We start from the raw sequence: 72,089 nt of genomic DNA on the forward strand, positions 1-72,089 counted from the left end.
CGTCCCAGTAATTACTCGGGACGAGTTCAAATATGGATCATCTGGGGTCAAAAACTAGGTCACAGAGCCCAAATATGGAAAAACCTTGTTAACACTGTAGAGGTAGCATTTTCAGTCCAAATATCCTGGAAATTTGTCAGAAAGGTTGTTTCGATGATTTCTAGCCCAAGTTCGAATATGGGTCATCTGGGGTCAAAAACTAGGTCACAGAGCCCAAATATGGAAAAACCTTGTTAACACACTAGATGTAACATTTTCAGCCCATATATCCTGGAAATTTGTCAGAAAGGTTGTTTGAATGATTTCTAGCTCAAGTTGGAATATGGGTCACCTCGGTTCAAAAACAAGGTCACAGAGCCCAAATATGGAAAAACCTTGCTAACACTCTAGAGGTAACATTATCAACCAAAATATCCTGGAAATTTGTCAGAATGGTTGTTTCAATGATTTCTAGCTCAAGTTTGAATATGGGCCATCTGGGGTCAAAAACAAGGTCACAGAGCCCAAATATGGAAAAACCTTGTTAACACTCTCGAGGTAACATTTTCAGCCCAAATATCCTGGAAATTTGTCAGAAAGGTTGTTTCGATGATTTCTAGCAGAAAATTTGAATATGGGTCATCTAGGGTCAAAAACTAGGTCACAAAGCCCAAATATGGAAAAACCTGTTAACACTCTCGAGGTAACATTTTCAACCCAAATATCCTGGAAATTTGTCAGAAAGGTTGTTTCGATGATTTCTAGCAGAAAATTTGAATATGGGTCATCTAGGGTCAAAAACTAGGTCACAGAGCCCAAATATGGAAAAACCTTGTAAAAAGTGTAGAGGTAACATTTTCAGCACAAATATCCTGGAAATTTGTCAGAAGTGTTGTTTCGATGATTTCTAGCTCAAGTTCAAATATGAGTCATCTGGGGTCAAAAAAATAGGTCACAGACCCCAAACATAGAAAAACCTTGTTAACACTAGAGGTAACATTTTCAGCCCAAATATCCCAGAAATTTGTCTGAAAGGCTGTTTTGATAAATTTTTAATCAAGTTTGAATATGGGTCATCTGTTTTTTTATATTATTTATTGCTTTAAAATCATTGAAGGTACCAACTTCAAACTTCGTGAACTTATTCACAGTAAATTGTGATTTTTTTGTGACTTGTTATATAAAATCCAACTTAAATATTGTAAAAGTTATTGCCCTTTGTATCGTTTTACACAAATACATATTTGTCATGTGTTTAAAAAAAATGTGAATGGTCATTATACATCAGTGAAGCCAAATCCCTGTTATTGCCATTTAATTATCAACAAGTCTATAGCACAAAGTTTTACTCAGGTGAGCGATATAGAACCATCTTGGCCCTCTTGTTTACTTTTTCTTCTCCAAAGCGTAACTTCTAAATTGCTCAATGGATTTTAATTAAACAACATTCTTCTTTTTTAACAAATCGAATGATTGTCCTGTGCAGCCTTAGTCAGTAGAACTACATGTATGGTAGATAGGACTTAAAAAAAAGTCCATTGTCTACTATCATAAAGAGTTGGAAATGTATATCAGTTGATGGTATAATTCAAACAAAATTTTTGAACAGACACTTTTATTTATAACAGTTCCCTAGTAACATTTACAGTGGGAAGATACCTACTTTCTTTATAAAACATAATCGTAAAGGGGAATAAAGCAAAAAATAAGTACCGGGTATCTATCAGATACAGGAAAATACTGCAATTATAAAACTCTTAAACATACAAATGATGACAACTCTCATTGCAATAACGTATCAATCCATAACCTGGACATTCGTTTAAAAGTAGTTTGAGATTTGCTTTACCGTTACCTGTTATACAAATTTCACTATTTTTTTGTAACAGAAGACTCTCCTCTTTATTTAAAACTAAAACATAATCTGCAAAATAAACAGAATTTACTATCATCTCTGATGTTCAAATACACTGTTCTATTCTACAACATGATTTTTGTCAAACAAATACAAACAAAACAATGAGACTGGTTTCAAGATATTCTAAAAGTTCAGTATTGTTGGCTCAGTCTTATTCTTTCATTTTCTCTGAAATAACTGACACAAAAAGTTTTTAAGGTTTTAAAACACTGAAGCTATGCTATTCAACGGGCATATTGTGGGATATTTTAGCATATATTATCCACATCAATCAGAGGTGTGATCCCTGACCACTATCTGAAAACTGAATCACCAGCACTTTTGTATGCAGCACTTCCGATGCACTTCAATGCACAGCATAAATAACAAACACCATCGACACAATGTAGCACTGCTATCGCTTTTCATTAAATGCCGCAGTTCTTTGATTCATGGGGTTTTCCGGAGATTTCATCCAGTCTTTTTTCAACATCTGTTTCAGCTGAGATAATCTCATATTGGGGTTCTCTTGTTTAAGTATAGGCAGATTCTCCTCTTCATATTTTAGGAAGGCTGCTTTCATTCTTTTCTCAGGATGTTTTTCTAAATCTGGATCTGAAACACTGTGATATAGCCAAGAATAATAACCAGACGAGCGATAACACTATAACATAAACAAGACAAATTACCCGCGGATCTGAAACACTCCAAAATAGCCAAAAATAATTGACAGGAAAGAAATGGGTGATGTTATTGACAAAATTTAATCCCCTTATTAGTCAATTGAATGAATTGGTTGAGTGAGAGTAAAAATATTTGAGATATTTATAAATATATGCAAAAGTGATGAAACTATACATGCATGTATAAAATTTTGAATATAGCTTCAGAATGTAGATTATGAAAATGACCTGCAATAATTAACCTCATTGGAAACATGTAACATGGGAACTTCATGACATTTTATCATTCACAACCAAGTAAAGTTCAGGTAATCAAAATTCTAATGCCATACTAAAAAGTACTGGTTGTCATTTCAACTTAAGCAAAGAAGCATTCTCCATAAAATAAATCAAGTACTGAGTTTTTCAAGAAGTACAAAATAACACTGATATCTCTTTAAAAAATACACCACACACAACAATTGCTTTATATAAAAACTGCTTCCTTTAGGGTGAGCAAGTGTGATGTTACAGAGATGGTGTCTGCCTTTCATGCAAGGGGTTTTGGTACAAGTTCCATCAGCGTGTATCAAAATGGGAAACCAGTACGAAATAGACCAGAGAGTGATGCATGGGACAATGTCAGCATTTAAATGATCAAGCTAAAATCAATGAGCATTATCTTTAAATCTACTTGAAGTTCAAAGCTTAAAGTCCAGGCACAAGTGTACCTGAGAACACTGATGGCCTCCTCCACTGTCTGGGCCTGGTCGCCCTCCATCTTGAGTCGGTTGAAGTTATCCTCAAGGGGCTGATCTGTGTGAACTAGCTGCTTCTCCTTTTCTGCTGCTGTGGAGTACAATGTAGACTAGTTTTTACTATAAGTAGTTTTCAAGTTATTCTCTGTACAAGCTGGGAGTAGGATTATTGGTCCCAGGTACAAGGCTTTGATGGAGGGACAGGAGGACAATGTGGCAATAATATGCTCTACCTTTGTGGAGGATTATAATTACGACTGTCATTATAAAAATAGACAGTAAATATGAAATGTATCAGGGTAGACTCAAATGAAATGACTATAAATCAATACTTATGGAAGAAAACCTTATAAAAGATCCATTGGTTATCGAAGACTCGTACTATTTATGACACTATTGTACCACTTTGACTTGTTTGTGTCCCTAATAAATGAAGTACCTGTGACAGCTGCCTGGCGTTGTCGTTCCTGCTCCGCCTCTATCTGTGCACGGGTGAGTTTCTGGGCAGCGCGGGGTTTGGCCGCCTTGATGGCCTCAAGCTCCTCATCTGCCATCTTTGCAAGCTCCTTTTTACGCTCCAACTGCTCAACTCGCTTTTTCTCTTTATCCTCCTGGTAACACACACAAACAAATCAATAATACAGAGGTTAATCTTATAAGTCTGTGTATTTCCTTTGGCGTTATGCACCAGTCAATTGTAACCACGGCCCCCCCAAGTCCAAGGAATAGTGGGGACTTTGATTTTCGGTCCAGCCAACTCTGGGTAAAATCCCTGCCCTGCGGGGACGAACTTATGGTAAAATACCCCGCCAAATGACCCCGCACCCAGGGGCCCTAGGTAAGGCCCATTCCCCGCTATATTTTGCGCAAAGACAAAACCACTGCATTCACCCGGCACTGCGGGGCCACCTGAAAGGTAAAAACATGGCCAATTTCCCCGGCCATCCCTGGAACTGGGGGGGGGGGGGGGGGGGGGGCCGTGGTTACAATTGACCAGTGCATTAAATATTGACACGGAAACTCAAGTGAAGTCATTAAAAATACTTATATATATACTTAACAATTTGAGCTTTGCATCATGTCTTTTTCTGTAACCATAATTATAACAAGAGCTGTCACAGTATGTGACGAATGCCCCCGATTGTGACATTGACCTATGAACAAGGTCAGTACATGAAAAGTTGATCTTGCCTTTACATGTCAAATACATATGGCAAGTTATTTTAAATTGCCTCTAAACATAAAAAATACCACCCATACTTGACAACCGACACTGTTATGTATATTATATATGCAGCATTCTATTGTGAATAAACACCCAAGTGTGACCCTGACCTTAGAGATAGGGACAGGGGTCTGTCATGCGACACATCGTCTTGGTATGTGGAACACATGTGGCAAGTTATTTTAAAATCTGTCCATACAAGGGAAAGTTACAGCCCGGACATGACAACTTATACACAATATCTTTATATGCAGCACTCCGTTGTGAATAAGCACTTAAGTGTGACCTTGACCTAAGAGGTAGGGACTCGGGTCGTGCACGCGACACGTCGTCTTGGTATGTGGAACACATGTGGCAAGTTATTTTAAAATCTGTCCATACAAGGGAAAGTTACAGCCCGGACAAAACAACTTATAATCTATGTCCTTATATGCAGCACTCCGTTGTGAATAAACACTAAGTGTGACCTTGACCTTAGAGGTAAGGACACGGTTCTTGCACGCGACACGTCGCCTTGGTATGTGGAACACATGTGGCAAGTTTTTTAAAAATCTGTCCATACAAGGGAAAGTGACAGCCCGGACACGACAACCTATACTCTATGTCCTGATATGCAGCACTCCATTGTGAATAAACACCCAAGTGTGACCTTGACCTTAGAGGTAGGGACACGGGTCGTGCACGCGACACGTCGTCTTGGTATGTGGAACACATGTGACAAGTTATTTAAAAATCTGTCCATACATGGGAAAGTTACAGCCCGGACATGACAACCTATACTCTATGTCCTAAATGCAGCACTCCATTGTGAATAAACTCTTAAGTGTGACCTTGACCTTAGAGGTAAGGACACGGTTCTTGCACGCGACACGTCGTCTTGGTATGTGGAACACATGTGGCAAGTTATTTTAAAATCTGTCCATACAAGGGAAAGTGACAGCCCGGACACGACAACCTATACTCTATGTCCTTATATGCAGCACTCCATTGTGAATAAACACCCAAGTGTGACCTTGACCTTTGAGGTAGGGACACGGGTCTTGCACGCGACACGTCGTCTTGGTATGTGGAACACATTTGGCAAGTTATTTTAAAATCTGTCAATACATGGGAAAGTAACAGCCCGGACACAACAACCTATACTCTATGTCCTATATGCAGCACTCCATTGTGAATAAACACTAAGTGTGACCTTGACCTTAGAGGTAGGGGCACGGGTCTTGCACGTGACATGTCGTCTTGGTATGTGGAACACATGTGGCAAGTTATTTTAAAATCTGTCCATACAAGGGAATGTTACACCCGGACACGACAACCTATACTCTATGTCCTATATGCAGCACTCCATTGTGAATAAAGACCTAAGTGTGACCTTGACCTTTGAGGTAGGGGCACGGGTCTTGCACGCGACACGTCGTCTTGGTATGTGGAACACATGTGGCAAGTTATTTTAAAATCTGTCCATACAAGGGAAAGTTACACGACACGAGTTATTGAGCCGGACACACGGACGGACGGACGGATGGAAGGACGGACGGACGGTGCGATTTTAATATGCCCACCTTCGGGGGCATAATTACTGAAGACATCTTCAATTAAAACACATTTCCTTTCAAGTTCTAACTGTACAGTACTTGAAATAATTTAACACAACTCATATGATATAAAATTTGTATTACCAAAAACCACTTTGAAATACCTTTCTTTGCTGTTTCCTGGCAATATGTTTATCATCATCTGCCCAGGCAGCGTCCTCCTCCGCAGCCTCTTTCTTTGCCAGCTGCTCCGCCCTTTCTGCAGCTTTCCGGTCTCGGGCTACAGTTGCCTTAGAATTCTCTCCTTTAAATTTCTTTGGCATGTTTGGGCAATCTTAAATTGAACAGAAAATCACACTGATTAATGAAACGTTTGCAGAATGCAGTCATTAAGTCAACCAAAATGATGAAATTCATATTTACAAAGAATGAAATGAAGTTCTGACGTGAGATTGTTCGGAAAAAAATATACAGAAACTAGAAATTGACAAATGCTATTAACTTACATAAACTTTAATGATCCAAAGTTATTTGGAGAAATAATGTTGGTCGTTTAGGTAAGATATCACTTAATTTACAATATGTGGTGAAACTTTGTGTGGTTGTCTTTATTTACCAATTTCTCATGGCTAAACCGGCTTCAAAGGGATATTTTCAGGTCGGGAACTTAAAGTGGCACTCTTATTCAAAATCAATACATACACATGCATAACAAACATAAATTTTGGGTGATAAATCTTGAACTACTTACTACATAATGCATTTATGGAAAATATTATATACATTACTGATAACAAGATTGTAATCGTGTATTTAATAGCAGAAAGCGCAAAAAATATTAAATGATTGGTAAATGCTAAAAGATTTGCTGTGATATTCTATCGTGTCATAAGGTAGAAATGCCGTGATTTCTGCACCTTTTTTCAAATTATACTCGGTATCCTTCAAAAGAACCACTGTTTTCGACATTTATTCACTCTTTTTGGTAAATTAAAACAATTTAATTAATTGTGGTAAATCTTAATTGGGAATAAGAGTGCATCTTTAATACAAAGATTCACCACATACATGTACTTGCTCAAGTTCTTGATAATAATGTACTAATCCAGCTTGTGAAAATACTTGGAGTCTTGTGGTAACAAACTAGTTAAGCACTCTTCTTCTTCTTATTCTTGTTTTTCTTGTTGTTGTTGTTTCTGTTGTTGTTGTTATTTTTCTTCTTCTTCTTCTTCTTCATCTTCTTCTTCTTCTTCTTCTTCTTCTTCTTCTTCTTCTTCTTCTTCTTCTTCTTCTTCTTCTTCTTCTTCTTCTTCTTCATCAATATCATCATCGTCATCATTATCATCATCATCATCATCATCATCATCATCATCATCATCATCATCATAGTCGTCGTCGTCGTGGTCGTATCATCATCATCATCATCATCATCATCATCATCATCATCATCATCATCATCATCATCATCATCATCATCATCGCCATCATCTTCTTCTTCTTCGTCTACTTCTTCTTCTTCTTCGTCTACTTCTTTTTCTTCGTCTTCTTCTTCTTCTTCTTCTTTTTCTTCTTAAGTCTTCTTCTCCCCACCCTCCTCCTTCTCCTCCTCCTCCCCTCCTTCTCATGTTCCTCATTCTACTCCTCAAAATTTTATTTTGTATTTACACTATTCCAAACATGTGATATATAAGTGAAATACAACCACGATGGATTCGTAGGAATCCCAGAGTCACGGATTATGGTGCAGTTTTTGTCGAACACAGTGCGATGACAAATACCATTACAAAACAGAGTCCACTAACAGCATGATGTCAGAGATAATGTCGTACGAATCTCCAAGAATCGATCAAACAACATGTTCAGAATACACGGGTGAAAAGGACGTTTTCCCTTGGAGCGCGGCTTGGATAACACCTGAAAATAATCATAAAGAAACGTGTTAGATTACAAACAGCATATAATAAAGTCCGAGATGTTAAAAATATAATGATATAACGAAAATAGTACAGAAAACTCTCAGACAGGCTTACTGCAAGGGCATATATAGAAATATTACAAATTACAGCAACAGATAAATGTAAAAATAATAATGGCTGTATGAAGACATTTTGGACCTAAACCAATCGCAGAAAGACAGGTCTAACAACCATTGCCTTAAATATAGTGGACTGCTTTCTAATAAACATGAAGACATTGCATGAAGACACTCGAGCAACGGGACGAAGAGAAATGGGACTTGCAACGGTGTTCATAATAACAAGTGACAATAGTCATTGGCCTTGAAGACACAGTGCACCTCACGCATTCCAGATCCTAAAGTCAAAACCAAAATACCACAACCTGTATTCTGCCAGCAAACAATCAGGTGCTGAAACGAAGTGCCACCTTCCATCGCGTCAGTTGCCAATGTTGTTTGATCAGACCAATGTTCGTCAGCTGGTCTGTCACCTTATTGCTAGGAGGTACTCATTACATTTGTTACTACTCGGTCATCTCAGGCATATTTTTCTATAACAGTCAGTGATCTGATTGGCACTCGGTAGTCTGCCGTGAAACCACCGTGCAAAAAATTCAGACAACTAAAGGCTGGATGTATCCTTACCATTGGTTAAGGTCTCTGTCAAAAAAGTCATTGCGTTTTATATAACGATGGAAAACAATTAGTAATTTACATCACTCTGTGCTCGTCACCATCGTTTTCGAGTTACATGGAGCAAGGAATCACTAACCGGAAAGCTCAGAGACTCGAGTCAGATATGATATTCAGAGCCATGTCGTAACTTGACAATGAGATACACACAACAGTATATACGACACTGCATGCGCCAGCATATAAAATACAAGTCTGCAATATATGATTGAAATGCAAATTGTGAAGCTCAATTCCTTTTAGCTTTTAAATGAGTACTGGGATTCAATAGGATGGTACGCAATATGCAGAAAAAATGGCGTTATTTTGTACGCAGACCCTCAAAGTAGTTCAATAGTATTTGTTTAGAAGGATTCGGGTAGAAAAAGAGTACTCGATCATTCGATTCGCGAAGGAAAATGAGTGCAACCCTCAGTTATGGTATTAACGTGTGTTTTCATGGTATTATTGGTATAACGCATTTGCCATGAATATACATGTAGCTGCATCGTCTTAGTCTCCTTACACACACTCCGGTCCAGATAATATCTGCCATTCTTGGAAATTCCAAAACCCATGTAATTATATAATGTATCGTTCCCTATTTTAATTCTCGTACACCAGAGTGATGATGCTATGAATACAACAGATTTATCATTGTCAAACCTCTGATGAAAACAAATTCCCATTATCTAACTGTATTTTGTTTTTCAATTGAATTTCGCCCCTCTTTAGGTAGTCGATATTCAGGACGAAGCTCGTGTATGCTGGCAGTGGGTCATGAGGTAAAAGGTAATTAAGTGGCAAAACAGTCAGTATGGTCTTCGGCATTTTCTAACGTCCATTGTGACTGTTTCTGCGATTTCTGCAACGGACTGCCCACCAATTTCCCCGTTTCGTTTGCCATGGTAACATTTCGAGAATCAATTTTTTTATGAGTAATAATAATTATAATAATAATTGTATGAGGAAATATGTATTTTGCGAACTAGCAACTGACGCTTGACGAAGTTTACCTCTATCGATTAAAATCGAAAACAACTTTTTGAAAAGGGAAATAACCACTGAATAGTTAACGATTATAGTATAGTACGGTGTAGCCGATAAACCTTTTAATCGATTATCAAAATTAGCGCCAAATTTGTGTATTGAAACTGACAACAAAGGAGAAAGTAAGATATATTATGCCGCTAATCTCTGTTCTTGGTTTGTCATGTTGTAAAAAAAAAAACAATGTTTTCCTTTTTTGCGTAAGATATGCTGTGAAAAAATGAAATAACCTGCTTTTGATTGGAATGTATCCCCGAAGTTCTATAAACAGTTCAAGGATAGCTTTTATCTTTTTACTTTTTTTATTGTTCGACGTGTTAATTATTATCGAGGAATTGAGTAGCTCGTTTCAGACTCGTTTGAAGCTGAGTAACATGTGGCCGAAAACTTGTGATTTTTTAGCGTTTAGAATAAATGTTGGCTCTGATCACTAGATTACCCTTAGTGTCAAGCCTAGTCTAAAATAATAGACGTGTTATACAGGATTCTTCCAATCCCTAATATCTAAACAGGTTTGTGCAAAAACCGGGGGTGTTTTGAAAAATATTGAAATTGTATGAAGTGAAGTATTTTATGGTTGAAATTGATCATAAAAGGTTTATATTTATATTTTACCATGTAAGGCCAAAAAAAAAAATAGGTTCGTTTCCGGTCTCCTTCCCAAAAAAAAGAGGGTAGGTAGGTAGGCATTTTTTTATTTATTTTTTTTGTTTTTTTTGGGGGGGGGGAAGTGATCTAGAATAGAAGGCGGCTGACTTTTATTCAAAAACAACCATATTAACTGCGTATGAGACAATTTTAAAAGGTACTAAAGCATAAAATGTAAATACAAGTCCATTCATTTATTAAGAACTGTATAATGTGTATTAATTATAATGTATAGATATACATTTTCTAGAATATAAATGCATGTATTGTTGAACATGTTTGTCTGTATGACAGATGTCGAAAAAGAGTGCCTCAGATTTGTCAATTTTTCATATTTACCAATTTCACATTTGTGCTATAATGCTATTCTTATATTTGATAGAATATTAAAATTCCAAACATTGTCAGAAGCTGTTTTTGTCACTTCAATGATCTCCGAAGTACACCTGACCCGTGTTCACAAAGCGTTTCCATTCTCAACTGAATTAAGAGTATGAAACTTAATTTCTTATTTAAATCTCAAAAATATGTTTAGTACTAAATTTAAGACACTAACTATTTGAAAGTGATACCGTAATTCACCTAAGAGTTCGGACACCTTAAATTAATTATTTTTTTCGCTGTCCGAAAACATAGAAAATTACCATTTTTACATTTTATTTACATGTTTGTTTAACCTGCCTTTTTTCTTCATGTTTGCATTTTACCACTTATTAATTTATCCGTAGTAATCAATGGTCATAAACTTATTTATTAAGCCTGTAGTGAAAATCCTTCATCAAGTTAATTAACACCATTTTATACATGCATTGAACTGAATAAACACATTCTATCGGCTTCAGATCAAAGAGTCACACTGTGTGACGTCACATAACTTACAGTTATACCCACGAGGATCTCGTGGAGAGCATGGACATTGCTATGCAGGATTAATATATAACTGTATGATTATTGACTGACGAACTCGACATGGGTGCCGCCATTTTAATAGACTGCTTATCAAATTACCGAATTCGAAATGAGACCAAAGAATTAACGGAAAGGAAGTACCGAAAAGTACTAAATATGCGCGCAGTTAACTTTTACACCAATAAAAAGTATAGGGTCGGCGCGGAAATAAGAGGGTCGGTCGGGCGACCGGAAACAGACCTATTTTTTTTTTTTGGCCTAAGTAAAAAGTTATTTTGCACAAAACAAGCATTTAATGCATTAAAACACATTAATTACCTTACCAATAAAACGAAAGTTGACTGACACAGACAACAATTATGCCAAGCGGAACAACTCGACCCAATCGTAATAACTCTGTCATCTCCGACAAGCTTCGAGATAGACCTGGTAAATACAACGACCCAATCGTAATAACTCTTTCATCTCCGACAACCTTCGAGATGGACCTCGTAAATACAATCATAACAACTCAGCCGTGGCCGAAATGTTCCGATTGTTTTATAATTGTGCCCTGAAGCCTTGGAGGTGCCCTTCATGTATATATCGTGATGTTTTGACTGAAAGAAATGAAGAAAACCTGTCAAACTCATAATTATTCGTTGGATATTTATTTTTTGTGTACGGAACTAATATAAAAGTAACATAATTTGGTAATATTTCTTGTTTTTATGATAACTAATAGACGCAATATGCTTCAGCCCGGAATCCCGATCGGAATAACTACCCACTTTTCATACAATACAATTAGGCCTAATTTTTTTTTATTTGGTTAGGGTTACATCCTTTTCAAAAATAGGTAGGGTAGGTAGGCTTTTTTTTATCTTTTTTTTTTATAAGGCTTTATATAAGAATATCATTTTCATCATTGGAGAATGTTGTTAAAGTTATCTTCTGTATAAGCATTTAAGGTTTAAACTACATATTGAAAAGCAATTTTTGGTTTTTCATTTTTTTTTCAAACTGACTATAAAAACGGTAGGGTCGGCGCCTATTCTGTAGGTAGGGTCGGGTAACCCGAACCAAATGTATTTTTTTTTTAGGCCTTAGTACGTGAAGGATTTGCCATATCAAAAATCGTAAAAAAAATCTGTCAACGTACAATTATTTGGACTATGTCAAGCCCTGGTATGGTCACCAAAACTTTTAAACATAACATCTCTGGTTATCGCTGCAATCATCCAAATTAATTGAAATATTGAAACCTGTAAAATATAATATAGATGCATTAAGATTATGCTGATATCTTAACTCAAAATTTAATTGGCTTTCAGATCGCACTGAGAACTGAGAAGAGGTCATTCAAGCTGAAAATGATGGAAACCATGGAATGTCCACCATCAAAGAAATTGAAGCAAGGTATTGACATGTAATTAGATTTGGGCCTTACAGTCAAGAATCATGAAAAAAAATGTCTTTAATGATGTAGTTTGTCTGCAAATATTCCTTCTGAGTGTGATAACAAATGTTTTGTGTTGTAGATATGAATATGCATGCTACTTTCATTTTCAGGACGTTTGCCTTTCAAGCCCCTGGATCCTGTTGGCCAGACAAGGCCAGGAGGCACACCACCGGGATGTAAGAAACGCAAACTATCTGACAATGAATCTCCCAGTGCTAAACAGATCCGCACCAGTGTAACTTCCCTTCCTAACAACAAGCTACCAAGTAATGAATGTGATCATGAGGTTAGTAGCAGCTCGGAGGCTGAAGTTGCACTCGAAAACCCACTTTTGAAGCCTGGGAAAAAGTTGAACACACTGGACAAATTCTTTGCAAAAAAGCAACCTAATTCAGACCAAGGGGAGATATCTTCCACCAATCAAATTGAGATTGATCTTACCGATGATGTTAATGAGGAAAGTGAAGATAATTCTACAAAGAAAGTAAATGAAAATGACATTGAATCCAAGACGTCAACAAATGTTGCAAAAGGTGATAATAATGATAACCATTCTGTGAATGATGAGAAGAAAGAACAAGTGGCAGAGAAAAACGATGATTCCAAAGATAGCACTGACAATAAGGAAAATGATGATGATGGTGTGGGTGAAGTATCCTTTATTCAGGACTCATCAGTCTGTGAAGATGCTCTTAAGACACCTGCCAAAGAAAAAGGGCTGGAGTCAATCTTTAATGTAAGTTACCAAAGAATTAGATTATTCTAAGCCTATGCTCCTAGTCTCATTAAGTTAGCAAATAGCCATTTACTTATTTGTCTGACACTGATGTATTACTTTATCATTTACTGTACTCTTTGTTGTCTGAAGATCAATTTCTATTTCTTATATTTCAATAACTGTTAATATCTGTTAAAAACCGAACAGGTGAATATTATTCTGAGATAAAAATGCTTTTCATTTGATCCATGTTGTAAAGTAAGCCTGTTTTCAGACTCCTGCAGCTAGTGGTGACTCGGCTTCCTCAACCCCTGCACAAAACTCTGCATCAGGAAGTGAATGCACTCAAAGTCTGTCCGACAAAAAGAAATCCAAGTCTGTAAGTAAACACTTACTAAGAAGGAATGTAAACAGAAACCCATTTGTAGCAAAGGGTATCACTATTGACATAATTGTATATGTTGAAGAATGAAAGATTATGAGATACAATAATAAAGATGTTTTTGAGGGCACTGACAGTAGTTCCACAAATACCCATGATGTTTGCTATGTACAGTGAATGTCTGCGTAAAATATCTCTTTTAAGGACATTATGGCTGTGCAAAAACTAAAATGAAATTTGGAATACCCATGTAGTTTAATACAGTACAGTGCCTAAACGAATATGAGCCCTTGCAGAAATATATATTGAAATTGCTCATTTTAGATGTCTGAGAGCAAAAAGAAGGAGCGTGACGAGCAGCGGCAGCGGGCAAAGGAGGAAAAAGAACGTGAACGGGAGGAGAGAAAGAAAGAGAAGGAACGCGAGCGTGAAGAAAAGAAACGTGAACTCACGGAGAAAAAAAAGCAGAAAGAGGAACAGAAGGAGAAGGAAAAGGCTGAGAAGGAGAAAGCTAGACTTGAAGAGAAGGTATTGGAGGGGTTTGGGTATTAATGCGCGATGGCTAGTAACTAAAAAGTGCTGGAACAGACCACAGGACTTTTAGACAGTAATTGATTTCAAAATGATTTACAAGGCAAAATAATTGTCCAGTTCTTATCAAGGACACTGTTTTAGCTTCTTCTTTTCCACAGAATATAGTCCAGATAATGGAATAACCTTTGTGTCGTTGTGTGTGTTCGGTTTATAAAGGCAATTTGTTGCATCTACTTGTGTACAGGACTCAAGGATGCATATTGTTTATGTTAGCTCTTCCTGAATGTAAGCATATGAGTAATTGCATAATCCATGGAACTGGATGTGATTTCAGGGGCATTCAACACTTACTTTCACAGCTTTGTGCATGTATTATTCTGTGTAGGCTTGTTATTATTAATTTTATACAAATTCTGCACGCTTAACATCCACTTGCAGGAAAAGAAAGAAAAAGAGCGACAAGACAAGTTGAAACAAAAGGAGGAAGAAAAACGAATGAAAGATAAAGAAAATGAGTAAGATTTAAACATGTAATTTTAAGTAAGAACATTTTAGTAAACGTCACTAAGACTTTCTTTTTACCACAGTTAGCATTAAGAGAGCTGAGGTATTGATCTCTGTGATCAAATTGAGACACTTTCAGTTGTCTAAACTGCTTCAAACAGTTTTAGAAAGCAATCTAGACCTTTTTACCTGAAGCAACGGGGTTGGAACAAGCCTAGATCTGTACTGTCATTGGTCAAAATTAGCACAAGTCTGAAATATGAGTTTACCTTGTAGTGTAAGAAAGTCCTATTGATCCTAAAGTCAACTTAATTGATCTGAAATGACTATTGTGCGCATCTTGAATGATCAGTTTTTCTTAAATGAAAACAATGCACCTTACAGGGCAAAGCTTGAAGAGAAGAGACAGAAGGAGGAAGAGAGGAAAAAGAAAGACGAGGAAAAACGCAAGGAGGAAGAAGAAAAGGTTTGTGGTTACTCTAAACCAAGTTTTTTTGATTGATTTTGAAGACAGCTATAAACTGATGTAGATCGCCATTCAGTGTTTTTCCCTGAATGTTTGTGTTCTTGTCTACGATTATAATAAGTCACCAGAACTTTACCCCATGCGTGTATTGTAAGTTGTGGCAAAGCAAACACTTTTATCATTATAATTTATTGGACTGTAAATTTTAGCTTCGACTTTCCACACCAATAATTATTTTCCTTTTAATCAGAGTTTATTAAGAAAGAAGAAGAATCACTTTTCAAACTTTTAATTCTTTGATGCGAGTTTAACATTTAAAAGTGGTCTAAATAATATCCAGAAGAAAAAAGTCCCTGGTACAAAACAACATTCATTTATTTACCAAACAGAGCACCGTTAAAAACAAAGAAGAAGAATCACTTTTCAAACTTTTAATTCTTTGATGCGAGTTTAACATCCAAAAGTGGTCTAAATAATATCCAGTAGAAAAAAGTCCCTGGTACAAAACAACATTCATTTATTTACCAAACAGAGCACCGTTAAAAACGGTGCAAATATGAATGAGTGAAATCGTGACAGTTTATTCTCCATGAACAGCACCGTTCAAAAAGGCGGGAAAATTAAAATGGTGCAAAAAGAACAGTGCAACTTAATGCTCCAATGTATAAGAAATGTGTTTATCATATATATACAACAAATAAATCGTGATATTCGCAACATAAGTGATAAATATATAGGTTCAGTAAATGCATGTATTGATAAATATGTAGGTTGAACAAAAACATGAATTGGTAAAATTTAAACTTGGTGATAATTTTCAGCAAAAGCTCAAAGAGAAGAAAGCTGAGAAATTCAAAGGTTTTTTCATACAGAAGGATCCTTCCAGCTCACCTCCAAAGGTTTGTAGTGCTTGTTTTAAAGTTTAACTTTCAAATTAGTAGACCCTATTAACTGAAATTGTTGTTTCCAAGTTCAGGTATATGCATAGTAACCTTATTTCTACACATTACGTGAATAAACCTTGTGGTATATTAACCTTACAATTATGAACAATCAAAATTTTAGTTAGACACATTCAATCTCTTCTTTTGCAACTATGTTACAAAAAAAGGTAATGTCCCAAAAAAACTTTTGGTTCGGGTAACCCGCTCATATAAATAGGCACAGACCCTCCCGCTTTTATAGTCTGTTGGCATGAAGTTTGAAAACCTTTCAAGCTTTATACAGAATTTTTCTTAAAGGCCATTTCCCAATGATGCCAAATAGTCCTTACTGTTACATAAAGCCTATTAAAGCTTACCTACCCTACCTGTTTCTGAAAAGGATGTACCCAGGTAACTCTTACCAAACATTCATGTTTTGCCTTACCAATTTTGGTCTTAAAAATGAATTTTTTGCTCCATGCCTAGAGGGTCATTGGAACAATATATCCCAAATTGAGTATTCCCATTTCACTAAATTTTATCATTTAATCTCTTGTAATGTGGGGTTTTCATACCTTTTTTCTCCTCAGCCTAATGAAGTGAAGGAAGGATTATTCATGCCGTTCGAGTGTATGCCCCACATGAAGCTTGCTCCGTCCACCCGTAGACAACCCCTGACCCATGATGCCCGCACACAGCTGGACAAACTTCTCAACACACAGGTGATGGGCAGGAAGTGTATTCAAGTGGTAGAAATTAGAAAATGTTCACAGGTCCTGTACTGGGCAAATGATTTTGTCAGCTTGCTCAGTCAGAATTTTATAAAAATCGTTTTATAAAAATGAGGTTTGTTTTCCCAAAGTCTCATTTTAAAGACTGATATTAACTTTTTTCTGACAGAAAATAACATCTTTTGTTATATTCATCATCTTATATAATTTATTGAATGTTTACAACTCGGATAAATTCATCTTTTATATGTTTTCCTAGTAATTAGGAAAGTAAAATGTTGTGAGTGAAATGTGTCATTATACTAGAAGTGTTATTTTTCTATTCAGATCTGTGATAAAACCTATGTGAAGTCATTGAAATCTGCGGAGTTTGTTCCTGGGAAGTCTTTAAAGACATGGCCAAGGTTTGTGCTTCCATTGAGCTTGTAGTAAATATGCTTAATTTGCATATTTAACAAACATTAGACTGGGTATTCCAGCTGTGTATTGTAGCCCCATAAATTCCTTTCTAATTAGTCTACTGTTTATTATCAGTATCTTGTAAGGAGTTATGTCGCCAGTTGACATGTGGAATACACAGGCTCAATAGGCTGGCTACAGAGGGCTTCAAGCTACGCAGGAAGGCTACAAATAGGAGATTGTTTAAACTTAAATGCCCTTTAATGACTACTGCATTACGGTAGTGTCCAAGTTCAGGTTGAGGTGTAAGTTTCACTTGCAAATTTTAACTATCCAAGAGGTCATTGTAGATATATCTGGGAGTTGTGCTTATCTCCAAAAGAACTACACTTACACTTATGAATCTTCATGGGTTTGTTGGTCAACATGGGCTGATGTTCACTTGAAATTTCTTTCACAAATTACTCTGACAAGAGTTATGGCACTTGGTAAAAATGGACTGGAAAACTGTCACATGTAGCACCAAAGGTATTGCAACTTCACTGATGAATAGTAATGTTTGATAGCCCAGGCTGTTGTGCATGTGTCATTACTTTCACATTTCTCTTGGATATTCCTCAACAAGACAATTTAACCATTCCTGTGCCCAGGCAGCCTCTCGGGATAATCTTCCTGACTGAGTAACTCTAGTTAACACAGGTTTGAGCCTTCACCTTTCTCAAAACTAAACAGACATCAAGATTCATTGGACTCATTGATAACTTCTGTCCTTAATGCTTTCTACAGGAAGCCTGAAGAAGACGATGATGTAGAGATGCTGTCACATGACGCAGAGACAATCAAAAAGGTCACTCACCGTGTAAAGTTTCTCAAGTTCCGGGAGAATAATAGGCCTGCTTACTATGGCACCTGGAGCAAAATCAGCAGAAAACTGTCAGCCAGGAACCCCTTCAGGCAGGATGAGGTCAGTAGTGCAGAACATGTTACAGATCTAAACATTAAGGATTGAGAGATTTCACACTTTAGTACTTGCTTTAATGCTTGCATCACATTTATTTTTGAAACAGATTTTTTTTTAAATGTTCAGTATTTCTCAAGTTATTTCTCCAATCTGAAACCTCAAAGAGAGTTGAATACACTTTAATTGTTTTCTCTAATTATTTTAAATTAAGTGGTACTGGAACTTTAACTTGAAAATAGACTTCAGAAGCCCCCTACTTTGTGCGTGTTCCAGGAGTTGTTAGATTACGAGGTTGACTCTGATGATGAATGGGAGGAGGAGGAGCCTGGAGAATCTGTCTCCTCTGACGAGGTAGGGGGATTGTATTTATTTGATAGTTAAATATAATGCAAATATTTTACTAAAATAAAGTTTAACATTGAATCATACTGAAACATGTAAAAGTTTTGTGTGTACAGTTATGCGATGCATGAAGATAAAACTGGACATTAATGATCATATGGGTTTTCATCGAAGATACAGCTTACCGTAAATGACTGGTTATAAGACGATAGGGGTTATAAGACGCAGGCCAAAAAATCTGTGAAAAACTCGAGAAAAAAAACTTAATCTATGTTTTGAGTTTTAGGATGCATAGAAAAAATGTAAAAATCATCTGCCAATATCGGCCACCATGTTTTTTGACAGTGATGAAATTTTTGTTTTCCGTGAAAATGGCGATGGTTATTTTAAACCATACAATACTAATACAAAGCAAATTATTCTTTCTGATCGATAACCTGTTGAGAATGAAAAGTTCTGTAAAGCAAAAACCTTATATTGTATGTGTTTCTTCTCAAAATGTCAACGCCTACTGGAAAGTATAAAGAACGTGGCAAAGTGCGAAAAAACAAGACCATAATCGCAACAGTTTGTACTATTGGTATATTAAACTGCTTAAAGGCAGTGCAAGTTTTTCACACCTTATCATACCACTGACAAAAAATGTTTCGACAGTGGTCAGCTTTGCTTCTTTATATGCATGTTTAATTAATGTTATATACAAAATAATATTTAATAATTTTACTCGTACAATAATTTTTTTTTTAATAAATGTCTTGCGATACACCGTATCCCAATCTTCAACTGCAGTTTTAACCCGTATAAACTTGATCGATATGACACGAGTAATATCCCTTTCTACATAAATCTAAACAAACTTTCGGCCTGAAATCGACCTCAGAAAAAAATGCCAAAATCTTGTTACTGGTTGTAAGACGCAGGCATTTTTTTTTTACATCAGAATCGGAGGGAAAAAAGTGCGTCTTATAAACAGTCATTTTTGGTAATCTAGTAATTGTACATGTATCTGTATTGACAATTGTGTTTATATAAATTAAGTCAAACATAAACGGTGAGATTCTTTTTGTCCTCCAGGAGGATGGTGATGAGGAGAAGGTTATGGAGGACATGGATCCAGACGCGGACGACTGGATGGTGCCTCATGGGTACCTCTCTGATGACGAGGGACTCAAGGATGAGGAGGAGGTAGTGTGAAATTCTGTTGACATTTATACATTATGACCCAAACATTTTTGCGCCATGCGACTTAAAGCTACAAAAAAGGGTTATAAACTTCACTTAGAATATTGCATTAAGCATACGAGTGTGTTTTTTATAGAATAAAACTAAAAGCAATATTGTCACAGCCATGATTTGTCACTTTGTGACATTGTTTTGCTCACAGCTGGTGAACAAATCATGAATGATGCAAGTTGGTCATAAGTCTGAAACAGGAGGATTTTAACTATTTAATTACATGTTTACAATAATGGGCAAGTTCACATCCTATGTGTCCCTATGCCAGGTTGACCAAGCCAGCAAGCAGGACCTGCAGCGTGTGCGGCAGGCTGCGTGGGAGAGCGAGTTGAAGCGGCAAGCAAAACCCCTCAAGATGATCGCCATCGGGTGTGTGTGGGAGGCAGACAACACAACCACCATCGCTGCACAGCAGCTAGAAACACTCCTCAAGTTTAAGGTAGGTCAAGACAAAGTCAGACACTAAGAAAATCTGTTAGTGTTAATACTATTGTAAATCGTAAAAATTAACTCTGTTGAAATAGTTGTGCAGTTTGATTCAGATTTATCATAATTTGTTTGCTCAAAATGGGCAGATAATGCACAGTTTATGCAAAAGTTGAGATTATTGGTAGATCTGGCAGTAGCAAGTTTATTATCATCTGTACTTGTGTTCAATTATAAAATGTTACAGTCGTCAAAATGATACTTTCAAACAGAAGAAGCCTGAACTCTTACATTTGTTTTTGATATCAATCATTTGTAATAACTGATAAGCCCTGCATTTTACCAGTGCTGGGCACATGCTAATTTAAACTCCAGATGTCATATTAAAAACAGGTTTTGCACAAGTTCACATAAAAAAATCGTCCACCTGCATATGCTCTGTCCTTATCTTCCTTCAAAGACTTGGCTGAATAAAAAAATATCTTTGGATGTTTGCATACGTCAGTAAATTTGTCCTATCTGCAATCGGTAGGAAACATAAACAGTTTGTGTATACAACGTGATAAATTGCGTCATAAATGCTACGTCGGAAGGCAATATTTTGCTTTGAAGACTTTAAACAAAGATAACTTTACTCTTCTTTTGCCATTTTAAATGAAACAAAGCACATTCTGCGACGCTTACGGACACCCGCCTTTTGTCATTTACCAGGGTTTGATTGAGAGTTTAGTTTCTGAAAACACTTTGACAAACCTTTGCACAATACCACCACCAAAGGTTTGTCGAAGTGTCTGAGGAAACTAATAACCTGATCAAACTAATGTTTCACATCAATTGTGCTTTTTTTTCTGCTCCTGTTTGTTCCCTGTACTACTGTGTTTTTCTCTCTCCCATAGGCGGTTTGTCTCATGGAGGGTCCTATAGACACTAGCCTGACTGGCAGTTCCAAAAATGACAGAACACAGACCTCAGGGGATGCAGGGGAGGGGAAAACACGACTTAGCCTCAAGGCAAAGGCCGTCCCTGAAGAAGGTAACTAACCTGAGTAGATACCATGTACTGGTGTAATGTAATGGATAAAGTCTGACCCCATTTCACTATATACCTTAGTACCTTGTTTTTGATGACATACACTTTACTAAAATAAAATTATGACTTTTTCTTAGGGCAGTTCCTGAATTAAGTGTATGGGGATGGGATACTAGTAGAAGGCAATGTTTGAAAAACCCTACCACTCGTATGTTAACATGTCTATATAGTAAATGGGCTTTAAAAGCTAGTTGACATTGGAGAATACTGAAATTGATGAATTTTATACAAGCAATTGCACTAGAAAGGGAAAAAAAGTATTTGAATTTATAAAAAGCAATTGTCATGTTGTGTATTTACAGGTATGACAGATCTAATCCGACTGGTGCATGGCAACCCAATGGGCATGAAAAACATGGTGAAAGAATTCCAGCATTTCTGGCAGAAAAAAGTGAGTCAGGACAGCACTGGGACTGACCAATCAGAACCTGCAAAATTGGACAACAGTAATGGCAAATCTGATGCCAAATCAGCAAACCTTGAAACTAGTATGGAGGTTGGTGAGAAAGGTGATAAGGTGGAGAAGTCTGGCCCGGATGATGGCAAGGTGGAGACCCAGGATAATCTGATCATCTCTAAGAGACAGCTGGATAAAAAGATACTGGCTATTGCTTGTAGGGAGAAGAGACCTGATCACAAGAAGGTTTGCTGGTATGTTAATGCTGACATCTTAAAACAGTATGGGATGGAAGATATTCAGCTTCCAAACAGCTGGGAATATGTTAAAGTTAAGGCACCCACTTGGGCTCGCGAGAAAACGCCTGCTCCAAAACCTGAGGAGACAGCGACACCTAAAGCACCACCGTCTGTGCCGAAGATAATGCAGTTTGCTCAGCCTATGTCTCCTGCCCAGATACAGGCCATGGGAACTGTAGCAAACAAGGATGCAAATAAGGAAAGCAAGCAGGAGGAAGATGAAAAGCCTGTGAAAGAAGTGATGGAGATTTCAGCTGGTGAAAACCCTGCAGAGAATACGCCATCTAAACCTGTCGTCCCTCCAGATCAGCGAAGCATCATTGACATGTTCTCACCAGCTGCGAGAAAAGCTCTGAATAGTTCTAAAAAAAAATCTAGTCCAAATATGAAAAAAACCTCTGGTTCTATACAAGAGAAGAGTGCCAAAGAAAAGGCTGATGCACAGTCAAGCAATGAAAAGACGCCGGCCAAACATACGACCCCGAAAGCTGGGATGTCCCCTGGCTTGAACCTGCTGAATAACATGATGTCTTCTCCGGAGCTGATGAAAAAATCGCCGAAACAAGCCACACTGGAGGCTAGGAGTGAAAGCACAACAGAGGAACCTATGGATGTTGATATAATTGTGCTGGATTAGGAAGTGTGTTTTTCATACTTTTTGAATGGCTTTAATGAAAGAAACGATCTAAGTGGGTTAAATAAAAGGTATGGTGTAAAAGGACAGTGTAATGGTCAATGAACTATTCATTTGCAAACTTGTTTGGACGAGAATGTCTTCGATGTTAGTTGATTTGAACAGCATCTGGAGTTTATCCTATGTGATTGTATAGGCGGTAGTAGAATTATTTTAATAAATTACATTATTATTTATGCTGTAATTGTGGATTCTACCGGTATACAAATGTTTTGTGGTTATTTATGAAAGAATATTTTATGCAATTATGCAGAACAGTGGTAAATCATGAATTATTTATTATTAACTAATTAGATAAAATATCGAATACAATGTACGAGTAATTTTAACTTATTGGATAATTGTTGTTATATATATGTATTTGGTAACTATGGTATTGTTATCCTAGGCTTTTGAAGAAAGCCATCGCACTTGTTCAGCATAATCATGTACACATGTATTTCTGTAGTCTGGAGACTTGCATGCCTCAAACTTACACTTGTTGTATAAACTAAATGATTGGTTCAGTAGCGTTCGTTTACTGGAAAAAAAATTAAAAACAAACACCAACATCTTATCTGGTTTCGTTTGTATAAATAATTATGATAAATAAGCCCATCTGCTTTCAAGGAAAAAGGCTGTTAATTATGTGGTTATCATGTATTGTCATTGTGATGGTATTGCTTTGTGTTTTCATAGTGATGGTGCCATCATTCGAATATTGTCATAGTGATAGCGTTGTCGTCATAATGATGGCGTCATTTTCAGAAGTTGCCATAGTGATGTCGTCTTGATATACCACCGTAGTGATTGTGTTGGCCTTAGACATGTCATACTCATAGTGATGACGTCTTAGTCATAGCGATTGCGTCATCATCTGATATTGTCAGTAACTGCTTTGTCGTCATATGTCAAACTTTGCTAGCATTGTCATCTTACATTATCATGGTCATAGCTAATTATCATATATAATCATAGTGATTGTGTTATCGTCATTAATTGTGACAGTGATGACGTCGTTATATATCGGCCTAGTGAATGCGTCCTCGTATTGTTTCGTCATAGTTATGTCGTCGTTACAACATATTGTCAAATGGATGGTGATGTCTTCATATTATATCAAAATGATTTCAATATATGTTTCCATAGTGAGTACGTTGTCATATATTCTCGTAGTTATGGGATGGTCGTTATATACCGCCTGAGCGATTGCATTGTCGTTAAACATTGTCAGAGTGATCACGTCTTCATCTGGATTCGTCAAAATAATAACATTGTATAATTTTGTCGAATGTGATGGCGTTGTATTACATCGTCTTAGTGATGGCGTCGTCGTCATATATTGTCAGAATGTGATGGCGTTGTAATATATCGTCATAATGATGGTGTCGCCGTCATATATTGTTAGAAAATGATGGTGTTGTAATATATCGTCATAGTGATAGCGTCGTCGTCATATATTGTCAGAATGTGATGGCGTTGTAATATATCGTCATAGTGATAGCGTCGTCGTCATAATTATATTGTCAGAATGTGATGGCGTTGTAATATATCGTCATAATGATGGTGACGTCGTCATATATTGTCAGAATGTGATGGCGTTGTATTACATCGTCATAGTGATGGCGTCGCCGTCATAAATTGTCAGAATGTGATGGCGTTTCTACACACATCATGGAATTTGTCAGAATGTTCGACGTGTGACCATTTCTATACAAATCATGGAATTTGTCCAAACGTTTGACACGTAACCATTTTTACACAAATCATCATGGAATTTGTCAATGTTTTATCTGTGACCATTTCTACACAAATCATCATGAAATTTGTCAGAATGTTTGACATGTGATTATTTCTATACAAATCATCATGGAATTTGTCAGAATGATTGACATGTGACTATTTCTACACAAATCATCATGGAATTTGTCAGAATGTTTGACATGTGATTATTTCTATACAAATCATCATGGAATTTGTCAGAATGATTGACATGTGACTATTTCTACACAAATCATCATGGAATTTGTCAGAATGTTTGACATGTGACTATTTCTACACAAATCATCATGGAATTTGTCAGAATGTTTGACATGTGATCATTTCTATACAAATCATCACGGAATTTGTCAGAATGTTTGACATGTGATTATTTCTATACAAATCATCATGGAATTTGTCAGAATGATTGACATGTGACTATTTCTACACAAATCATCATGGAATTTGTCAGAATGTTTGACATGTGATCATTTCTACACAAATCATCATGGAATTTGTCAGAATGTTTGACATGTGACTATTTCTACACAAATCATCATGGAATTTGTCAGAATGTTTGACATGTGATCATTTCTATACAAATCATCACGGAATTTGTCAGAATGTTTGACATGTGACTATTTCTACACAAATCATCATGGAATTTGTCAGAATGATTGACATGTGATCATTTCTACACAAATCATCATGGAATTTGTCAGAATGTTTGACATGTGATCATTTCTATACAAATCATCATGAAATTTGTCAGAATGATTGACATGTGGCCACTTCTACGCAATCATCATGTAATTTGTCAGAATGATTGACATGTGACCATTTCTACGCAATCATCATGTAATTTGTCAATGTTTTATCTGTGAACAATTCTACCCAAATCATCACGGAATTTGTCAGAATGTTCGACGTGTGACAATAATTAAGGCCAAACCAATTTGGTTTTTCAGTAGGTCAAATAACGGAAACAACTTAATGAGACATCAAAAAAACGGAGACAGAAAAACGGAGACAGAAAAACGGCGATCAATTGTTTAAAACTGGTTAACACTTTTCTTTGGTGATATTTAGTTCATTAAATTGTCAATATTGGCAAACAACTACTATATATAACAAATCATTTACATGTGAACAATGGCACAACTATAACCTGTAGACATTTTTCAAAGTTTTATACACTTGGCTGCATGTCATTAAATTGAAACGGGAAAACTCTTTTGTCACATTGCAACATATGAGGTTGTCTTCGACAAAACACCAGGTCATATCGTAGACAAATATTGATTTTGAAAAAAAAATCTGAAGAAAATTTTTGTCTGCAAAAATCTTCCCAATTATGACCCCTGGGGCGATGTTTGATCAATAGATGCTGCAAATCAAACTTTAATGCTATTATTTTTTAAACGTATGGCTCTGGACCGGTCATGTTGTTCACCGGATTTGAACCGTTTAACCAGCATGCAAGGAACATTCAGGCACATTTACAAAGAAATTGGCATAACGGTCGCAATAGCGAATAGTGACTTTAAAAAATAAAAAAAAAAAAAAACCCAAGTTTTAAAAGCAATGCGCCGACGCATAAAAGAATAACCCTTCATTACCAACTTTTATTGTCAACAAACAAAAGCAAGACTATTTTTAAAAAAATATCCAAATGTTTCATAAAGGTATTTCACAAACCGACATGTGACTGTCTGCACAACCTTTATCGTGCATCTTATGGTCATGGCCATTCAGAATGACACAAAAGTCGTGATGTCGGTCCGGCTCTCCATGTCCCCACAGCCAGAAAGTGGCGCTGATTGGCTCGCCATTTACCCAGGAGAAATTGTCGTCGTGGTCATCATCTGTTGCGCCAATCCAGTAGTCATTGCCTAAAGAAGAGAATAGTTTGGTGTTTTTACGATTTGTTGCGTCGGATCAAGATTTCAATTATCTATAATGAGTTATCGCTAGTGGTTTGCTCTGCCAGCATCAGCATTATGCATTATAACTGGTACGCACTTACACGGGTAAATACTCAATATCCTGTCAGTGCTCTCGCTTTTCACCTAGGCGTTCCGATTCGATTCTCGGTCTTGGCGCCTGTGAGTTTGGTTTGAAGTCACCAAGCCGGACAAGTGGGTTTCCTTCAGGGATTCCGGTTTCCACAACACGAAACCACACTCTCGCCTAATATCGCACCAACGAGAGTGATTAATATACTGTAAGAACTTGTTTCATAATCAATGAAATATAAGTAAGTTTAAACTAAACTAAGATACTAAAACAAATTATATTTACACAAAGTTCGAAACATTTCAAAAATCACCGTCTAGAGTGTGTCTCAAAGCTTCCACTTTCTCGTGCGTGTCGAGGACGACAAGCCGCGCATGGTCTCGTTCACAAACTTTCTCTGCGTTGCTCCATGAGTGTTTGCTGTGTTTGAGGTGCATGCACAAGTGGGTGTCGCCCGTGGACAGCAGGCGATATCCAGCCGCGTGGCACTTCTGCGCTGTAATACGTAGCACGGTCAGACCCTCTGTTTAACTAGTTAAGGACGTTGAGCAGACGGCACGTTTTTTGTGTGAACTGTAAGTTACAAAGATGCATAAAAACTCAGATTGTATAGCATTTCATAACGTTTACTCACTATAACTCAGAGTTGTTGATGATGGAAATGTTGAAGTTGTATGTGAATGTGTCGGTTTCGTTGACGCAGTTGCTGTCGGTGAAGTAAGCATCTGCGAGGTGGCTGTTCGTGTTGTTGACGTTATTGTGATTGGCGTTGTTGAATGCTTTGTTGTTGTGATTGGTGTTGATGTTAACGGGGCTGTTGATATGGACGCAGTTGTCGACGGCGATGTTGATGTAGGCGCCATTGTTGATGGTGAAGTTGATGAATGCGATGTTTGTGTCGACGATATTGTAATAGATGCTGCAGTTGAGTTTATAGTTAAACTTGGCACCGTTGAGGTAGTTGGAACTGGTGTTGTATTCACTGACGTTGCTGTTTTCGGGGAAGTAAAACATATCGATTTCAATTAATTACATCGACCTACGGTATGGTTACGTTAAATACAGGGAATCAGTCTAAATTACCCAAATGTCTCACCAGTACATTGTTTTAATAGACAGGCAGCATCTTGCAGAACGTGTCTTTTATTTCGTGTTTTAGTTAAGTAAAACAAAGTTTAAATTAAGATAGATAGGTGACTTTTATTTCCAAAAAATCACGACCGTACTGTTCGAAGTGTTTAAATGCTTAAATTTGGACTTTAATGTCATACATGTCTGCACAGTACGTAAATTAAGTACTCCAAACCAAAGTTAGGTACTCGTGTTGACCCATGAAGTATCTACTAACTGCAGAGTTCACAGGTCGCTAGACAGGCGGCAGCAGAAAGGAACGGGTCGCCGCAGATGTCCGTATGGGAGGCGCATATTGACGCATCCAGATCCTCGCACGGTCCGTTGGAGTTTCCGCCAAAAGCACGGCCCGCCAGCACGAACACTATTGTGGAAGGTGTATTAGGAAAAAGGAAAGATCAGCCTCTCAAATATTTTTTTTTAAATGCGGTCGATGTAAGTGTTTGTCGAACTGTTCACACTTTAATGAATTTAATCTGGTAGGTGTAATTTCTGTCTGCTTCCTGTCGAAGTATCCGATAATGCACTAGTCAATTGTAACCACTCCCCCTAGGTCCGGGGGTATACCGGGGATAGCGGGGGAAATGGGCCGTGTATTTACCTTACAGGTGGCCCCGCAGTGCCGAGTGACTGTAGTGGTTTGTTTTCGCGTCTAAAATAGCGGGGAATGGACCTTACCTAGGATGTCTCCGGGGTCCGGGGGAATTTTTCGGGGATTTTACTAGCAGTTTGGCTGGACCCAAAGTCAAAGTCCCCGCTGTTCCCCGGACATGGGGGAGGGGGTGTTTGTGGTTACAATTGACTGATTGACTGGTGCATATCGATAAGAGGTGCATCGCTTTTAAAGTGCAATTCTTATTTGTTACTGATACGACCGACACTCAAACACATGTCAGCGAATCATTGTTTTGTTTGATAATTATTACAAAATGTATAATATACATTGACTAGTTCATATCATATTCACAACGTGAAAACTTAAACACCATACCGCTGGAAACCAAATATGTAAAATTGAGTGTGTTCACCTACCGACTATCACGATCATCCTGACGCAATTGAATGAAAGATAACGAGGGTTTGCTCTACTTAGTTCATTGCTTCAAACAGGCCAATCAGAGCCAAGTATATACTGCACTTTATTTTGGTTGTTGGCGTATGCGACTGGGAATGTATGTATATTAGGCAATGACTTCACACTTAATGAATTACAAGTTAACTTAATTTAAACGATAAACTATAAATCGGGTTTATTTTATGTATTACATATTAAATGAACTTATTCCTACCGTCGCTGTTGCTTCCTTGGGGTAAATTCGTAAAATTGTAAAATTTGTAATATTTAGCGGTTTATCGGAAATTCAATCATTGATTGAACATATGTAATTCAAAGCACTGAAAGTGCTTAGGGGCGGTCAGCTTAAAGCTTTCAGCAGTAATGAAACAACTGGTAAATGTAACATGTTAATGTAAATAATATGCCAGGAAGATAGTGAAGCGGACCATACATACTTACTTGTCTGTATTATTCTGAAGGGAAAAAGGGTTACGTCAAGAATGAAGCAATAACACGAAAGACAAAAGTGCATATTGATATAACTTTTATTTAAAAATTGTAAATCTTATCTAGAGAACTTCAATTGAAGAATGTATAAAGCCAAAATGGTTATAAGCAATAACTTTGGTTATATATGTTTTTTTATTGCAATATCATAGAAATACTGAAAGTGGGTTCCATGTCCCTGACAATCCAATATTAAATTAAGATTTATGGCGTGTAATAGAGCAGTCTATTGGCCCATTGCGGAAATGGAAGTGAATATTAATGAAAGTTGAATGAAAGCTAATATGTTAATACAGCAATTGTAGAATTTTCACAGATCAGTTATAATCATTAATAACAACTAGTAACATCACATTAATAACTGGTCACGGTTTAAGTCATTGTCCAGTATTTGTTTCTTGATCTTAAATGGGTCTGTAATTGACTCCAATTTACAATTGCAAAATATAGCATCCACATTTCTTGGGAAAAAATGCGGTGATTACACAACGTTCTGGTGACCTGGCGGTCGTTGCCGACGTTCGTTCGCGTGCAGAACGTGTGTTACTGGATCATTTTCCTAAAATATATTTAACTCAAAGTATAGATTCAAGTTGAAATAAATATATGTAAAGACAAGCATGCTACCTTTTGTGAAATTTTAAAAGTCAGTAACACCAGTGCAGTTATTTATTCTACTGTTACATAGTTTTGTACTCTTTAACAGTAATATTAAGTTGCGAAATTTTTACTTTGGTTTACTTATAATATAAATAAATCGTTGAATTGGTATTATTGTTCAGTTGTATATGACAGTAATTCTTGATAAAGTAAAGATATGTTAAGCATAAGCGTTGGCAGTACCGGCTCGATCGGATGACATCCCCGCCTCAATGCAATTCAATATCACAAACCACATGTCCAAAGAAATTGACACAAACACTTAAAATGCTCGGCTACTCAACTGTTAAATCACTATAGACCACTGCGACAGATCGCCATAGAAAAACAAACGTGGACGGATTCGTGTAATCGATAGTGACAGTGATTGAGTGCCCTTAAAGTATTTAGTTCCATGAATAAAAGTCAAATTTACCAGTTCAACCGTTTGTTTTTAAATGGCGGACGTACACAGATTGGAAAGTCGTACCCCGTGTATAGGTGCTTTATTCTTTGTACATATTTGTTACAAAACTGATGCCTAAATGAGCCTAGCACTTTGATAAAACTGAAATAAACTGAAAACTGAAACTGTAGGACGCCATGTTGTAAGTAGACTGCTCTTTTAAAATTTAGATGTACGTCTTGATAACCCTTTTTTCAGTAAACAATTCACGTAAATGCGACAAAATCATTGATAATTCCATTATACGTATATTGTTTGTTTTAACTGGACCTACCGTACCTACTGCTAGTACAACAGGCACATCTTTCGTAAGTTTAATGTTAATGATAGCTACTTTGACTTGCATTTTCATTTTACAAATAAAAAGTCTGTTTAAATGAGGTCATCACATAAATAAAATGGGTGGCGTAGGATTCTCCTGTTGGCGATTTTATCCACCCAGATATGATCTCTTGGAAAAACTACATGTGTATATATATTAGTTTATAACGCTTTTATGGCATTTTAAATAAATGCCCTTTTTCATTCAATCAACGTGTTTGTTTTTCCCTTCGTCCATACAAGTTCGCCTTAGACTGGTTTCGTTCTACCTAACCTTGGTCAATATATTAATATATATATATATATATATATATATACTATAGTGCTGAACCTGTTTTAAACAATGATATTTTGTCCGACTCGAGCTGCTAACTTCAATTCAAGTCAAGCAATTGATTTTGCTGGATAATTTATTGATGATTGATCATAAACATACAACACATTATAATTTAATGTTATTAAACTTTTATCACCACTTTTTACCTTTGAAATCCTTTGATGTAACAAAATCGTTTGAACAAACGGCATAAATAAGCGAAGTTTTTAACAGAAGAGCCCTTGTTTAAATTTTACCTTTGCACGACTACTTGTGTGCGATGATAACATACTATCGCGGCGGTGGCTCGGAACACCCTGCCAGGAAACGTTTCTGACAAATTGTTGAGACTATTTCCGCTTGATTTAAAACATCGTTCCTAAACAATAGCTTGAAAAATGAATTATGCGTAAGGCACTCTGATCCCCTGAACATCAAACTGGCAATAATTAATACGATAATGGACAGGCTTTTTGTTGATGTTGCAGAAAGTGCTTTACACGAGTCCTATATCCGGCTTGCATACCTTATAGCTCTCTATGAAGTGCACATTACACCGGAATGAAGCAATATGATGAAAATGCACTTCCATGGCTGCGATACTTTCAATCATAAAATCATTTATCAGACAGTTGCTTTGCTCCGACGTCGACGGAGATTGCCCAAAATGCACCAATGAATCATATCTCGTCACCCACATTTAGACTTATCGAACGTATAAAACATTAAGTTTTGGTCGTGGAGCTTCTCAAAGGTAATGTATGAACTACTATTTATTTCCGTGTATAATATGACAATTAAAACTATCACTGAATGTGGTTTATATCCCCGAACGCCACCCTGATAGGAAATGTCAGTGAAATCAAACCTTAAAATGACTGTGATTGAAGTTTAATTGAATTCTAGCCAGTAGTTTTCAAGTATGCTGAAAGGCACAATAAACAAGCGATTACAGGAAACAAACGAAAGACACACGTATTAAACACATGTTTTGCCGACTGTCAATAACTTTTTCAGAGTTTACATCGTTGTTAACGTCATCGTAGTTAACTTTCCTGCTGTTGGAAGTTAAATGAGTACACTTATCTACTGCCAGGAATGCTAGGTCAGCGGTAAGATCCATGGTCTGATCCATTATTGTCATTAGACGAAATCAGGAGGAACATTGAATTTCCATGACAACCGATTGGCTCGTTAATGCACATTTGCATGAAAGAGCCCTTCCCGTCTAAATCATTTTCACCGATGCATGTTTATTGTGCAGTGATAAACCACTTTCTTTGAAGATATATAGAAATAAGAAGAAATGCTTATTGCAGTTTTGCGTGCAGCATTGATAGAAATCATCTACGAGTCAATGCCGAAAGTATTCTCGTTATCGACTAAATACTATAGATAAGCTGAAAGGCGAAGGGGATATGGTAATGGAAACATTAATGGCAGGCGTGTGTGTGTCGTCATATACAGACAGATTTCATTGGGGAAAGGGTATTTTTTTAGTAATTGCCTTTTGTATATTTTCATACTTTGTTTTGTTGAACGATGGATACAGTATTTTTTTAGTTATTGCCCGTTACCTTTTCCATTCACTTCAACCTTTGTATACATAAAGATCTCATTAAACATATGTGGAGTGCAAAGGAACCATAACTCTGACTGCAATATTTTTTGAGTTATTGCCCTTTGAGCAAAACTCGTAAATTTCTGGAATCGACTTCAAACTTGATATACATTAACATTTACATACATTTCATTCAGGACCTAAACAGGTCCGTGCTATAATGTAGTAAATGGTGGTTATTGTCTGATGATAGTTTTGATTATTTTATTGCACCGGTAATAAACACACACACTTAGCACACATATTAATAAGACTTGCTGTGAAAATTTATTCTATTGAATAGAAGGCATTTATTTGTGCATAACGTATGTAGTAAGTTTACCGAAGTCAATGTTATTTCTAAATAAAAAAAAATATTGCTTTTTGTTTCGCAAAAAAGTGTCCATGTCTGCAAATATGACTTAATCATAGTTGTTTTCAGATCTACTCGAAGGCACCATGAGGCCATGTGTCAGCATTCAGTTCCAGGTAAGTGAGACAAATCACAACTTAAAATTATACTTAGTTCTAAATCTAAAGTCATTTTTACCTTATCTGTTGTTTAGAAAAAAGTTTTGAGCGCCTGTAGCGTGGCCTTTTAAGCGGCATATACTTAAAATGGTGTACAGTAAAAGAAAAGTTATCTTTGATTTAAGGCTTCATTTTAAGCAAAATGTTGCCTTCCGACGTAGCATATATGACGTACATAACCACGTAGTTATGTACGTCATATATGCTGTAGAGCACCATGAGAAATTGTGTGGGGTTTAATGGCTTAAATATCACGATAATATGTTCCTCAGTGGTCTGTGCCAGTGTGTGTTACATGGCACGTATACACACACTGACACAGACCACTGAGGAACAGGAGTGACGTCGTTGGCATTTGCAATCCAGATCGGAAATATTATCGTGATATTTAAGCCATTAAACCCCACACAATTTCTCATGGTGCTCTACAACACGGTGAAGTCTTATCGGAACATGTGTTATACACGTATAACACTTATTAACGACGCAATTTTGACATTCTGAAAGCTGAAATACTACTCACATTGGACATTGAACGGCACATCTTCCGTCAGTGCAATGTTAACTTATGTTTACAAATAATATACTCTGTTTAAATGTTGTTATTATATATATATGTAAATCTGAACCTATTTATGCTTAGTTTAATTTCAGTCAGGTAAATGATTTTGCCAGAAACTTAATTGATGGTATATTATTACATACAAAACACTGTTATTGAATGTTATGAACTTATTAAAGCCATTTTGTACCTATTGTTACTGTTGATAAAACGCATATTTTTTTAACAAACAAAAGCAATAAATATCTTTTCTAAACAAAATATGTGTTATTTTGTAAAGTTTAGATGTGCACGAATACACGTGTGCGATGATAACATAATATCTCGGTGGAGGTCCAGGAAAACCTGCCAAGGAATAGCTGTGACAAATTTTTCAAATATTTCTGCCTGATTTAAAACATCGTTTCAAAAGAATGGCATGAAAAATAAAATACGCGGAAGGAACTCTGATCCCCCGAACATTAACATGGTAATAATTGATCTGATATTGGACAAAGTTTTTGATGTTGTTGTAGAGAGTGCTATGAACGAGTCCAGTATCCTGCTTGTGCACCTTACAACTCTTTATAAAGTGCGCATTACGACAGAATGAAGTTATTTGATGAAAATGCCATTGTCGCATGCCCGTGATATTTATAATAATAAAATTATTTATCAGACATTTCTCTTTGTCCGACGCCGTCGGATATTGCTAAAATACATTTTGATTTTTTTTAGATTGATTGTAACGATTGTGGATCTAGCCAAAATTAGGTTCTGAAGTATTCATTATTGTCTATAGACCAAAATTACTGTAAACTTATCATCTATTTTGATGCGTTTGTGGTCTGTTTGTAGGGTTTGTATTTGTGTATGTGGTGTTAATAAGTTTGTGTCTCTAGTTCATCGTCGTGTGGGCCCTTGCATTGCGCCTCTAAACAGTTGCTGGATCTTCGATTGCTGATACTTGATTAAAGGCGCAATAAACAGATCCTTACAGACAATCAACGAAAGATGCGAAATGCAACAGATTAAACACATATTAAAATATAGTTTGTACTAGGCAAATATCTGGATTTCCAGCGAAAATAAACAGGAGTTCACTGTATAACAATATATATATTCTCCAGTTAAAACCCGGCATCTTCATATGCTGCATTAACCAGGGTTTCTGAGCAATTAGGAAGGATTCTATTTACGGTCAGGGATATTAAGACAGCGGTAAATAAAATAATTGAGTGTCCACCAGTTCATGGTCTGCTCCGTTTGTATATCATTATTGGTGTCAATAGTTTTGTCATTAGACAGAATCAGGAGGGACATTGCGTTTCCGTGACAACCGATTGGCTCGTTAATACACATTTGCATTAAAGAGCCCCTCCTGTCGGAATAATTTTCACCGATGTGTTTTGATTGCGCAATGACCAGCTACTTTCTTTGTAAATATATTGAAATAAAAAGAAATGCGTACTGCAGTTTTGCGTGCAGTATTTATCATATTCCTTCATTTACTTGTAAATTCCGGAGTTATTTTCGATATTGACCTGTCCAAATGATATTTTTCGGCTGGTTGATCCATTTAAATGTTAAACGTAAAAGACAATTGTATCGTTTGGTGTTAAGATCAAACGCATGTACATATGCTACAGATCTGGGATTTAAAACGACTTAAACTTCCGTGTATGAGAACTCGAACTCCTTGCCAGAAGGGCGAAAATGATACCCCATTCTTGCCAGAAGGGCGAAAATGATACCCCATTCTTGCCAGAAGGGCGAAAATGATACCCCATTCTTGCCAGAAGGGCGAAAATGATACCCCATTCTTGCCAGAAAGGCGAAAAAGATACCCCATTCTTGCCAGAAGGGCGACAATGATACCCCATTCTTGCCAGAAGGGCGAAAATGATACCCCATTCTTGCCAGAAAGGCCTTTTATTTAAAAGAATTTGTTTGCTATGATGAGTTTTAAACACAATGGAAAATATAAAATGCGCAAGTTTAGGCATTCGGTTGAACATTAATTCGGCTTTTAATTGAATTAAGTTAAGATGGATGATGCGCGTACACAACCTTATGGATGTTTCAAGCCCGTTTCAAGGTCACCAAGTTCACAATTATGAACAACGCTTGCTTGGCTTACCTGCTTTTAAATATAAAAATTATAGTCATTATTTATGTTGCCACGCTTATCAAAATATACATTTAAACTGGAAAAAACGGGTATGTTGACAAGCCTTTTCACAATGGCTGGCACCACCTTTTGTTACCCGTAGACTGACCGGTGACTGGCATTTATTAACGAGAAGTTTACAATATTGAAATTAAATAATTATGACTGCAGGAGTTCGCAGGTGGCATCGACAAATTTCGTTTCTAGACTTTTGTAAAACGCCTGTATAATGTTTATTTTGTAAAGTGTCTTTTCGTATATTCTGACATTACATTAGAGATATTTGGTAATTAAACTTAATCCAGTTCGTTTATCCCAATTGATATTGATAGACGAGCTTAATTTGTATTTATCGAACGCACGTGTTGATATGTGATGTCTTGTTTGTTATCTGTTTGGTCAATTTTTCATTATACATAATCCTCGTAGGTTCATTTGCTTTTTGAATTGTTCCCGTAGTTAATGTTGCACTTGTTACATATATAAGATTGGGATCAGACGACAGAATCTACCACGTATCCACTGGTGCCACATAACATGACATTTCTGTAAGCCATTTCCCGACACTGACGTAGACAGCTGACTGAGTGTCCCACGTATTTGCTTTCTAAGACTGGTAGCATTAAGCAAAATTATGCTGTAATAATTGTTTCTTCTGAATTCAATAGTTATACCAGAAAAAGTAGCTAGTTTGCTCATGATAAACACATATTAAGGGTAATATGTCTAAAATAAGGACTCGTCAGGGCCAATGTGTTTCAATGGGCCTATTCTTTACCATGGTAATGCAATATTCCTCTTCATTTCGTCTGATGTGACCAATGTAATGATATACAAATATCAGACTCTTTAGACATTCAATCATTACTGCTACCTCACTTGACGGTCTCGGTGAACAATATAGATATATTTATCATCCCATAGAACCTTTACATGAAGAACCTAAGACCTAAACCTTTCTTGTTATTAGCTGGGTTATGGGATCATTATTGGACATTTGCATAGAAACACTTTCTGACGGAATAATTTCACCTAAGAGGACACCTATTTAGCTTGCCAATACATATATAATACAATGAAAAATACAAGACAAGCCAAGTAGTCTTAAATTAAAAAATACACTATGCTAAGGGAATCGAGTGACAAGAAACGATTACTACATATTTCCGTGAGTTCGGGTTGACCATTTAAGGAATGAATTGCGGGCTTGATGTCATTATCGGGGTATGAACGCAATTGGGCTGGTCTAAGTGTGTGGAGTCCTTTTCAGTGGCTACGGTTTTGAGTATTAAACGGAACGCAATCTTGCGCACTTCCTGTAAAGAATCAGATACATCAGGAAGAAGAGATGATATGAACAGTTTGCTTCTTAGCAGGAAAGTACCTCTTAAACTTTGTTTCTATGTAATTGGCGTTGACCCTGTGTCATTAAACGGGGTTTATGTTTAATATTTCGACTACTGGACTTGTTTCTGTAGTTTTTCATAGATATATATTCATAAAAAAACATCACAAGAAAGCGTTACAGCGTTACGACACGAAAAGTGAAACAGTCGGATTATTATACTCAATGATCTTGACTGTCCTATCACTGCCTGAAAGCAGTAGTATACGTTCGTAACAGCGTCCTACGGATCGGGAATGCTCCAGGTTCTCTCTACAGTTAAGTGCGTTCTAACAAGGACGGCAGTAATGTCGTGAATGTGTGGCTGAGGCATCACACAGTTCCGATTATGGCCCCATTCGAGATCCGACCGCGCCTCGACACAAAAAGTGAAACAGTCAGAGTAAGTAGTTAATATTCTTAATGGTCTGGAATGACCAATTTTTGTCTGAACACAGTCGTATACGAATGTAACAGAGTCATAATGATCAGGAATGATTTGGAGAGGTCGACCAAGCACTCCCAATGTAGGTTTGCATTCGGGAGAATCGGGACGCTGTCGGGACAAATTTTTGTCGTTTTTTACCATGCAAAGATACAAATCGGATCAGAATCGGATTGTAAACGGGGTAATCGGGACGAATTCGGCTGAAAACGGCTGTATTCGACGCTTCCTGAACAAAAATATTGGTAAATTCTGAATGCGGGATGGAAGCGAATATCCAAGTATCCGGATATCCGGATATCACGAAAGTATTCGGATACCAAAATGGGTATTCGAATATTCGTTAAGAATTAAAATTTCAATGAAATAGCTTAGCAGAGACATAGCAATTGTTACAAAACTTTTCAGATGTAATATTTCAGGTGATCAACAGTGTCTGTCGCGAAGCGGGTATGTGTCACAAATTGTCTGCTAATTGGGTGTTTTGCACAAGGCGTGATATTGTGTCCTCGTGCAGCACCCTGTGAAGTTCTATGAACTTGTTTACAATGACAAGTGTTGTTTTATGATCTCAGATGTGCTTAATTGACACTAATTGGCACTAGTTGATATTAAACGGATTGATCATTAATCTGTAGGAATTACTCGTCCAATCACAAGTTAAGGGTCGTGCAATCAAAGCTATTAATGACCAATCGTATTTTTGACGAATATGCATGAAGAAATTATTGCTATCTGAACAATAGATACAAAAACAAATTTATCATTTCACTTTTCAATCAAATTTCCATCATTTTGCATCTTGTAATTGTGTTTTGAATTATTAATCGTTATTCCTGTATCACGACTACGGAAATATGCCTCCAACATTGACTTCAAGTGTTTGGAAGTATTTCACAAAATCCGAGGATGGTAAAAGTGTTGTGTGTAAACATGTTTAGTTTATTGATAAATAAAAAAGTGCACGCATGTAAATAAAGAAAAATCAGATCGTCTTTATGTCTTCTTATCTTTTCCGCAATTATATCCTTCATTACAAAACACCGCAGAAATTGTAGGTATTGCATTAAATCAAACAATGTATTGAAATAAAATTACAATCGACTATCAAAATTAATAATCAAAGCGTATTTTAACATGAAACCTGCTGATAAATAACAAACTCGAAAGCACGTGGCAGTTACCACGTAACCACCTCGGCCGAAGTGACTATCAAATTCGCGAGGTTTTTATGTGGTATTCATCATGAGTTTTATAACGTAAAATGAGTTGTTTAGCTTTGATTATAACATTATAAATTATTAAGACTGAGAAAGAATGGATGAAAAAGTGAAATTGCCATATGACAAATTATAAATTTATTGGACAATTATGTCAAATAACAGAAGGTGGGTGACATATAATAGGAAATTTACTTATTATGAAAACAATTTGATAGGAGTATCCGGATAGTATTCTAATACTTGATATGAATATCCGGTTTTCATTATTGATAACGTTTCAAATTCCAGCCACGTATCACAAGATCTTGATTAGAATTTCGACATGTTTTAATCGTGAATAGTCCAATCAGGGACGGCAGTAAAATTTCTTAACGTTCGACTGAGGCTTAAAACGCATACTATTTGCATACAATAGCTTTTCATGTCGCCATCATTTTCACTGATGTGTATTTACCGTGCAGTGACCAGCTACTTTCTTTGTAAATATAATTAAATTAGAATAAACGATTATTGCAGTTTTGCGTGCAGCATTAATCGAATTCATTCATCTTCGAATGATTACCGAAGCTATTTGCGATATCGCCTAAATAATATAAAACAGCCAGTTAGGTATGTGAAGTTGGCTTGTACATTGTACATCGTAGTTCAGCTTGTAATTCGCCAATTACAAGCTTGTTGTTTGGTATTCAGCTTGTAGTTCGGCTTGTTTATTGTTCATAGTAATTCAACTTATAGTTCGTCAATTACAAGCTTGTAGTTGGGTATTCAGCTTGTAGATCGGCTTGTACATTGTACATCGTAATTTAACTTGTAGTTCGCCAATTACAAGCTTGTATATCGGTATTCAGCTTGTAGTTCACTCTAACTGCACAAGCATTCATAATATTTGAATTACAAGCTAGCAGTTGGGTATTCATCTTGTAGTTCGGACCAAATACATCAGCATACGTTGTATTTGAATTACAAGCTAGTAGTTGGGTATTCATCTTGTAGTTCGGACCAAATACATCCGCACACATTATATTTGAATTACAAGCTAGTAGTTGGGTATTCATCTTGTAGTTCGAACCAAATACATCAGCATACGTTGTATTTGAATTACAAGCTAGTAGTTGGGTATTCATCTTGTAGTTCGGACCAAATACATCAGCACACATTATATTTGAATTGCAAGCTAGTAGTTGGGTATTCATCTTGTAGTTCGGACCAAATACATCAGCATACGTTGTATTTGAATTACAAGCTAGTAGTTGGGTATTCATCTTGTAGTTCGGACCAAATACATCAGCACACATTATATTTGAATTACAAGCTAGTAGTTGGGTATTCATCTTGTAGTTCGAACCAAATACATCAGCATACGTTGTATTTGAATTACAAGCTTATTACATAAGCCTTAAATCTTGCGGTCATGGTTGAGCGCTTTTTTGCATGTAACTCCTCAAGTATTCGGTTTAGAGCTTCGGTTCCTATCCCAATTTGTTTGAGAGGTCTTACTCCCTGAATCGGGAGAGGTCACATATTGGGCGCATCTAGTATCAATTAGAACCCAGTCTAAAGCGTTCGAATGTTATTTAAGCCAAGTCAAAAGTTTATTTTCATATTATGTTATTACAGAACATAACTTTACTCAAAATTGAACATATTGACATGGCATGCAAGTAAACATAATCAAAAGCATATGAAGAAAAGTATAAAAAACGACGATTGAAACTAATACATATAAATAAGTAAATATAATTATGTGACTAGCTTCGTCTAACCTTAGTAAACGATAAAAAACATAGCCATATCATACAAAATTGACTTTTATTACAAGCCATCGGAAAATTAAATGTTGTCAATTTGGGCCAATTAACATAGTATCTAGGAATATATTGAGTACGTTAATCTCTATATTAAGGACATATCAAATAGTGATTATATTATTTCAACCACATTAATGTTACATTTAGTACAAATTGTGTCTTCTCGAAATATTGGAGATGTCATCAGACGACTACACGGTATTGTGTTTAAATGCTGTGGGGGAAATAGACTGGTAGCTTTTTTGAGAACATGTAATGATCTATTTTTAGAGAAATGTTTACAAACCAGTCTTACAATTATAGTTGACTGCGCATGCGCCAAAATGTTGGCGATTATATCTGCAGACCGTCGGGACCCGGGATCCGGGACCTAAATTTCAAAATTAGTTTTGTTATGTTTTATAAGCGATGCAATGTTTTAACTACCCTGTGAATCGTTTGAAACTGATTAGTTTTGGAAGGAATTAAATAATATGCTGCATGCATATGATTTAATGATCATTACATACGTATAACTATAACTTGCTGCCACTTGAGTTCTCATGTGAAAATACTCAATATTATATTTCAAAATGTGCATATTTTGGTAAAAGTTGTTGTTTGAGCAACCGTGTTAGAGGAACAATAGATGACACCACATGTTAAATCGACCATGAGTTCTTGTAGTGTCATATAAGATATAGTCTTAAATTAAAAAAATACACTATGCTAAGGGAATCGAGTGACAAGAAACGATTACTACATATTTCCGTGAGGTCGGGTTGACCATATTACCTTGACCTTGACGTGTGTCTATTGTGACCCTGTTATTGCATCATGGGTGAATAGGGAAAGCATGATATTATAACCAAAGAATCATAAGCAAAAGGGTAAAACTTGATTTTGCGTTGTTAATTTTAACCATTTTTTTATTTTACTAATTTAGATAGATTTTGTCAAATATCATAAAATGAAAAGTGTCGTTTGATTCTTCAAAATTGTTGTAATTTAAAATGTTTGTCACCAGTTTCCCGATCTACTCTAAAGTTGTGAATCCGATTCCGAGGAATCTTTCCTCCAGAAAGTATTCATAAAAATGATTCACTAGTCATACGTGCTCACTCATGAGTTTTCATCGGAACCAAAAAATATAATCGATATCAATATCAATTGAAAATATGTTGACTAGGCAAACTGTCTGATGTAGAACTATTACAGTTCTGAATTGAATTAACGGTCAATTTGATGTTTAAGAAGTTCATAGAGCACATGTAATACCGTTATACTGAAACGTTAGCTTAATCAATCAAATTGAAGGTGACGAAACCTGTATGCATTTTCAGTGGCTACGGTTTTGAGTATTAAACGGAACGCAATCTTGTGCACTTCCTGTAGAGAATCAGATACATCAGGAAAGAAGAGATGATATGAACAGTTTGCTTCTTAGCAGGAAAGTGCCTCTTAAACTTTGTTTCTATGTAATTGGCGTTGACCCTGTGTCATTAAACGGGGTTTATGTTTAATATTTCGACTACTGGACTTGTTTCTGTAGTTTTTCATAGATATATATATTCATAAAAAAACATCACAAGAAAGCGTAGCAAGACATTTGATTACATGTTTTTGTTAAAACAATAAGAGTTATGTCCATTTTCCTGTGCTGTCTACAAGAACCTTAACACTAGAGGTAAGAGATGCCAGTTCTTTCAGTCTGTGACAATGCACCTTTCACAAATAATTTATAAAGGGAATTCCACTTTGGAGCTAAAATTTAAATATAATTGTTCAATCTTAAATTCTAGCATTTGGTAAAAGGCTCGCGTAAAGATTATTCGTATGCAACATTCATTGTGTAACAGTACGGTACATTTGGGTTTATAACAAACATATAATAAAATTTATAGTAGTGATATAAATAGCGTTTTTATTTCAAACACTACGTTTTCAATACGCTTAGGGTGTGGCAACAAGAATCAGTCTGCCTATGTCCCTTACAAAAGCTCCACACATAAATCTAATATAAACGCAAAACCCGCTTCGTCTAAAGCAACGATATAGTTTTGTTTTTCGCTAAGTAATAGAGGTAAAATAAAGTTCGACAATATGTGTAATAATTGAATATTTAATGTAACATAGTTCGCAATGTTAAATACGTTTACTCGCATGTTTTTGTTTTCAAATAAAACACTCTGTAAAGATGTAATAATTTAATATGTAAATCTGAGTCTGTTTTAAATAATGTTATGACGTCCTACTCCTGCTGTTAAGTTCTGAATAGAACAGGCGCTAAGTCAAGGACGTGTGTGCTGTTTTAAAACAATCGCTTAAACAAATGTGCGGAAGGCACTTTTATCCCCCGAACATAAACAATAATTGATACGATAATGGACAAGGTTTTTGTTGGTGTCGCAGAGAGTGCTATGTACAAGTTCAATATCCGGCTTGCACACCTGAGAACCCTCTGTAAAGTGCACGTTACACCGGAATGAATTCATTGGATGAAAATGCACTAGTCGCATGCCTGTGATATTTTTAATCATTAAATCATTTATCAGACATTTGCATTGCTCCGGCGTCGTCGGATATTGCTCTTAATGTTACAATGGTAATAACTTATACTAATACTTATTACTAATAAGTCATAACTGGTCATCCATATCTGGACTTATTGAAAGTATAAACATTTACTTTTGGTTGTTGATCTACTAAAAGTAGGCTTTGAAATACTAATTATTGTCCGTTTATAATATTACAATTAAAACTATAGGCCAAAATCACTGTACACTCTTACAGCGTTACGACACGAAAAGTGAAACAGTCGGATTACTATACTCAATGATCTTGACTGTCCTATCACTGCCTGAAAGCAGTCGTACTCTCTACAGTTAAGTGCGTTATAACAAGTACGGCAGTAATGTCGTGAATGTGTGGCTGAGGCATCACACAGTTCCGATTATGGCCCCAAATGAGATCCGACACAAAAAGTGAAACAGTCAGAGTAAGTAGTTAATATTCTTAATGATCTGGAATGACCAATTTTTGTCTGAACACAGTCGTATACGAATGTAGTCATAATGATCGGGAATGATTCGGAGAGGTCGACCAAGCACTCCCAATGTACGTTTGCATTCGGGAGAATCGGGACGCTGTCGGGACAAATTTTTGTCGTTTTTTACCATGCAAAGATACAAATCGGATCAGAATCGGATTGTAAACGGGGTAATCGGGACGAATTCGGCTGAAAACGGCTGTATTCGACGCTTCCTGAACAAAAATATTGGTAAATTCTGAATGCGGGATGGAAGCGAATATCCGAGTATCCGGATATCACGCAAATATTCGGATACCAAAATGTGTATTCGAATATCCGTTAAGAATTAAAATTTCAATGAAATAGCTTAGCAGAGACATAGCAATTGTTACAAAACTTTTCAGATGAAATATTTCAGGTGATCAACAGTGTCTGTCGCGAAGCGGGTATGTGTCACAAATTGTCTGCTAATTGGGTGTTTTGCACAAGGCGTGATATTGTGTCCTCGTGCAGCACCCTGTGAAGTTCTATGAACTTGTTTACAATGACAAGTGTTGTTTTATGATCTCAGATGTGCTTATTTGACACTAATTGGCACTAGTTGATATTAAACGGATTGATCATTAATCCGTAGGAATTACTCTTCCAATCACAAGTTAAGGGTCGTGCAATCAAAGCTATTAATGACCAACCGTATTTTTGACGAATAAGCATGAAGAAATAATTGCTATCTGAACAATAAATCCAAAAACAAATTTATCATTTCACTTTTCAATCAAATTTCCATCATTTTGGATCTTGTAATTGTGTTTTGAATTATTAATCGTTATTCCTGTATCACGACTATGGAAATATGCCTCCAACATTGACTTCAAGTGTTTGGAAGTATTTCACAAAATTCGAGGATGGTAAAAGTGTTGTGTGTAAACATGTTTAGTTTGTTGATAAATAAAAAAGTGCACGCATGTAAATAAAGAAAAATCAGATCGTCTTTTTGTCTTCTTATCTTTTCCGCAATTATATCCTTCATTACAAAACACCGCAGAAATTGTAGGTATTGCATTAAATCAAACAATGTATCGAAATAAAATTACAATCGACTATCAAATAATCAAAGCGTATTTGAACATGAAACCTGCTGATAAATAACAAGCTCGAAAGCACGTGGCAGTAACCACGTAACCACCTCGGCCGAAGTGACTATCAAATTCGCGAGGTTTTTATGTGGTATTCATCATGAGTTTTATGACGTAAAATGAGTTGTTTAGCTTTGATTATAACATTATAAATTATTAAGACGTAGAAAGAATGGATGAAAAAGTGAAATTGCCATATGACAAATTATAAATTAAGTTGACAATTATGTCAAATAACAGAAGGTGGGTGACATATAATAGGAAATTTACTTATTATGAAAACAATTTGATAGGAGTATCCGGATAGTATTCGAATACTTGATACGAATATCCGGATACCGATTTGGTATCCGGTTTCCATTATTGATAACGTTTCAAATTCCAGCCACGTATCACAAGATCTTGATTAGAATTTCGACATGTTTTAATCGTGAATAGTCCAATCAGGGACGGCAGTAAAATTTCTTAACGTTCGACTGAGGCTTTAAACGCATACTATTTGCATACAATAGCTTTTCATGTCGCCATCATTTTCACTGATGTGTATTTACCGTGCAGTGACCAGCTACTTTCTTTGTAAATATATTTAAATTAGAATAAACGATTATTGCAGTTTTGCGTGCTGCATTAATCATAATCTTTCATCTTCGAATGATTACCGAAGCTATTTGCGATATCGCCTAAATAATATAAAACAGCCAGTTGATCTATTTTTAATCTTGAAAACAAAATTTAAATGAAAAGAAAAACAGTATCGTTTTGCGTTGAGATGAACACATGCTAAAAACACGGGATTGAAAATTCAGCATTTGTGAAGAAGAAAGCGATAACCCACCCTTGTCAAAAAAGTCATTATGAGTTTTAAAAAAATGGTGTAAGTAATAAAGTCCATTGTTCTTAGTTTTGCAAGTAAAGATTTCATAGCCTACTACTACTACTACAACTACTACTACTACTACTACTACTACTACTACTACTACTACTACTACTACTACTACTACTACTACTACTGCTGCTGCTGCTACTTCTACTACTACTGCTTCTACTGCTACTACTGCTGCTACTACTGCTACTCCTACGACTACTACTACTATTACTAGTACTAATGCTGCTGCTTCTACTGCTACTGCTACTACTACTGCTATCTGTACTACTCCTATTGCTACTACTGCTTTTACTGCTCAAACAACTGCTACAGCTGCTACAACAGCTGCTTCTGCTGCCCCCGCCGCCGACGCCACCGCCGCCACCACAAGTACTTCTACAAAAAAGAGAAAAATATTTTTTTTCCATTTACCATCATAATTTTTCTGAGCGAATGACCAGAGATTTATGTTTGTCATTTTTAGCCCCCGAACTGAAAATAATTACCAACGGTCAGTAGGCTTCGAAGATATACTAAGTAGCAATTACTTTCGGCTTTAGGAATAAGCCACGTTGTGCTCATATCGGCAACATTGGTCGGAGTACAGAAACTTCTAGATGAGGCCGCCAGGAGCAGCTGCAAAAAAAGAACACAATACCTTAAATCACATTTCGTCGATGGCGGAAAACGCTTAGATGATAACTATTTTCGGCTTTAGAAATGCCATGAGGTCATAAGGAGCACACTTGCATTCTTATATAGTAAATATGGTCACTAGAAAAAAATCGCCAATGGATAAAGTAAAAAATGTCGGGGGCTGAACTATAAAGAAAAATAAAGTTAAGAAGTTAAACAAGTATTAGACGAAGAGCTTTTTTGTTGAACATCTGGATCAAAATGTACTTTTTACACTTCCCGATAAACTTTCAAACACAGAAGGTAGTTTTCAGCAAATTTCAATCGATTTCATGATTAAGAAGAATCTTAAAAGCCCAAATTAAACTGGGATACATGGTCACTAGGTCAATTTTTTAGAAAATAATGTCCGTAACCAAATTTTGGTATTGATTGGTCAGACTTTGTTCAAACTCTGGTCATAATGTTCTCCTTGATGTAATATTGGTGGGCTTTTGAAGTAGGTGACATGGGATAAAAAAATCTAGGTGATTAGGTCAAATCTTAGAGAATATATGGGAAGAAATAGAGACAATATACCCGCTCCAAGCTTCGTGCACTTTGTCAGAACTTTGAACTGCTTTGAAGAATATTGGATTACAATGTAATTTGAAACTAGGTCACATGAGATTAAAATATAGGGGTTAAAATGGGTCCCTATGTCAAATCTTTAAAAAAAAAAATATTCTGGTCCAAGCTTCATGAGACGTCATTATATAGTTTGCCTTGATGAAATCTTTTATAAGTCTGAAACTGGGTAACTTTGGGTAAAAATCTAGGTAACAAGGTCAAATCTAAATGTTACAATGTATACAATATTCTTTTATTTCAAACAGTCGCAAACAAACACAATTCTCACATCCAACGGACATATTACTCTGTAGCTGTATTGCATGTTTCGGTTGGAATATTTCACCAAAACTTGATTCCTATTCATTTTACTTTGCCTATTCAGGCGGGTGATTTCAGGCGGGTGATATCAATTCAATAATTTTGCTTGTTTTATTGCAGTTAACTCATTCTGGAAGAGTAATTGTTTCGAGAAAACAGGAAAGTACGTGGGCAAAGCAATGAAATCAGCAGTGTCGTGAGTATGTACAGCTAGCTTATTGTATACACTTCCATTTTTGTTACTCTACTTTACGTATATATCATATTTGGTCCAGTTTCCCTCTATTGTTCCTGGCAGTGCAAAATATATGAAATTATTTCTAAGCCTATAAAAGACTATGCCTTTTCTGCTTCTCTACGCGAGTGAATTGTTTTCGATTTGCTTGTATTTTAGTGATGCAATCCTTGGCCAAATTTATTACTTGACTGAATTTTGTAGAGCGACGCAACGCTAAAAGTTTGGCCAAGGGTTGCATCATTAAAATACAAGCATATGTAAAAAAATCCTCATTTAATTTGCCACGCTCACCAAAAGGTGCACTTAACTTGGCAAAAACGGGTATGTCGACAAGCTATTCCGAGACTGGCACCATCTTTTATTTCCCCTAGAGTGACAGGTGACTGACATTTATTAACGAGAAATTTACAGTTTTGAACTTAGATATGTCTACAGTAGTTCGCGCTTGGCATCGATAACAAGTTTCTTTACTAGACGTTTGTAAAACGCCTATATTTTGTTTATTTTGCAAATTGTCTTGTCATTTCATTAAGAATAAGTGGTAATTAAACTATATCCAGTGCGTTAATCCCAATTGTTATTGATGGACGGGTTTAATTTATATTTATCGAATACACGTGTTGTCTTGAGAGTGTCGTGTATGTTGTCATTTTATGTTTGGCCCTTATGCCGTTATACAAAATCTTTACAGGGTTCATTTGCTACTGGTATCGTTCTCGTAGTTTATGTAGCGTTTATAACATTTACAAGAGCGAATCAGATGACAATATTTACCGCCTATCCCCTGGTGCCACATACATAAAATGACTTTTTGTAAGCCATGTATTGATACCGACTTCGAGAGCTGAGTGAATTTCTCATACATATGATTACTAAGAGGCATTAAGCAAAATTTTACTCTAAGAATTGGTTCTTCTTATTTCAATAACTCTGCTAAACACGATAAAGGATAATAAGTCTAAAAAAAGGACTCGTGAATGAAAGTTTGTATTAATGAGCCTTTCTCTTATCATTGCAATGCAGTTCGCTCTCCTTTTCGTCTGATGAAATCGATGTGCTGATAAATATACAAAGATTAGACTCGGTGGACACTCGATCACTACTGCTGCCTTACCTGACAGTCTCGATGACCAAAATGTGGCCACATCTTTTATGTGAAGAACATGAAAACGCAAGTTTACTGTAATACATTGCTCATAATATTAGTTCATATTATGAGTTCATTTTCGTTAAACACAGTTTTATACCCCGACGTTTTTAGTCATTTAAGGGACAACCTATTGAGCAAACAAGACAGGGCAAATCAATTATATAAACCATTTAACCATTATATGGAGTAAAGCATCAAATGACCGATAAGACAAAGTTAACTTTGTTTTGAATTGAACACAATACCAAATCGAGGGGCGAACGCGAAGAGCCTCAAAGTGACATCAAGAAGAAAATATAAAAGACATACACAAAGGGCAACTAATCCCGTTATGCACACAATATTATGTATAATATTGAATTCCTGTAACGACCGGCAACTTTGTAACTTTGACATTTCATTATCAAGAAATCAGTATCGTCAGATAATTGTTTTGCACAAAGTATGCAATTCAAACAGCATGTATTCTCCTGCTTTATATGCTGGGAGTCTTATAATCGGGTAGGTCAGAATGAAATGGAATCAACGCATTCCTTGCTTCATTAGACTGTAAAGATCTTGATGTCGTAAGACGAAATGAGTTAAATTACGCTTTGCCTTCTCATTAAATGGGCTAGGGCATTGCTATTAAATGTTTGCATAGAAACACTCTCTGACTTGTAATAATTTCAAATAAGAGTATTCTTTGTGCGGAGGACAGCTACTGTTCTTGCTAATTCATTAAAAGAAATGATAATCACATCTTTGCGTGCAGTTGGGATGACTATATGATGATCACCACGACGCTGGCAATTTTGTAACCTTGCTTCTGCATAATGGGCAAATAGGGAGAGCATACAACCAATGATATTTAGGCAATCGGTAAGTTGTTGTTTTTCTTGTTGTAAAACGTGATTTTTTTTCAGAATTGTAATATGCTTATTTCAGCTTTAGTAATAGACACCTTCCACATGAAAGGCATAATTTAAACAAAATATTTTCTATATTATAATGTGAACCCTGTTTTAACTAGCTTTTGCAAAACACAAAAATCATAAAGAAAATGAAGTTTGATTCTTCCCTTTTTATTGCCGTCTTTATGAACGTTCCTCGAGATGATGATATTAAGATTGAAATACAAATGGTATGCAAACCTACTTTTGTTTTTGCAATGTACTTCGATATTAATTCTCACTCCTTTTGGATCTATTTATTTACTGTCCTTTCGGTTTCATGTTACTCAATCATTAATATTAGTGTACGGTGACCTATCACTGCTGTCAATACACTCTTAACTAAACCGAGACTGCTGCTAATAAATAGTCTTATTTAAATCGATTGCTGTCAATTAACATTCGCAATCAAACTTGTTTGCAGATTAATTATTTTATTTATCATTGCTGTCACTATTCAATTAAACTTAGACCGCTGCCAATAAACAGTTTGAATTAAACCGAGATTGCTGCCAATAAATAGTCTTAATCAACCCGAGACTGCTGTCATTTAACAGGCTCAATTAAAGAAGGTCCGACATTAAACCGAGATTGCTGAAAATAAGCAGTCTCTATCCAACAATAACTGTTATTTTGGTATTTAGAGTTCCGAAAAGATTATTGATAAAACACAATCACTTCCCATACTTTATAGGTGAATCGGAACAAAGCAATCTTCGATACAATTGAAAAACTCGGTTTTGCAAACTCTCTGATGTAAAACTGTTTTTGTTCTGTATTGGATTAACTGTCAATTTGATGTTTTAGAAGTTGATTGAACCCAATGTAATACCGTTATACTGAAACGTAGGCTTTATTATCAAATTAAACGTGAATTCATTTTCTCCAACAGCTATGATTAATGAATTCCAAATAATGGACACGCAGGAATGGCGAATTGAGCGAAAAGCAATTTTGTGTACACCCTATGGACCTTGAATCAGATATCTCATAAGATATAATTCGAACAGTTTTCTTCTAAGCAAGAAAGTACCATTTTTTACTTTTGTGTATTTCCATAAAAGGACTCACGGTTTAACACTTCTAGAAAATGTAGCAAGACATGTGAGTGATTATTATTAAAAATAATAAGAGTTATGCTCTTTTTTCTGAACTGTCTATAAAAAGCTTAATTCTTGAGATCCTACAGTCTATGATAATGCACAAATAACCCATTTAGGTGAGTCCACTTTGGAGTTACAGCTTTATAAATATATATTTGTTAAATATTAGAATCGAAATTTTGGTATAAAGCTCGCCAAAAGATAATCCGTATTCAGCATTGAATGTGTAACGGTACAATCATCTAGGTTCATAAGGCATTCAGTAATACATTTTATAGTGATCCAGATAGTGTTTTCATTGTCAGTAAGCTAAGAAATAACGATAAAATAAAAAAAGGCGATTTTAGGTAATGTTATATCTCTGTTTCTCTGTTTAATATGGAATACATGAGCTATTACATATACTGAATGCCTTCACTCTGATTATACTAAGGAATATGTTGGCCTTGACAAGTACGAATCAATGTTAACACCATCTTTGTTACGGCTCGAACGAGCGCAACATTACCGTGGTTGAGGTCCAGCGCTCATCCTTGGAGGTGGTTCAGAATCTAGGCCATCATCTGAGCGTTTGTCTGAAAAATGTCCGCATCATACGAAATTTTATATTTAAAGACTGACACGATTGTTCCTAAAAATGTGTTGTATGTCATTTTATGATATGACACCTGAATTTTTACTTGAATCCGATTGGCCGATAGTTCAGAATGTCATCATCGACACCAATGGAGCATAGTTTTGTCTGTTACAAAAGATAACCATATAAAAAAAACGAATATTATCTTATGACTGGAATAGAAAATTTGGGAGATTGTAAAACCCAAATTGCTGAAAACAGTGTAGATCATGATGTTTTATAGAATAAAAGATAGGATCTTCTAAGTAATATTTATATACTTTAAGACTGGTCCTTGATAGCATGTGTCCTGATAAGTCTCGTTTGCTTTATGGGCTGTTAATTTTAAGGAAGTGTCATTATATATGCAAAAATCCGAAATTGTTTGAAGCCCTCCAATTTTTTTGAAGTCATTGCCAAAAGCTTATTGTTATATCCTCTAATCATTTTTCAAATCCATAAACTTATTATTGGAATTCGTCATCAGATACAAATTATTTTAAGGGCCTCTTTTATAGATTTGCATGACAGTGAATTATCAATTAAATCAACCTGCAAAACTAACTTGAACTTGATGTATTTTACTCTTTTTCTTTTCTTGGCAGGTCTGAAATTTCAGAAAACCTGACCTGGCCGATTAGGGCAACCCGTGAACACAGTCCTGCAGTTTTATCACCTGATGGCATGAATTGAATTATCATCGGTGCATGAACGAATATTTCGGTAACATCGCGTTAGCTTTTAAGGGTTAGGTTTAGGGTAAGAGTTAGCTAACCCTAATAACTTGGATTGACAACTACTGAAGATCTATTCATTTGGCTCCTTTGGCAGTCTGAGAGAGAGAGAGAGAGAGAGAGAGAGAGAGAGAGAGAGAGAGAGAGAGAGAGAGAGAGACAGAAGGAGGAAGGGAGGGTGAAAATGGAGCGAGTGCAGCCTACATGAACTCTAACTTATTTGGTGTTCGTACTTATTTGACCCATTAGCTCCTTCCTGTTTGTGGTCACGTGGATATTGTTGATATTTAGATTGATATAATTACCCAGGTATCTTTGCACAGTAAAGAACTTTACTGGGATGACCTCGTTAAATGTTTTATTTTATTTTACAATGATTAAAAATCCATCGTCAAATATTCTCTACATGATATGAATCTTCAGTAAAGGGGATAATGCATTGATTGTTATTGCCCCACAACTATTTGTTAACACCAAGGTTGCTGTTTGTTTCGCGAATCTTTGATTGCTTTATATTGTTCAAGTCAAGTAAATCCAAACATCGTTTACTTAACGTTGGCCAGTAATAATGGCAAATGAGGTGGTAACATGTGCATATAACACATGGCGGCATGAATAAGGTAAGATTATAATTCCATAATGAATATAATCGATACTCCGTAAGGGTTAGCGTATATGGACACTTATGGTTTAATATTTTCTTCTAAGTCAAACACTGTCCTTATTCCCACTCGTTTGTTTTGGGTTTTAACATATAAAAGTAAATTGTGTTGAAGAGGTCCTGATCGATATCATATTGGCGTGTGTAACATTCAAGCAATCACTTTTAAAAATCCTCCTACTGTCAATAATTTTGCAAAAACAAAACATATCCGCTTAATTTGAACATAATGAATAAAGACATCATAGCCTGGATAAGGTTTCGTTAATGTAATTGTGTATAAATGAATCCTTTACTTGCTATAATGAAAAATAATTATTCCCCACCATTTTGTTTGATTAGACCGAGGCCAACCGAGATAGACATGGGTATTCAGCTTTTTGCATAGCATAAATATGGACTCATTACATAACCCCTAACTTATCTGGCGGTCCATAGAAAAATTCACCATCTCACATAATTTGCGGGTGAACATTATTAATTTGTATTGGTATACATCGCCTTTGAGAATGATACAAACATTTCTATATTATATTGACAATGATTATTATAAATTTAGTATCGTCTACTTCCAAGCACATAAGGCGAAGCACACCACAATCCATTGTGAGGAGGGTTGTCGCGAGGATGATGATAAGGAATGTTGAATAACTGTGCGTTTGCGTCTTAGCATGCAATATTCGAATACGAAATGTGTACACCTTTCAAGTCAAAGAAACAGAGCCACTTCTGCAGTATTTAATCGAGATGTTTTTTTGTACAACTGTTAAAGACAATATGTGTTTGTCATATGCGGCAGAATGTTGATACAGACAACTGACGTCTTGTTTTCTAGATGTTCAGCCAGATACTAGATAATAAGTTTTGCATACTTTTATAATGATCTTAACTCAATGAGGACATGACTTTGGATATTTTCTCTTCTTTATACTCCGCGGGATCTCCTTGTCTGGCTGAGTTCTGCAGTCATCATCCCTTTCCCGGAACTGGGTCATACGCCGTCAAAAAATTAATACATTGGGTGAGGGATTTCTTAGATTTGTAAATTCAATCTGCCGACTATTTGATCAGCATATAGAAATATGTATTCAGAGAACAGTACCAATCCAGCTTTCTTTTTAATGTCGTTTTTTAAAGTACATTAAAACGTGCTTTCTCTGATTGATAGTCATTAGTAGTTTGGGTTCAGCACAGCTTCAGTATCAAATAATTATCACGTTTCATAAGAACAGTTGTTTGCAAAAAGGCAAATGTAATTAGTCCCTTTGCATAGCTGAGAAATGTAATTTTGCGGTAGTTAAGTTAAATTGGATTATGCAGTGCTGCCGAGACAACTACTAACACACCTTTGATGTATGTTGCTATCGGGGGACCACTCTATGGCTATGTTTAGAACTTGATTTGAGTGAATACATTCTGTACGGAAATAAGATGGTACCTTTCCAAATGATATTCACTTTTCAACGAAGTTGGTTAATATAGGGTTTCGTTGCTCACTGGCCCTGACGTTTTATTAAGAACCTTTCGAAAGAAGGTGCAGCGTGAAAATTCTGCATAACTAAATCTTTGTTTCTTTGAGCAAAAAAATTAATGTACACGAAGTACGTCAAATGAAGTAATGTAATCGTCAAAGGTAGAGGCCAATTCCAGCAATGAAGTATGGACATACATATTAATTTCCGTGTAACATCTGACCACTTTTGTCAGAAATACAAGACAGGTATGTGCAGTTGGTACCAGTAATCTCGAAATAATCCTCAGAAAGCGCTTGCTTACACATCCTAGCTTTGTTATGACTTTGGAACTTAAGTGCCTCGTTTGGCAAACACATATTTATGAATAAAAATATAAATATATAATGACTAAAGGTTCTTCCAATAGAGTTTTCCAAGTATTGTGCTGCTTATGTATCCAACCATGGCATGAGGTGAAAGGTCTACAACCTTTATTATCCGCGTCGTATCTTAAGTGATTCTGACACTAAATAGCCATTTAGAGTCTTAAATAAGAATGACAATGACAACCATCAAGATAACGCACTTTCCTCGATGAGGTCAAAATGCTTTGTGCCAAGTTTTCAAAACACTGCAATTTGTAGACATCAAATACCAACAGCAAGTTTTCGATATACTGTATGTATTTACGCTTTCTATTGGTTTCTTCAAAGGGACTTATTTAGAACTACCAGCTGCTGCCACTATCCAAGCAGTATGCATATTTGTTTTATAAGCCGAAAATAATTGTCTTCTTAGCGTATTGATTTAAATGATTGTTTTCCAATTATATTGTCACCATAACTACTTCGCCAATTCCCTGGTCAGATTCAAGGAAATTGTATGGCAAACAATTACTTCCGTTGTTTAGGTAGAACAAAAAACGGACATTATTATAATAGATACAGCATTCGTTTTACCATGAGCCTTTATTCTTAAGTGAGTTATTAAAATGGTAGCCTCAGTTAAAACAAAGATATTCTAAGTTGTATTGACTTCCGTGAGTCATGAAACAAGAAACTACGGGGACAAGCAAAGTAAAGAAAGCCCTAGAGTAAACTCATTGAACGTTCATACTTAATCTTAGCTCCATGTGAAGACAGCTTTAAGCTGTTGATGCTTTGAACTTGTTATGTGAATCTTATTTGAAATAACACTGATAGTAGCCCATCAATACGTGTTGCTATTTTGTATTCATTTTTGTCAAAGTAAAGTCCAGTGAAACACCGTTTGCCTCACGCATGCCATCATAAATTACAAATGATTGACCCATTAAACAAATATTACATTGCGGTAGAAATTCCGATATGTGAGACTTTTATTATAAATGATATTGATACTCCATTGAGTATCGTATAAAAACTTGTACTTGTTAGTGGTACTTTTCCAAGTCAAAAAATGCGTTTATTCCAATTCGTTTTTTTGTCTCTGAGCATGGAAAATGAATATGGTTGTGAATGACCTTGTAAGTATAATATTTGCTAGTCTCAACAAAATTGTGCATACAAGATGAATTAAAACATAAAACTAATTAATTTTAGTATTTCTTCAGTAATTCTGCTTGAGAAAACATATCATCATTACTTGGAACCAATTTATATATTAATATGTATAAACACCAGAGCCTGGACAGTCATTCGTCATTGTAAATGTGTATTAATGAGCCAATTGTATACTATCGTGGAGATACAATATTTTTCTTCATTTCGTATAATGACACCAAGGCCAAGACATCAATTCATTTATTGTTTGACAATATAATGAGTTTATAATATAAGAGTTCTACCTTTATATTGTAGTTAAACGATAAATTGTATCGTGGACAATCAGCATGGCCAATTAACAAATAATGTGTAAGCATATCTCTGATAGAAGTCCAAACCTAAATTTGAAGAATTGTAATAGACTTATTTAGCTAAATTGATAGGTGTCTTCAGTATGAAAGACATAATTCAAACAAATTTTTTGTACCATGAAAGAAAAGTGCAGATTGATAAGTCCCTTTTTCAGTTAGGCGTATAAAAATATTGTTTGCTTTCATTTTACCGACCTACCCTTATGTCCCCTTCCCGACCCTTTTTGCTTTAGAGAGCAGATAATTTGATTCTGACTGTTATAGTAGTTTCTCAGTTAGGATACATGTTCGGTATTTGCCTGCACGAGAAAGTCTCTTATATGTACGGTTTTCATTTGATTATTTAAATTATCAATTAAAATAGAATAAAGCTAAGACCGCTTTTAGGGTACGTTGACCTACCAGAGCTTTCAATAAACAGTCTAGGTCAAACCGAGACTGCTGGCATTGGTAGTGTTGCAAACCTACCATTGCTGTCAATGAACAATTTCAATCAAATCGAGAATAAGTCTTAATTAACTCGAGACCGCTGCCAATAAACAGTCGCAATTAAACCGAGACTGCTGACAATAACCAGTCTTAATTGAACCTAGGATGCTGCCATTAAACAGTCCTAATTTAACCATTATTGCTGACGGTAAATAGTCTTAGTTAAGCCGAGACATCTGCCAATTATCAAACCGAAACTGATGTGATCTTATTTAAGTAATAAGTGCCTCCGAAAACTCTTTATTCCAGAATGTATGAAGAAAAAGAAATTATCAATATCAATTCTTAGTGCTTTTTATCTGAACAAACCAATCTTCGATATAATTGAAAAACTGTCGGTTTTCAGAATTCTCTGGTGTAAAACTGTTTCACTTCTGTATTGAATTAAATGTCAATTTGAAGTTGTAAGATCACAATTGAATATCGTTATACCGAAAAATTGTTTTTATTATTATTAAAGGTGACAAAATTTGTATTTCATTTTTACAACAGCTACAATTAATGAATTTCAAACAGTTGACTCGCAGGTTTGGCAAATGGAACACAACGCAAGTCTGTGTACACCGTGTAGGCGTAATTGTCTCGGGAATCAGATTTTTCAGGAAAAAGATAATATTACGCACAGTTTGCTTCTTAGGCCGTAGGTGCCTTTTTAACTTTTTAATATCGTAATATTATATATATTTACGATCATCTTGCCTATGCTAAACAGATTTCTTCACACATGCATCATAAATAAGCTTTAACTGAATCAGAAATAGGATAAAAGAAATGAAAATATTTTCTTCATAAAATAACACTTGTCTTTTCCCTTTGATTGGGGATAAGTTGCTTATAGATGTTCTATATTGTCTATGCTAGGTTTGAAGGTAATTTAATTTTATTCAGTAAGTTAGTGACGTTGGGTGTAGACGAGCTTCATATTTGTCCAGTCTTTCATTCGATATCACACTTCTCAGAGGAACATAACAATTTAGAATATGTTTCCACCCAAAATGACTCACTTCATAGGAATCGTTTAACATTTTGATAGTGTTAAAGGTTGAGATGTAAATAATCAGTTGGATGTAACGAATGTCGTCTTATAACTAACTGTAAATATTTATCCCATAAAACATTGAGGGGGAAAGAGAGATTGTAATACACACATTTCTTTCAAATGTACAATTTAGCATCTGACATCATGCTTTGCAGTTTAAAAGATAAGACCTACTTAAAAAGATTTAAACACTTTAGAATTGGCTGATGATGGCGTGTTACTGAAAAAAATATATTCTTCTTGTAGCAACGACTGCTGCTTAAAATGAAGTGTCATTCCGAAAATATTCTAAGCCCTCAATTTAATTAAAGTCATTAGATTATTGTTATATCCTAAAATCATTTTTTAAATCCGTAAATTTATTATTGGAATGGGCCATAAGGTACAAGTTTTTTTCAGGGGCTCTTCCATAGATTCGCAACACAGTGTAATTTCAAATTAAATCAACTTAAAATTAACTGCCTTATTATATAAGTATTTTACTGTTTTCCATGTATTATTTCATATGTATTGTATACCGACAATAACTACCATTTGAAGAAAGACCAACGTTAACTGTGGTCTGCTGAACGTCCCAATTATGAAAAGAGAAGAAACGCTCCAGTCATTTCTGAGGATGGCTGTCGTGGGGGTGATGGTCAGAAATGCTGAAATAATATTTATTTTCTCCAATAAAGTATTATAAACCAGTCTATTGTCTGAAACTAACAAGTGTGAATGCCATGCCAGCAATGAACGATGTATAGACATATTTACGTCCGTATGACATCTGAACAATGGTAAAAACCTCGTTACTATGTAAGAATGTTGTCGGCAATATAACACAGGTATGTGCAGTTAGTACCAGGACTCTCGAAAAGAGCCGCCGGAAACGCCTGTCAACATATCCTCTTATCATTAGTATCTTTAGATAAGAGGTGCATCGATTGGCAAAAAAAATGTATGGTTGTCGTGGGGGAAGATGGTCAGAAATGTTTACTAACTATGCCTTTGTGCGGCTTGGCATGCAATACTCACATGAGAAATATGCATGATAAATATCAAGTCATATAAACAGAGCCATTTCCGTGGTTTATATGTAGAGATGTTTTGGGGACAACTATTCAAGACAGTGTGTGTCCGACGCATTCGGCAAAATGTTGATAGAGTCGACTGACGTCTTGTTTTCTGAGTGTCTAGCCGAATAATTATAACTTATGTTTTCCATAATTATATATTATTCTTTAATAAGTGAGGAGGACATGGCTTAAGATACTTCATTCCTCGTACCTTAAGACATCTTTTTTTCCTGGTTGAAAATTGCTATAATTTTCTCTTTCAACTTGGTCATTATACCTAAAAAAGATGGGAGATGGTACTCTTGCTTTGCCTATTTGATCAGCAGTATTAAATGTTTATTCAGAGACCAGTACCGTTACATATTTTTGTTGTTGTTCCGACTGGCATTCAGTTGTAAGAAGTTTTTTTTCAAACGCACGTTTTTTTCTGAAAAAGATTTAGTCTTTATATATATTTACACTAGATCAATATAAAATGTGCATGCAAAAACGTTCATCGTTATTGTTTAGCACAGCCTCAGTATAACATAATAATGACTTTGTTTAAGAACTGTTGTTTTTAAAAAAGCAAATAAAGGAAGTCATGGGTTTGTCTCATGCCTAACTTTGCCTAGCTATGAAATGTTATTTTGCGATTGATTTATGCAGTGCTGTCGAGACTATTATTAACATACCTTTGATGCCTTTTGCTATCAAGGGGCCACTCCAATGCTATGTTTAGACCTTTATTCAGATGCAAAAAAAAAACATAATCAAACTGAACAAAGACTAAATATCTAAGCATGAAAAAAACAACAATATGTTAATTATGCACAAACAAAATAGGGCAGAAATAATTGAAAAGAAAGTCTTGATGTTTAGGCTATGCATCTGTATTCAGAAATTGATTTCAGTTAATACATTCTGATTAGAAACAATACTTTCGGCTCAGGTACTCTTCCCAAATGAAATTTACTTGGCACTGAAATCGGTTAATAAAGGGTATTGTTAAATACTTACGTTAGATGAAGCACAAATGTTCTTTCATTGTTAAATGTTTGTTTCTTTTGGTGATTTTTTAATGTTGTACCTCAGAAGAAGAAATCCAGTAATGAAGGATGGATAGACATATTTATGTTCGTTTGAAATCTGACCAATGATAAACACCTCGTTATTGTGTGAGGAACTTGTCGACAATTCAACGTAAGTATGTGCGTTTGGTACCACGAATCTCGAAAAAAGGAGCAGAAAATGCGTATCAACATATCCTATTATTGCTAGTAAGCTAAGAAACGTCGACAAAGCATGAAAAGAGCAAATTCGTTAGCTTATTATTAACACTTGTATTTTGCCAGCCAGAGTTTACTCCTTTAAACTGATGAATTTTTCATCAGTTTTTCCACTACTGTACCTTTCAGTGCAGAGGCAAGGTTACAGTACCGTAAGTTCAAAGTCAACTTTCAAAATTCAACTTTACTTTGAATATAATTTGTTTGATATGTTGAGGTATTAATACAATGGGAAATATTAAAGCAACAAGTTTAGGCATTCGGTTGAATATTAGGTCGGCTTTAAATTGAATTAAGTAAAAATGGATAATGCGCGAACATAACCTTGAGTCCGTATCAAGGTCACCAAGTTCACAATTATGAACAACACTTGCTTGGCTTAGGCCACACCAAATTAATAACTTGTTCATCGGATTTCCCGCAGAAAAGCAAAATTTTTATTTTTTATTTTTTTATCACTTGCGCCCGCACCATCTAAAAATAGTTATTTTTTTACGAGCGCTAATTTGTTTAGTAGAATGTAGCCTTTTCCCTTATAACAAACTGGTGCTGGCTGGAATTTTCTGTGACATATTTTCAGCTGAAATGATTTACAATAAGGTGTAGGTTTCTTGTAAATTCTCTTCAAGAACTTAGATGGCTACCAAGGCCAATCATGTAGTCAAAGCAAGAGTGATAGCTGTAGTTTATATTTGACTGCAAATGCCTATATTCATTTTGTGAGTTATTTTTCAAGTCACCTTGTCTAGTCTTTTCCATGGCATGAGATATGACAATGTATTTTAATAGAGAACTATTTTTAACCAAGTTTTCCTAAGGAAGAGTGGAAAACCTAGTTAATAGATTAGGATATGCCATGTGCAGGCTGGTGGCTATGACCATTGGCGCTTGTTTCCAGGCTTTTACTTAGCCATGCATAGGGTATTTTGAAAAAACTGGAAAACTGTGGTTTTGAGTTCTCTCATTTATGAAATAGTTTAAAGAAATACATTTGCTTGATCTCAAATAGCATTTTTTTGATCTCAAAACTAATATTTGTATAGACTTATCTTTTAAGGTTATCATTCTTTCACTGGATGTTATCCTTGTACTGTTTACAATATCATTGTTTAGTTAATAAGTGAATAAAATGTGAGCAAAAGTGTGTTAAATCACTATATTTATTTGTTCGCTCTTCGCTCGCTCCTCATTTTTGCTAAATGCAAAACAAATATTTTTATTATTATTTCGCTCGCTCGCCCCATTATTTTTTGGAAAAAATCCGATGAACAAGTTATCAATTTGGTGTGGCCTTAGCTTTTTTTAATATAAATATTATAGTCCTCATTTAATTTGCCACGCTTACCAAAATATGCATTTAAGTTGGCAAAAACGAGTATGTTGGAAAACCTTTTCAGAATGGTTTGCACCACCCTTTATAATTGCTAGACTGACAGGTGACTGACATTGATTAAGGAGAAGTTTACAATCTTGAAATTAATAACTATGATTGCAGTAGTTCGCGGCTGGCATTGACAAGTGCTTTTTCTAGAATTTGGTAAAACGCCTGTATGATATTTATTTTGTAAAGTGTCTTTTCATGTATTCTTACATTCAATTAGAGATATTTGGTAATTAACCTTAATCCAGTGCGTAAATCCCAATTGTTATTGATGAACGAGCTTAATTTGTATTTATCGAACGCACGTGTTGATATGTGAATGTCTTGTTTGTTATCCGTTTGGTCAATTCGTCATTATACATAATCCTCGTAGGTTCTCGTTTTGAATTGTTCCCGCAGTTAATGTTGCACTTGTGACATATATAAGATTGGAATCAGACGACAGTATCTACAACATATCCTGGTGCCACATAACATGACATTTCTGTAAGCCATTTCCCGACACTGACGTAGATAGCTGACTGAGTGCCCCATGTATTTGCTTTCTAAGACTGGTAGCATTAAGCAAAATTATGAAGTAATAATTGTTTCTTCTGAATTCAATAGTTATGCCAGAAAAGTAGCTAGTTTTCTCATGATAAACACATATCAAGGGTAATATGTCTAAAATAAGGACTCGTCAGGGCCAATGTGTTTCAATGGGCCTATTCTTTACCATGGCAATGCAATATTCCTCTTCATTTCGTCTGATGTGACCAATGAAATGATATACAAATATCAGACTCTTTAGACATTCAATCATTACTGCTACCTCACTTGACGGTCTCGATGAACAATATAGATATATTTATCATCACACAGAACCTTTAGATGAAGAACCTAAGATCTAAACCTTTCTTGTTATTAGCTGGGTTATGGGATCAGTATTGGACATTTGCATAGAAACACTTTCTGACAGGAATAATTTCACCTAAGAGGACATCTACTTAGCTTGCCAATACATATATATTACAATGAAAAATACAGGGACAAGCCGAGTAGTCTTAAATTAAAAAAATACACTATGCTAAGGGAATCGAGTGACAAGAAACGATTACTACATATTTCCGTGAGGTCGGGTTGACAATATTACCTTGACCTTGACGTGTGTCTATTGTGACCCTGTTATTGCATCATGGGTGAATAGGGACAGCATAATATTATAACCAAAGAATCATAAGCAAAAAGGTAAAACTTGATTTTGCGTTGTTAATTTTAACCATTTTTTTATTTTACTATTTTAGATAGATTTTGTCAAATATCATAAAATGATAAGTGTAGTTTGATTCTTCAAAATTGTTGTAATTTAAAATGTTTGTAACCAGTTTCCCGACCTACTCTAAAGTTGTGAATCCGATTCCGAGGAATCTTTCCTCCAAAAAGTATTCATAAAAAATGATTCACTAGTCATACGTGCTCACTCATGAGTTTTCATCGGAACCAAAAAATATAATCGATATCAATATCAATTGAAAATATGTTGACTAGGCAAACTGTCTGATGTAGAACTATTACAGTTCTGAATTGAATTAACGGTCAATTTGATGTTTAAGAAGTTCATAGAGCACATGTAATACCGTTATACTGAAACGTTAGCTTAATCAATCAAATTGAAGGTGACGAAACCTGTATGCCTTTTCAGTGGCTACGGTTTTGAGTATTAAACGGAACGCAATCTTGTGCACTTCCTGTCGAGAATCAGATATATCAGGAAAGAAGAGATAATATGAACAGTTTGCTTCTTAGTAGGAAAGTACCTCTTAAACTTTGTTTCTATGTAATTGACGTTGACCCTGTGTCATTAAACGGGGTTTATGTTTAATATTTCGACTACTGGACTTGTTTCTGTAGTTTTTCATAGATATATATTCATAAAAAAACATCACAAGAAAGCGTAGCAAGACATTTGATTTCATGTTTTTGTTAAAACAATAAGAGTTATGTCCATTTTCCTGTGCTGTCTACAAGAACCTTAACACTAGAGGTAAGAGATGCCAGTTCTTTCAGTCTGTGACAATGCACCTTTCACAAATAATTAATAAAGGGAATTCCACTTTGGAGCTAAAATTTAAATATAATTGTTCAATCTTAAATTCTAGCATTTGGTAAAAGGCTCGCGTAAAGATTATTTGTATGCAACATTCAATGTGTAACAGTACGGTACATTTGGGTTTATAACAAACATATAATAATATTTATAGTAGTGATATAAATAGCGTTATTATTTCAAACACTACGTTTTCAATACGCTTAGGGTGTGGCAACAAGAATCAGTCTGCCTATGTCCCTTACAAAAGCTCCACACATAAATCTAATATAAACGCAAAACCCGCTTCGTCTAAGGCAACGATTTAGTTTTGTTTTTCGCTAAGTAATAGAGGTAAAATAAAGTTCGACAATATGTGTAATAATTGAATATTTAATGTAACATAGTTCGCAATGTTAAATACGTTTACTCGCATGTTTTTGTTTTCAAATAAAACACTCTGTAAAGATGTAATAATATAATATGTAAATCTGAGTCTGTTTTAAACAATGTTATGACGTCCTACTCCTGCTGTTAAGTTCTGAATAGAAGAGGCGCTAAGTCAAGGACGTGTGTGCTGTTTTAAAACAATCGCTTGAACAAATGTGCGGAAGGCACTTTGATCCCCCCAACATTAACATGGCAATAATTGATACGATAATGGACAAGGTTTTTGTTGGTGTCGCAGAAAGTGCTATGTACAAGTTCAATATCCGGCTTGCACACCTGAGAACCCTCTGTAAAGTGCACGTTACACCGGAATGAATTCATTGGATGAAAATGCACTTGTCGCATGCCTGTGATATTTTTAATCATTAAATCATTTATCATACATTTGCATTGCTCCGGCGTCGTCGGATATTGCTCTTAATGTTACAATGGTAATAAGTCATAACTGGTCATCCATATCTGGACTTATTGAAAGTATAAACATTTACTTTTGGTTGTTGATCTACTAAAAGCTGGCTCTGAAATACTAATTATTGTCCGTTTATAATATTACAATTGAAACTATAGGCCAAAATCACTGTACACTCTTACAGCGTTACGACACGAAAAGTGAAACAGTCGGATTACTATACTCAATGATCTTGACTGTCCTATCACTGCCTGAAAGCAGTAGTATACGTTCGTAACAGCGTCCTACGGATCGGGAATACTCCAGGTACTCCCTACAGTTAAGTGCGTTCTAACAAGGACGGCAGTAATGTCGTGAATGTGTGACTGAGGCATCACACAGTTCCGATTATGGCCCCATTTGAAATCCGACCGCGCCTCGACACAAAAAGTGGAACAGTCAAAGTAAGTAGTTAATATTCTTAATGATCTGGAATGACCAATTTTTGTCTGAACACAGTCGTATACGAATGTAGTCATAATGATCGGGAATGATTCGGAGAGGTCGACCAAGCACTCCCAATGTACGTTTGCATTCGGGAGAATCGGGACGCTGTCGGGACAAATTTTTGTCGTTTTTTACCATGCAAAGATACAAATCGGATCAGAATCGGATTGTAAACGGGGTAATCGGGACGAATTCGGCTGAAAACGGCTGTATTCGACGCTTCCTGAACAAAAATATTGGTAAATTCTGAATGCGGGATGGAAGCGAATATCCCAGTATCCGGATATCACGCAAATATTCGGATACCAAAATGTGTATTCGAATATTCGTTAAGAATTAAAATTTCAATGAAATAGCTAAGCAGAGACATAGCAATTGTTACAAAACTTTTCAGATGTAATATTTCAGGTGATCAACAGTGTCTGTCGCGAAGCGGGTATGTGTCACAAATTGTCTGCTAATTGGGTGTTTTGCACAAGGCGTGATATTGTGTCCTCGTGCAGCACCCTGTGAAGTTCTATGAACTTGTTTACAATGACAAGTGTTGTTTTATGATCTCAGATGTGCTTATTTGACACTAATTGGCACTAGTTGATATTAAACGGATTGATCATTAATCCGTAGGAATTACTCTTCCAATCACAAGTTAAGGGTCGTGCAATCAAAGCTATTAATGACCAACCGTATTTTTGACGAATAAGCATGAAGAAATAATTGCTATCTGAACAATAAATCCAAAAACAAATTTATCATTTCACTTTTCAATCAAATTTCCATCATTTTGCATCTTGTAATTGTGTTTTGAATTATTAATCGTTATTCCTGTATCACGACTATGGAAATATGCCTCCAAAATTGACTTCAAGTGTTTGGAAGTATTTCACAAAATTCGAGGATGGTAAAAGTGTTGTGTGTAAACATGTTTAGTTTGTTGATAAATAAAAAAGTGCACGCATGTAAATAAAGAAAAATCAGATCGTCTTTTTGTCTTCTTATCTTTTCCGCAATTATATCCTTCATTACAAAACACCGCAGAAATTGTAGGTATTGCATTAAATCAAACAATGTATCGAAATAAAATTACAATCGACTATCAAATAATCAAAGCGTATTTGAACATGAAACCTGCTGATAAATAACAAGCTCGAAAGCACGTGGCAGTAACCACGTAACCACCACGGCCGAAGTGACTATCAAATTCGCGAGGTGTTTATGTGGTATTCATCATGAGTTTTATGACGTAAAATGAGTTGTTAAGCTTTGATTATAACATTATAAATTATTAAGACTGAGAAAGAATGGATGAAAAAGTGAAATTGCCATATGACAAATTATAAATTAAGTTGACAATTATGTCAAATAACAGAAGGTGGGTGACATATAATAGGAAATTTACTTATTATGAAAACAATTTGATAGGAGTATCCGGATAGTATTCGAATACTTGATACGAATATCCGGATACCGATTTGGTATCCGGTTTCCATTATTGATAACGTTTCAAATTCCAGCCACGTATCACAAGATCTTGATTAGAATTTCGACATGTTTTAATCGTGAATAGTCCAATCAGGGACGGCAGTAAAATTTCTTAACGTTCGACTGAGGCTTTAAACGCATACTATTTGCATACAATAGCTTTTCATGTCGCCATCATTTTCACTGATGTGTATTTACCGTGCAGTGACCAGCTACTTTCTTTGTAAATATATTTAAATTAGAATAAACGATTATTGCAGTTTTGCGTGCTGCATTAATCGAAATCTTTCATCTTCGAATGATTACCGAAGCTATTTGCGATATCGCCTAAATAATATAAAACAGCCAGTTGATCTATTTTTAATGTTGAAAACAAAATTTTTAATGAAAAGAAAAACAGTATCGTTTTGCGTTGAGATGAACACATGCTACAAACACAGGATTTAAAATTTAGCATTTGTGAAGAAGAAAGCGATAACCCACCCTTGTCAAAAAAGTCATAATGAGTTTTAAAAAAATGGTGTAAGTAATAAAGTCCATTGTACTTAGTTTTGCAAGTAAAGATTTCATAGCCTACTACTTCTACTACTACTACTACTACTACTACTACTACTACTACTACTACTACTACTACTACTGCTGCTGCTACTTCTACTACTGCTGCTTCTACTGCTACTACTGCTGCTACTACTGCTACTCCTACGACTACTACTACTATTACTAGTACTAATGCTGCTGCTTCTACTGCTACTGCTACTACTACTGCTACCTGTACTACTCCTATTGCTACTACTGCTTTTACTGCTCAAACAACTGCTACAGCTGCTACAACAGCTGCTTCTGCTGCCCCCGCCGCCGACGCCACCGCCGCCACCACAAGTACTTCTACAAAAAAGAGAAAAATATTTTTTTTCCATTTACCATCATAATTTTTCTGAGCGAATGACTAGAGATTTATGTTTGTCATTTTTAGCCCCCGAACTGAAAATAATTACCAACGGTCAGTAGGCTTCGAAGATATACTAAGTAGCAATTACTTTCGGCTTTAGGAATAAGCCACGTTGTGCTCATATCGGCAACATTGGTCGGAGTACAGAAACTTCTAGATGAGGCCGCCAGGAGCAGCTGCAAAAAAAGAACACAATACCTTAAATCACATTTCGTCGATGGCGGAAAACGCTTAGATGATAACTATTTTCGGCTTTAGAAATGCCATGAGGTCATAAGGAGCACACTTGCATTCTTATATAGTAAATATGGTCACTAGAAAAAATCGCCAATGGATAAAGTAAAAAATGTCGGGGGCTGAACTATAAAGAAAAATAAAGTTAAGAAGTTAAACAAGTATTAGACGAAGAGCTTTTTTGTTGAACATCTGGATCAAAATGTACTTTTTACACTTCCCGATAAACTTTCAAACACAGAAGGTAGTTTTCAGCAAATTTCAATCGATTTCATGATTAAGAAGAATCTTAAAAGCCCAAATTAAACTGGGATACATGGTCACTAGGTCAATTTTTTAGAAAATAATGTCCGTAACCAAATTTTGGTATTGATTGGTCAGACTTTGTTCAAACTCTGGTCATAATGTTCTCCTTGATGTAATATTGGTGGGCTTTTGAAGTAGGTGACATGGGATAAAAAAATCTAGGTGATTAGGTCAAATCTTAGAGAATATATGGGAAGAAACAGAGACAATATACCCGCTCCAAGCTTCGTGCACTTTGTCAGAATATCAGCTTTGAACTGCTTTGAAGAATATTGGATTACCATGTAATTTGAAACTAGGTCACATGAGATTAAAATATAGGGGTTAAAATGGGTCCCTATGTCAAATCTTTAAAAACAATAATAAATTTCTGGTCCAAGCTTCATGAGACGTCATTATATAGTTTGCCTTGATGAAATCTTTTATAAGTCTGAAACTGGGTAACTTTGGGTAAAAATCTAGGTAACAAGGTCAAATCTAAATGCTACAATGTATACAATATTCTTTTATTTCAAACAGTCGCAAACAAACACAATTCTCACATCCAACGGACATATTACTCTGTAGCTGTATTGCATGTTTCGGTTGGAATATTTCACCAAAACTTGATTCCTATTCATTTTACTTTGCCTATTCAGGCGGGTGATTTCAGGCGGGTGATATCAATTCAATAATTTTGCTTGTTTTATTGCAGTTAACTCATTCTGGAAGAGTAATTGTTTCGAGAAAACAGGAAAGCACGTGGGCAAAGCAATGAAATCAGCAGTGTCGTGAGTATGCACAGCTAGCTTATTGTATACACTTCCATTTATGTTACTCTACTTTACGTATATATCATATTTGGTCCAGTTTCCCTCTATTGTTCCTGGCAGTGCAAAATATATGAAATTATTTCTAAGCCTATAAAAGACTATGCTTTTTCTGCTTCTCTACGCGAGTGAATTGTTTTCGATTTGCTTGTATTTTAGTGATGCAATCCTTGGCCAAATTTATTACTTGACTGAATTTTGTAGAGCGACGCAACGCTAAAAGTTTGGCCAAGGGTTGCATCATTAAAATACAAGCATATGTAAAAAAATCCTCATTTAATTTGCCACGCTCACCAAAAGGTGCACTTAACTTGGCAAAAACGGGTATGTCGACAAGCTATTCCGAGACTGGCACCATCTTTTATTTCCCCTAGAGTGACAGGTGACTGACATTTATTAACGAGAAATTTACAGTTTTGAACTTAGATATGTCTACAGTAGTTCGCGCTTGGCATCGATAACAAGTTTCTTTACTAGACGTTTGTAAAACGCCTATATTTTGTTTATTTTGCAAATTGTCTTGTCATTTCATTAAGAATAGGTGGTAATTAAACTATATCCAGTGCGTTAATCCCAATTGTTATTGATGGACGGGTTTAATTTATATTTATCGAATGCACGTGTTGTCTTGAGAGTGTCGTGTATGTTGTCATTTTATGTTTGGCCCTTATGCCGTTATACAAAATCTATACAGGGTTCATTTGCTACTGGTATCGTTCTCGTAGTTTATGTAGCATTTATAACATTTACAAGAGCGAATCAGATGACAATATTTACCGCCTATCCCCTGGTGCCACATAAAATGACTTTTTGTAAGCCATGTATTGATACCGACTTCGAGAGCTGAGTGAATTTCTCATACATATGATTACTAAGAGGCATTAAGCAAAATTTTACTCTAAGAATTGGTTCTTCTTATTTCAATAACTCTGCTAAACACGATAAAGGATAATAAGTCTAAAAAAAGGACTCGTGAATGAAAGTTTGTATTAATGAGCCTTTCTCTTATCATTGCAATGCAGTTCGCTCTCCTTTTCGTCTGATGAAATCGATGTGCTGATAAATATACAAAGATTAGACTCGGTGGACACTCGATCACTACTGCTGCCTTACCTGACAGTCTCGATGACCAAAATGTGGCCACATCTTTTATGTGAAGAACATGAAAACGCAAGTTTACTGTAATACATTGCTCATAATATTAGTTCATATTATGAGTTCATTTTCGTTAAACACAGTTTTATACCCCGACGTTTTTAGTCATTTAAGGGACAACCTATTGAGCAAACAAGACAGGGCAAATCAATTATATAAACCATTTAACCATTATATGGAGTAAAGCATCAAATGACCGATAAGACAAAGTTAACTTTGTTTTGAATTGAACACAATACCAAATCGAGGGGCGAACGCGAAGAGCCTCAAAGTGACATCAAGAAGAAAATATAAAAGACATACACAAAGGGCAACTAATCCCGTTATGCACACAATATTATGTATAATATTGAATTCCTGTAACGACCGGCAACTTTGTAACTTTGACATTTCATTATCAAGAAATCAGTATCGTCAGATAATTGTTTTGCACAAAGTATGCAATTCAAACAGCATGTATTCTCCTGCTTTATATGCTGGGAGTCTTATAATCGGGTAGGTCAGAATGAAATGGAATCAACGCATTCCTTGCTTCATTAGACTGTAAAGATCTTGATGTCGTAAGACGAAATGAGTTAAATTACGCTTTGCCTTCTCATTAAATGGGCTAGGGCATTGCTATTAAATGTTTGCATAGAAACACTCTCTGACTTGTAATAATTTCAAATAAGAGTATTCTTTGTGCGGAGGACAGCTACTGTTCTTGCTAATTCATTAAAAGAAATGATAATCACATCTTTGCGTGCAGTTGGGATGACTATATGATGATCACCACGACGCTGGCAATTTTGTAACCTTGCTTCTGCATAATGGGCAAATAGGGAGAGCATACAACCAATGATATTTAGGCAATCGGTAAGTTGTTGTTTTTCTTGTTGTAAAACGTGATTTTTTTTCAGAATTGTAATATGCTTATTTCAGCTTTAGTAATAGACACCTTCCACATGAAAGGCATAATTTAAACAAAATATTTTCTATATTATAATGTGAACCCTGTTTTAACTAGCTTTTGCAAAACACAAAAATCATAAAGAAAATGAAGTTTGATTCTTCCCTTTTTATTGCCGTCTTTATGAACGTTCCTCGAGATGATGATATTAAGATTGAAATACAAATGGTATGCAAACCTACTTTTGTTTTTGCAATGTACTTCGATATTAATTCTCACTCCTTTTGGATCTATTTATTTACTGTCCTTTCGGTTTCATGTTACTCAATCATTAATATTAGTGTACGGTGACCTATCACTGCTGTCAATACACTCTTAACTAAACCGAGACTGCTGCTAATAAATAGTCTTATTTAAATCGATTGCTGTCAATTAACATTCGCAATCAAACTTGTTTGCAGATTAATTATTTTATTTATCATTGCTGTCACTATTCAATTAAACTTAGACCGCTGCCAATAAACAGTTTGAATTAAACCGAGATTGCTGCCAATAAATAGTCTTAATCAACCCGAGACTGCTGTCATTTAACAGGCTCAATTAAAGAAGGTCCGACATTAAACCGAGATTGCTGAAAATAAGCAGTCTCTATCCAACAATAACTGTTATTTTGGTATTTAGAGTTCCGAAAAGATTATTGATAAAACACAATCACTTCCCATACTTTATAGGTGAATCGGAACAAAGCAATCTTCGATACAATTGAAAAACTCGGTTTTGCAAACTCTCTGATGTAAAACTGTTTTTGTTCTGTATTGGATTAACTGTCAATTTGATGTTTTAGAAGTTGATTGAACCCAATGTAATACCGTTATACTGAAACGTAGGCTTTATTATCAAATTAAACGTGAATTCATTTTCTCCAACAGCTATGATTAATGAATTCCAAATAATGGACACGCAGGAATGGCGAATTGAGCGAAAAGCAATTTTGTGTACACCCTATGGACCTTGAATCAGATATCTCATAAGATATAATTCGAACAGTTTTCTTCTAAGCAAGAAAGTACCATTTTTTACTTTTGTGTATTTCCATAAAAGGACTCACGGTTTAACACTTCTAGAAAATGTAGCAAGACATGTGAGTGATTATTATTAAAAATAATAAGAGTTATGCTCTTTTTTCTGAACTGTCTATAAAAAGCTTAATTCTTGAGATCCTACAGTCTATGATAATGCACAAATAACCCATTTAGGTGAGTCCACTTTGGAGTTACAGCTTTATAAATATATATTTGTTAAATATTAGAATCGAAATTTTGGTATAAAGCTCGCCAAAAGATAATCCGTATTCAGCATTGAATGTGTAACGGTACAATCATCTAGGTTCATAAGGCATTCAGTAATACATTTTATAGTGATCCAGATAGTGTTTTCATTGTCAGTAAGCTAAGAAATAACGATAAAATAAAAAAGGCGATTTTAGGTAATGTTATATCTCTGTTTCTCTGTTTAATATGGAATACATGAGCTAT

At 35.7% G+C, this 72,089-nt stretch overlaps 3 protein-coding genes across 4 annotated transcripts; 1 reads left to right on the top strand and 2 right to left on the bottom strand.

Annotated features, from left to right (window-relative positions):
• Positions 1-1,279: 1,279 nt before the first annotated feature.
• Positions 1,280-6,665, bottom strand: LOC128226835 (coiled-coil domain-containing protein 124-A-like). 2 transcript variants are annotated; one of them, XM_052936909.1, is made up of 5 exons: positions 6,563-6,665; positions 6,221-6,390; positions 3,736-3,907; positions 3,270-3,384; positions 1,280-2,499 (listed from the first exon to the last, which is right to left on the bottom strand). In XM_052936909.1, exons 2-5 carry the CDS (start codon positions 6,377-6,379, stop codon positions 2,292-2,294), a joined length of 654 nt encoding a protein of 217 aa, XP_052792869.1. In that variant the 5' UTR covers positions 6,380-6,390; positions 6,563-6,665; the 3' UTR covers positions 1,280-2,291. The 2 variants fall into 2 exon arrangements, with proteins under 2 accessions (XP_052792869.1, XP_052792868.1); XM_052936908.1 differs by having other exon boundaries at positions 3,270-3,387.
• Positions 6,666-9,810: 3,145 nt separating this feature from the next.
• LOC128226494 (chromatin assembly factor 1 subunit A-like) lies at positions 9,811-23,869 on the top strand. Its single transcript, XM_052936389.1, has 16 exons — positions 9,811-9,857; positions 12,606-12,690; positions 12,844-13,469; positions 13,726-13,830; positions 14,158-14,361; positions 14,806-14,882; positions 15,256-15,337; positions 16,159-16,236; positions 16,851-16,982; positions 17,319-17,395; positions 18,177-18,354; positions 18,625-18,702; positions 19,768-19,878; positions 20,198-20,368; positions 21,252-21,387; positions 21,747-23,869. The coding sequence occupies exons 2-16, from the start codon at positions 12,645-12,647 to the stop codon at positions 22,775-22,777; spliced, it is 3,132 nt and encodes a 1,043-aa protein (XP_052792349.1). The 5' UTR covers positions 9,811-9,857; positions 12,606-12,644; the 3' UTR covers positions 22,778-23,869.
• A 2,382-nt stretch (positions 23,870-26,251) lies between these two features.
• LOC128228038 (hepatic lectin-like) lies at positions 26,252-27,453 on the bottom strand. The gene is made up of 3 exons (XM_052939072.1): positions 27,225-27,453; positions 26,904-27,086; positions 26,252-26,466 (listed from the first exon to the last, which is right to left on the bottom strand). Exons 1-3 carry the CDS (start codon positions 27,451-27,453, stop codon positions 26,252-26,254), a joined length of 627 nt encoding a protein of 208 aa, XP_052795032.1.
• Positions 27,454-72,089: the final 44,636 nt, after the last annotated feature.

Source organism: Mya arenaria, chromosome 3, assembly GCF_026914265.1.
Source record: "Mya arenaria isolate MELC-2E11 chromosome 3, ASM2691426v1".
NCBI lineage: Eukaryota > Metazoa > Mollusca > Bivalvia > Myida > Myidae > Mya > Mya arenaria.

Bases quoted from the DNA above. Each gene is read 5' to 3' on its own strand.
- LOC128226835 (XM_052936908.1), bottom strand. From the start codon at position 6,379: ATGCCAAAGAAATTTAAAGGAGAGAATTCTAAGGCAACTGTAGCCCGA. The intron at 3,908-6,220 runs GTATTTCAAAGT...GTGTGTTACCAG, and splicing joins CCAGGAAACAGCAAAGAAAG to GAGGATAAAGAGAAAAAGCG. The intron at 2,500-3,269 runs GTACACTTGTGC...GCTATATCACAG, and splicing joins GAGGCCATCAGTGTTCTCAG to TGTTTCAGATCCAGATTTAG.
- LOC128228038 (XM_052939072.1), bottom strand. From the start codon at position 27,453: ATGGCGCCTACATCAACATCGCCGTCGACAACTGCGTCCATATCAACA. The intron at 27,087-27,224 runs GTGAGTAAACGT...TACGTATTACAG, and splicing joins ATCAACAACTCTGAGTTATA to CGCAGAAGTGCCACGCGGCT. The intron at 26,467-26,903 runs GTGATTTTTGAA...TCTCTTCTTTAG, and splicing joins TTTGAGACACACTCTAGACG to GCAATGACTACTGGATTGGC.
- LOC128226494 (XM_052936389.1), top strand. From the start codon at position 12,645: ATGATGGAAACCATGGAATGTCCACCATCAAAGAAATTGAAGCAAG. The intron at 13,831-14,157 runs GTAAGTAAACAC...TGCTCATTTTAG, and splicing joins ACAAAAAGAAATCCAAGTCT to ATGTCTGAGAGCAAAAAGAA. The intron at 17,396-18,176 runs GTTTGTGCTTCC...TGCTTTCTACAG, and splicing joins TCTTTAAAGACATGGCCAAG to GAAGCCTGAAGAAGACGATG.